General features: G+C 32.0%; 6 protein-coding genes and 1 long non-coding RNA gene across 9 annotated transcripts in view; 4 read left to right on the top strand and 3 right to left on the bottom strand.

Annotated features, from left to right (window-relative positions):
* LOC109333896 (B3 domain-containing transcription repressor VAL1-like) lies at window positions 9,407–12,557 on the top strand. Its single transcript, XM_019569478.1, has 3 exons — window positions 9,407–9,573; window positions 12,184–12,265; window positions 12,420–12,557. Exons 1-3 carry the CDS (start codon window positions 9,446–9,448, stop codon window positions 12,555–12,557), a joined length of 348 nt encoding a protein of 115 aa, XP_019425023.1. The 5' UTR covers window positions 9,407–9,445.
* LOC109334109 lies at window positions 20,284–30,111 on the top strand. The gene is made up of 5 exons (XM_019569681.1): window positions 20,284–20,487; window positions 25,380–25,461; window positions 25,615–25,713; window positions 28,990–29,104; window positions 29,811–30,111. The coding sequence occupies exons 1-5, from the start codon at window positions 20,330–20,332 to the stop codon at window positions 30,014–30,016; spliced, it is 660 nt and encodes a 219-aa protein (XP_019425226.1). The 5' UTR covers window positions 20,284–20,329; the 3' UTR covers window positions 30,017–30,111.
* LOC109334675 (probable ADP-ribosylation factor GTPase-activating protein AGD5) lies at window positions 31,740–39,986 on the bottom strand. 2 transcript variants are annotated; one of them, XM_019570561.1, is made up of 11 exons: window positions 39,911–39,986; window positions 36,244–36,302; window positions 35,979–36,069; window positions 34,820–34,874; window positions 34,618–34,708; window positions 34,278–34,503; window positions 33,740–33,962; window positions 33,419–33,597; window positions 32,942–33,175; window positions 32,799–32,857; window positions 31,740–32,263 (listed from the first exon to the last, which is right to left on the bottom strand). In XM_019570561.1, the coding sequence occupies exons 3-11, from the start codon at window positions 36,024–36,026 to the stop codon at window positions 32,107–32,109; spliced, it is 1,272 nt and encodes a 423-aa protein (XP_019426106.1). In that variant the 5' UTR covers window positions 36,027–36,069; window positions 36,244–36,302; window positions 39,911–39,986; the 3' UTR covers window positions 31,740–32,106. The 2 variants fall into 2 exon arrangements, with proteins under 2 accessions (XP_019426106.1, XP_019426105.1); XM_019570560.1 differs by lacking the exon at window positions 39,911–39,986 and adding an exon at window positions 37,927–38,069 and having other exon boundaries at window positions 31,744–32,263.
* LOC109334410 lies at window positions 40,926–43,043 on the bottom strand. 2 transcript variants are annotated; one of them, XM_019570172.1, is made up of 5 exons: window positions 42,891–43,043; window positions 42,131–42,201; window positions 41,707–41,793; window positions 41,145–41,198; window positions 40,926–41,030 (listed from the first exon to the last, which is right to left on the bottom strand). In XM_019570172.1, exons 1-4 carry the CDS (start codon window positions 42,994–42,996, stop codon window positions 41,169–41,171), a joined length of 294 nt encoding a protein of 97 aa, XP_019425717.1. In that variant the 5' UTR covers window positions 42,997–43,043; the 3' UTR covers window positions 40,926–41,030; window positions 41,145–41,168. The 2 variants fall into 2 exon arrangements, with proteins under 2 accessions (XP_019425717.1, XP_019425718.1); XM_019570173.1 differs by lacking the exons at window positions 40,926–41,030; window positions 41,145–41,198 and adding an exon at window positions 41,308–41,328.
* Window positions 42,208–42,553, top strand: LOC109334412. Its single transcript, XR_002106097.1, has 2 exons — window positions 42,208–42,320; window positions 42,405–42,553. It is a non-coding gene; the product is annotated as an uncharacterized LOC109334412 (long non-coding RNA).
* Window positions 43,861–48,977, bottom strand: LOC109334411 (receptor-like protein kinase THESEUS 1). The gene is made up of 2 exons (XM_019570174.1): window positions 48,763–48,977; window positions 43,861–48,633 (listed from the first exon to the last, which is right to left on the bottom strand). Exon 2 carries the CDS (start codon window positions 48,552–48,554, stop codon window positions 44,127–44,129), a length of 4,428 nt encoding a protein of 1,475 aa, XP_019425719.1. The 5' UTR covers window positions 48,555–48,633; window positions 48,763–48,977; the 3' UTR covers window positions 43,861–44,126.
* LOC109333895 (purple acid phosphatase-like) overlaps window positions 59,036–61,141 on the top strand; it is a 6,256-nt gene continuing 4,150 nt past the window's right edge. The window contains exons 1-4 of the mRNA XM_019569477.1: window positions 59,036–59,433; window positions 59,528–59,731; window positions 59,954–60,065; window positions 60,159–60,220. Of these exons, the coding sequence (XP_019425022.1) occupies window positions 59,275–59,433; window positions 59,528–59,731; window positions 59,954–60,065; window positions 60,159–60,220 (537 nt within the window). The 5' untranslated portion in view covers window positions 59,036–59,274. The remainder of the gene's footprint in view (window positions 59,434–59,527; window positions 59,732–59,953; window positions 60,066–60,158; window positions 60,221–61,141) is intronic.

Below are 61,141 nucleotides of genomic sequence, written 5' to 3'. Positions count from 1 at the left end.
CTGCTGGAGTGATAAGTAGACACATGGCTAATCCTAAGCAATCTCACCTAATTGCAGCCAAAAGGATAATGAGATACTTGAGAGGAACTATGAACTATGGAATTCTGTTTTCAAATCAGGCAGAGATGAATGGATCTTGTTTTGTTGGCTACTCAGATTCAGATTGGTGTGGAGACAAGGAGGATAGAAAAAGTACTTCTGGTTATGTGTTCTCTATATTTGGTGCCCCTGTGTCATGGAGCTCCAAGAAGCAAGATGTGGTTGCTCTTTCCACATGTGAAGCTGAGTATATAGTAGTGCAGCTTGCCAAGGTCAGCAGAATTGCAATGTGGTGAGCTTAGTAACTTTGAGCTAATGGTAGACAACAAGTCAGCAATTAACTTAGCCAAGAATCCAGTAAGTCATGGAAGGTGCAAACACATTGAAACAAGATTCCATTTCTTAAGAGATCAAGTTGATAAGGGGAAGGTGAAGTTGGTCCACTGTCCAACAGAAGAACAGGTTGCAGATGTGCTAACCAAAGGCTTGAAGATAGAAAGATTTCAAAAGTTAAGAGACATGCTAAAGGTTCTTTGTTTTGACTAAAAACAGGAAGGTGTTTGCTTGATTGTGTTCTTGTAAAATGATGAACTCTTGATTAAGGAAGGATATTGGAATGTAATCAATAGTTAGTTAGTTAGTTTGGTTAAGAAGTTTCTATTTTTAGTTTGGTAGTTATTGTTAGTTAGACATATATAGAAACTTGTATAAGTATGATTGTTGCCTTGTTAATGAAGTAACCATTCATTGAGAAACTCTTAACTCCTCACTTTACTCTTCTTCTCCTTCTATTTTCGTTAACAAGTTGGACACAAAATGTTTAAGCTTTGATCTTGAAGATGAAGATAAGACAGAGATTGGTGAGGGTTTGGAATAATGAAAGAGAGAAAGGGTTTTGTAATAGAAAAGTAATGGATATGCAATAATAAATTAATTTATGGAAGTTGAAAACCTCCATAAATTAAATAAAAATCTTCACTGTATATATGGTTAATTGTCCGACTCGCCTCATTTGATTTATTTGTGGAAGTTTGAATAATCTCGACAAAAAACAAAATTTGGTGTAGTGAATTAGTACATCATATAAATAATATAAAAAGTTGTAAGATGAAGATCAATCTATTTAATTAACTTTAAATGTAAGAGAGAATGTCATACGAATATAAAAATGGAACAAATATTTTGTGTAAATTATATGAATATACTTATATCACGGGAGTTCCATATTTACTTAAACTAGATCCGTCCCCAATCACTTTCTTATATGAATGTACAAAAATTACAAAAAACAAACACAAATATAATGAGAAATTGAAAATGAAATATAAGGAGATACCGTCCCTAATCACTTGACATCATATATTTGGATCTTGCATATGTAAGTGTTCTAAGAAATTTATATAAAATTTTAAGTAATAAAAATTTGGTATATGAAAATCACAACTTTAAGATTTTCAAGACATTGAATAAATCATTTTTATTTTTAAACTTTTAAATAATGCTATGAGAATATTTGTTCCCATTCTCTATATTTTCTTTGTCCCTGATATTGTGTTTATTTGGAGAGAATGAAAAGTGAGAGATACAAAAGATAGATTGATATACGTAAATGTATGGGAAGATCAGTAAATTTTTATTTATTTATTATTGTTTCACTATAAGAAAAAACGTAAGAAAAAGAAGATAAATTAAAGAAATGTCAAGTTTCATCTTCCTTTATGGTTCGATAGAATAGTAGTAATAATGTTACAGTTACTCAGATATTATTCAATGTTTTGTAAATGAAACATGGTCATTTACACCATAGTAAATTGTAAAGAACGAGAGAATGGAATGAGAGAACTTGAGAAGAAATTAATGAATCTTTCATATAAGTGAGGAGAGAAATAAAAAAGTGAATGGAACCTGAAATTCTTTACTTTTTTGATTGGCAGTTAGAATAAGTTCTAAGACTTAAAAAAATCCAAAAAAATGCGAGATAACGTGTTTAAGGAATAAAAGTTATTCAAAACAATTTTAGAAGACATTCACAAGATTGATAGCTCAGTCTGAATAGGACATTACGGGCTTGCCAATTTTGTCATTAATCCAAACTAATACTTCACTTAGCTGCTTTTATAACATGTTGTACGTACGCCTGAGTAGAGTTGAAGATAATATCATTTATGATTAATCAAATAGACCATTTTGTTGCTAACCATACTATACTTGAAACCTTCCGACATTTGTTGTTGATTCGCATGCCTATTTGGATGATAAATTGGGAAGATGGGTCTAAGGGAGGACAATGCTAAAATCAATTCAATTGTATATCAATTGTCAAACTAAATAAGTGAATTTTTATGACAAAAAAGGTGGTGAGAAGATTCTGGTTGCTTGCTACGCATAAGGGTCCTCCTCCCTGTGATGGAATAATTCCCCTTCTAAGGCTTCCATGGTTGGTAATAATCTCTCCTAAAAAAGTCTCCACACAAGTACAGTAACTTTTAATGGTGCTTTTTATTTCCACATGAGACTAGTAGAGTTGTGAATGTACTCATATTGGTGTGTACTTGTTTAACAAGAAACTTGTAAACTAATTTTAGAGAATACATATTTTGTTTATCATGAGACCATATCTATAACTCTGGTATAATTCTCTGAATTTTAACTTTTTAAAGCTCATTCATAAAATTGTTAATTAGCACATATTCCCAAGTAAATGGTTGTCTTAATCATGGAGAAAATAGTAGAGTTAGATAAATGACAATCATATCCACTCACCTCTCTATAATATATGTTATTAGTTATTATTTTTTAGGGTGTCCCTATCTTTCCCTTTTCTAATTTTTTTAATTAATAATTGTGAACAATTTAAACTATAGTAATAAAATATGTATGATATATTTAAAATTAGAGTTTGATATTCATACATGTTAATATAAAGTTTTGTAGACAATTAGTACAATTTCATCATTTGTGTGTAATAATTTTATTTAGACGTCAATAATGATTAACCTGTCAATGATTGATGATTATCTGACAATATAAACACATTCATGCTTTTGAAAAATGAATATTAAACTATATTAAATTATATTAATATATATATATATATATATATATCAAAATTTTGATTTTTGATTTTAATTAAAAATCAACATTTTTTTGTTGTAGGATCTTTTTCTCCTTCAAAAACTAACATCTACCTCTTTCTCTCATTTTCTCACTACTTTCTTTCTCCCATAAAAAAGAGTTCAATCTGCCAAAACACTTTATGAAGAATGGCTGATCATCTCATATCATTACAATATTATTATTTGTGTTTTGTTTGTGATACTTTATCTTGCAACCACTAAATATATGTGTTTGTCATCTAGTTCAGCTAACTTCAATTATTATTTAGTGTCATGTGTCATAAGGAATAATATATATATATATCAATCACAACTTCGAGAAGGAGATTCAAGTTTATCAAGATGGAAGATAATTGATTTAACTCACTATCAATTAACTTCATATAAATTTTGCAAAATAAAGATAAATAATATTGTGTTATGTGGACCTCTATTTTAAATTTTATTCATGTACTGATCATTGAAAACCAATTAAAATAGTTTCTCAAAACTCCTAGATAATTGATAAGTATCCGAGATACCTAGAATATATTATTTTGATCATAGATATGTGCTAGATAGTATCTTGATTTAATCTTTTACATTACTCCCCTTCAACCAAGTTGTATCACGAAGAGAGAAGCTCTTTGGTCTAAAGTATTACACTCAATATGTGGATCTAATTGTTTCTTATGGGAGAGTAGAAGATGATGGAGGACCTTCAGAGTCTCTTTGGTGGAGGGATTTGAAAAAGGTTGTGAGGGGTTCAGGTAGTGATAGAGGGAATCTGCAGGGAGTAGGGGTGTAAGCGGTTCCGGTTTAAACCGCGAAACCGATAGAACCGACCCGAACCAAACCGCAAAATATGTTTCAGTTCGGTTTCGCGATTTGGTTTGGTTATTTTTTTAAGGAACCGTTTATGTTCGGTTCGGTTTATGGTTTTAGAAATTTAGGAACCGTTGGAACCGAACCGAACCACATGTTAAAGAAATATATACTAGTGATTAGGGAATAATGTTTTATTATTGTTTGAATTTTTCAACCAATTTTCTAGCTTAAATTATCAATTTTTGTATAATTGTAGTGTTATATATGTTACTAAAATGTTATTAAGTTAATATTATATATGTTATTAGTTACAAAATTGTTTCATAGTGTCTTATGATGGAACATATTTTCCAACTTATGTGATATTGAGTTTGAAACTAACATATGTCATATATTATTATATATATATTGTTACATGTGTTACTAATTATGGAATGTAAAATTATAATGTAACTATTATATATTTTACTAATTGATATACATGTTACTAATCATGAATTATATTGTTATATATGATTTATATTTTTTTATAATAATAGTAGTAATGTTTATCCTTTTATAGATAAACAACATCTCTTGTAATACATTTTGAATTTTCAATTGATGCAACCGAACCGAACCATTTAAGGTTAATTGAGAAAGATGGTTAAATGAGCTTCTGTATTATGCTACCTACCAAGAGTACTTCTCTAAGTAAAAAAGAGGAGAAGATAAAGGGAAGAACAATGAAAGGGGGGAGCAGCGCACTTGAATGTCAAATATACAACTTTGATCATACCATCAAACTTTTCATCAAACAAGTGGTAATCTTGACCTATCACCAAATGGTAAGTAAGGTAATTATATTAACAAAGTTAGAAAATTATTTCTTAGTAAGCTTAAAATTGTGCTTAAAACTGTCAATTTTTTATCATTAATCGATCAACCCTCAGTATAATCGATTAAATGAGTTCCAGTAGCTAAAGCTTTCTGAAATAAATCATTTTAATCGATTAAATTTTGTGATAATCGATTACCTGGGCTCAATTTTTTTTCCAGAAATTCAATTTTTGTTGTTTTGTGGCTTACGTCTATATTTTTGAGTCAAGTACATCTCATGGTTATGGTTATACCATATTTTAGTATTTTGTAACTATGTTGAACCTTGCTAATTATGTTAAATAGAATTTGTTTTTGCGTGAATCTTGAACATGTCTTAATTGTGTATTATAATTAAATGATTGAAATATGAACTAAAATGAAAATTGCCTAACAAGTGCTAATAAGTGGTGATAATGGCATCTAACAAGTGGTATACTAACAAGTGGCATACATATATGTTTAATCATTCCAGGTCTAAACTATTTACATAATGGATATGTCATGCAAAATCTGTCTATAGAATCAGAAATCAATGCATTTGTTTAAACTTCTCAAACCGGTTATTGCCTATGCTAATAATTATAGTTTTTCAAAATAAATTGTTATATCTCTTCTTACCTTTAACTAGAATTGAATATTTATATCTTTTTGATAATATCAAAAGGGGAGAAATGTTGCTTGTTGTGTTTGATGTTATTTGCAGGTTGTTATAAAAGCTTTCGTGTTTAATCATTGCTTACCTAAGGGGGAGAGCAAAGCGACTCAATTTTGAATATTTACAACCATTATGCAAATGTACAATATCATCAAGTTAATTCATCAAATATAACGTATTATTTGATGTGGTGTTTGTCATCGTCAAAAAAGGGAGATTGAAAGTGCAAAGCGTCAAGGATTGCATTAGCAATGTTTTGCCTATGTTTTGATGAAAACAATGAATTAATTAAAGCTTGAAGATGGCTCAACAATCAAATGTTGAGGGCTCAAGTGGTGTCTTATTAGACTTATGTTATAATTCTTTATTATCTTTTTTAGAAGTCTAAGATGCTTGTCATAGATATTAAGTCTAGGTTAGGTAAACCTAGGTATGAGTCTCACAAGACTTAATAAAGTAATTAATCCACTAAAATGAGACATCATCTATAAATATATGATAATTAGGTTCATGCCTTTTATACATTGATTTTATGCATTAAATGTATTATATTTAGAAATCATGTATTGCATGAGCATATATCATATAAGTAGTTTAGCATTTAATCATGTATTAAAAAAATACACTAGTTAATCAATTAACCCCATGGTTTAATCAATTAACGTGAGTGTTTTATGTTATTTTCAACAGCATAACTGAAAACCCGTTTTTAGAGACAAAATTTGTTATGTATAAATACTGGCTAATTGCATAAACGACTAAGAGTAAAAAACACAGAGAAAAGAGAATTGATCATCATTGTTAGAAACTATTTGAGAGTGTTGCATTAGGAGAAAGACTAGATCATGCTAAGGCTTTAGGTTTCATATTCATATTGCATGATTCTTTGAAAAGTTTTCTTCCATCATTCTTATGTTTCTTGAAAAGAAAAAGAGATAGTTTTTTATGATTGCATATTTTCAGAAACCTCATGCATGAACATTCATATTAGACTAGGACGTCTTGTGAGTTCTTGCTTAGGTTTTAGGCTTTGATCTTTATTGTAATATCCGAGTATTAAGTACTCATTCATAACTCAAAGTATTGTTATTCAAGGATTGGGAAAATCCTAGCTGTGATTAGGTAATGTGTTCTTCACACAAAGACTTGGAGGTTTTGGGATAAAGAGCGATACCTTGGCTGGGGCCGAATCGCGCAAGAAAGGTTTTCTTGGGAGGCAGTTTTGGGAAAGGTAAAACCAAGGGTGACGAAGTTCTTTGGATTCCAAGAATGGAGCGTTCGAGTCTTGTATTTGGAAGCGTGTATGTAACGTACATTTTGTTCTATAGTGAAGAAGGAAAATCTCCCAGATCAGAGGGGAGGACTAGATGTAGTTTTACAGTGGACAGCAAAACGAACCAGGATAAAATCTCTGCGCAATCTTTTCTATCCATTTCTCTTTTATATTTCAAGATGTTTTAATGTGAGTTTGGAGCTAATATTTTGCATGCTTGTACCTTGCTATTCTTGTTAATCTTGCATAAAAGTATTTGTTGTATATCTGTTTGTGTGTTGGTTAATAACTGTGCAAGTTGTTGTTCTGATCATTCTGGTTTTGTTAATGGTTAATCGATTATAAACAGTGCTTAACCGATTAACTGGGCATTTTTTCAGCAATTGTGTAAAAACCTAAAAAGTGGAACTTGAGCTCTACCACACATATTCAACCCCCTTCTAGGTGTGCCTAGGTCACTGATACCTAACACGAACGTCAACAAGAATAGAACAAAATATTATAATCACTATTTGAATAGTCGTTAATAGTAAAAGATGTCACTACTAACATAATACATTCATGAAAGAGAATTCACTACGGGAATGTTTATCAATGTGAAGGTTGTGAAGGTTACCATATATATATAACAAAGGAATACAGTGCATTGTAGTATTAGAACATTTTGGTGTTTGTTTATTTGAGTAATTTGTGAAGGTTACAATGCACATAAATAAAGGAATAAAGTGAATTATTGAATAGGAGCATTTTCATATTTGTTTATTTGAATTTGTAATGTTTTGCTTAACCAAGATATCCCCTCATCCTATCGTTGGGAACTAATTCCTTACGATGTTTGCATTTGCCCTTCCTATTAAGTGTCGTTCCAATAAATTGATGTTAATATTTCTAATAAGAGTTTAAATGAGTTAACGGCAATTATGAAAAATATTTTTATCCAGTTTTTAAATATTTCAAGTGTTAAAATTCTCCTCTTCCTTTATTTTTAAACCCGTCACAAGTAAGGACATCAATGGATACTGGGACCCAGATATATCGACTCATAAATATTTAATAAATTTTATGGTGCAATGTTATGTTGTTAATGTGTAAGTGTGATGTTAATATTATATTGATTAATATTTCTTACTACATGATTTTCCATATTAAATGTTGAAGTAATGAATTTGTTTTTTATGTAAAAAAATTATGTTTAAAAAAGAAATTTAAATTGTGTTTAAATTATATTTTGTAATTTTTCTGTTTTTGATTGTCTATAAAATAATAGCCCATGAGAAAGGATGGAGGTCTATTTGGTTGGAGTGTGATTCTAAGGTGGTGGTGAACATTTTCAAAGGTTCCAAATTGGTTCCTTTGGGTCTAAGTAATCTCATGAACAAGTGCAACAATGCTATAACTTCCATGCACTTTATGGTTACTCACATCTTCAGGCAAGGGAATTTTTGTGCTGATAAGCTTGCCACTTATGGAGTTAGTTCCAAGATTGACTCATGGTGGAATGGTATGCTGAAATTTTTGTATGACGAATTTTACAGGAATAGGAATTTGCTTCCTAATTATAAGTTCCGCAATTTGTAAGCTTTTGGCGTTCGTTTGTATTCCTTTTCTTTTTAATGAAATCTTGAGCGTGTGTTAACACCTTTGTTTAAAAAAAAGATTGTCTATAAAATAATATATAAGATTACAAGAAAGAAATACACAATTAAATAACTTATTTTTAATACTTTTTGAATTTTTAGATACTCAAGAATCTGTGAGTAGCCTCAATGAGTATCTACACAAGTCACAGTCTAAAAATAATTGAAAAAGATGTAAAAATAACAACTCAACCACTTAATGTTTTGCTTTAAAATATTTTAATATTCAGTGATAAAATGTATGTCATTTATTAACATATTTATTGAATTATTATTAAGGATTATTTAATGTCTACTATTAAATGTATATCATTACTTTATAAAAGTAATTACTATTATCTTTATCATTTTTTTGATATATTTACTATTTGTTTTTTTATTAAATAAAAATGTATATCTAATACCTTAAATTTTAAAATCATTAAAGAAATTTGTTTAAGGAATATTAGAATAAAAATTTAAAGTATTTATAATTAGTCTTAAAATATTTAATTGTTAGGAAAAAATGCACTGATAATATATAAATCTAATGTAATTTTTAGTGACTCTTCAAAAAAAGTAATTCAAATAAATGATGAATAATACAATGATTGTATATGAAACTTTACATTGACAATGCATATATATTACCATCATAATTGTTTATATGTTTATTTTCTATGTATACATACACGTGTAAATGGAAACTTTTTAACATTTAATGAATTATATATTTAGAAAAAAGTTAAAATATTGTTTTTGTTTATTTTGGCCCATTTTATAAAATAAATAAAAAATGCCTCTATATTGGTATTATTATTTTAAAATTGTAAACATTTCATGTTGCATCTCACAATTCTGGAAAAAAAAAAAGGTTAGTAACCACATCTACATGGAGTTAGATAATACAATGTATACGTTACTTATTCTTTTGAAAATTTTCCTGAATCTAAGGGTGTGGGGCTTGTGGTCAAGTAAATATTGTGTTAGTCATACATTTTCATTCAATCTCATTTTCAATTTCATTTTCTTTCTTACAGGTCTCTCTGTGTTCATCTCTCTGATAAGCTAGCTTCAAATGGGTTCGAAAAGCGAAAACAAGAACTTCCCTCTATGGTGCTTCCACTGCAAGTCCGAAATAACAGCCATCATGAATGGATGGCAACTCTGCAGTGGTGATTTGGCTCTTCTTTGTGTTACATGCGGGTGTGTTATCTATACCATCTTTTGTCTTATGTTTCATATTTGTTGTGCTCATGTTACTATTCTAGATTTTCTCAAATACATTATAATGATTTCATTTATGTGGGTGTGATGTCTATTTCATCTCTTGTTTGTTGTATGTGATCATTTAACTAGCTTAAATTTTATCAGATACATAATAATTTTTTTGCTTAACTGTTACTCATGTCCTATATTTGGTGTGAATCATATAATTTTTTTGCTAAGCAAAGAAATTATATTATAAAAGCACAAGGGTGCTAACCCAATACAATTAGAATCACAAAAGAACAACTAAGAAGAAGAAAGAATACATGACCGCGAATCCAAACACCAATTTATCTTTTGGACATCATAATGATTTCACTTATTTTTGTCTTTTGGACAATTATGATGATTTTAGCCTAAATTACAATGCAATTTGGCTTTCTATCTAACATATGACCTGGTTTGGTCTTTAAGTTTTAAAGTTGTCCAAATTGATCACACGGTTATTATAGTGGGTTATATATCTAATGTTAGTTCATCGTAGTTTAGGTAAATTTGTCACCATAAATATATATCCACTACAAGTTGCTTTCTTCTTTGTGCCAGCACTACCTGTAATTTTGCCCTCCATATCTCGAGTTAGGGTTTCAATTCAAAGCATCATGCTTTTTAGGTTATACAAGTCTTACAAATTTCATTCTTTTTCTTAGCTCCATTATTTTCGATTATTGACATGTAGCATTGAGTTTTTTGAGTTATTATAAGGAATAACATTTTTTGCATTACTTGTGGTTGATGTCTCGTTGGTTTTTATGTGCTCTTCAAATTTTGGGTTCTATTTTCACAAAGAATTAATAGGTAAGCACTAGTGCTTTTTACATGATGAATTATGCTTTGTCTCTATAATTAAATCCCTTTTTACAATAGGAGTAGGATTCTTGTTTGAATTGAAAGGTCTATGTCCATATTATAGCTAAACTTTTGAAGGGAAAAGAAGGGGAATAAAAATGAAGAATATGGAGAAAATATGAGAGAAAACTGATTTCAGAGTAGTATTCCTATATTATAGAAGATCTTACACCATTATAACAGTGTCGATTAAAAGGACCAACTAGGAACAGTTCCTAAACTTAAAGGACAAAATATACCTTTTACGAAACAAGAATCAAACCAAAACTAGGATCAAAAAGTGTAAGGCTTCCATAGTTGACAATCTGTCTTGAAAGAGTTTCCATGCATACGAATGCGGTAACCTGCAATGGATCCTTTGAGTTACAAAGGAGATTAATTGTGTTGTTGTGTCTGTGATCCATTTGATGTATCTGATTATTGAGGAGCTTGTAAGCTTATTTGACTGAACAAATGTTTGATTTGTCATGTGCCCACATCCATGTATATGTCTCTCGATTGTGCAATGTTGGAGGTCCTCTATATAAGAGAATCAATTAGATCAAGCTCCCAAATAAAAAATTGTCTTCACCAACTTAAATATCATTCCAATTTCTCCTCCGACCATCCATCTCCTAAAGTTGCTTATATAACATCCCTACTATGCTGACATAAATTGAATAATTTGTTGTATTTTGTTATAAGGTTTTTGAGCCCTAATCATTATCTATCCAAAATCTTGTATTTTACATCCCAACTTTCCTCGTGACTCCAACCATTACATGGTATCCTTCACTACTTCTTCATGGAAACTAGGTTGTATATGTCTCTGATCGAAGGAGAGCATTTTAGTGGAGATGTTAAGGGGCCTTCCTCAAAGTGTGCAATGATGGTATTGTTGTGTTTAGAACTCAACACTCTACACCAAAGACTCTCACTCTCACTTTGAATCCTCAATTTCCACTTCCCAAGAAAAGCTATATTCAAGAGAAATATGTTTTTAATCCCTAGCCCTCTATTTGATTTTTCTTTGCACACGTTTTCTCACTTTATCCAATTTATTTTTCTTTACTTTCCGATCCATTCCAAAGGTAATCCCATTGAATTTTCTAAATAGAATGCACTATAGTAGATGGAGCCCCATAGAAGGATAAAATATAAACATGTAAGGTAGATAAGACAATATTAATAAGAACCAGGCACCCTCCAAAGAAAAGATGACTCTTCTCCCAAGATAAAAGTGTTAATCGGAATCTTTCAATAAGGATATTCGAAACTTCAATTCTAATGTGATACACGCCCATCGGGGAATGCCCAAATATAGGAGGGTGAAGCTTTTAAAAATTAAACTCTTCACCAATCACTTCTAAAATCTCTAGTACTACACAAGAACCAACTCCTACTAGTTTAAACAATTAGGAGAGGAAGTTATAGAACCATCTAGGTTTATCCTAAGGTGCTAGCAGAAGTTGAGGTTTTCTTAAAGGGCATTTCGATAATATTTTTTTGCTTCTTGCTTTCGAATTACTAGGAAATTGGCCTTAACCTAGAAACACTAGAACAACTTGCTTGAATGTTATGGTTTTTGTTGAATGAAAAATAATTATTTTACTTGACTACTCTTTCCAATAGATTCTTTATATAAATAATTTATGCCATAATTAATCTTTATAATTTCTTCATATAATACATCGGGTTGATCCTTGTCTTTAAATGTAGCTCTGCATATGAGGATGGATCATTTTGTCCAAGATTTCATAGGAAAGAAACTGGATGGAGTGATTGTGCATATTGTGGAAAGGTAAGAATGGAACATTTTGTCTTTTAATTATTTCATATTAGCTTGAACCATGACTTGCAATTATCTCTTTTGTCATCAAATACATAGTTTATAATTGATATTTATTAACTTTCATTTTTCCTATTAAATAAACCCTATTTATTTGATTTATCAGATGTTGCATTCTGGTTGTGTCATGTCGTTAAAGGACATTATATTAATGGATTATGGAGGTTTTTGCTGTCTGGATTGTGGAAAGAAACATCCTATAGGGGTAAGAATTAAACAAATGAACATTGTTTTTTCATCTTAATTGTTTTTCCTACTTTTTCTTATGCGCATAACATCTCATTAAGACATGCATGTATATGTATACATAGCTAGGTACATATTAACCATGAGTTTGTTTTTGGCATTGCGGGTGCTTTGGAATCAAGTAGTATTTTTTACTTGGAAGAGTATTTTTCACCCTCTGTAATGAACTAATATTTTTTGTTGCGTAACTGTTCGTCCCAATAAATGTAATTTCTATGAATCAAAATATTGACCTTTTGATTTTTTTAGAATCTAATGACACCTTCTATCATTAGACCAACGTCTTCACGATGAAATCACTTAGCTTTTGACCGATTTCAAATACAGAAATAAACACACACTAAGTTCCAACTCGAAGAATATGTTTTAGATCTTCTCGCTAGTTATCAACTTTCTGGTTAGACCATACTATATATGCTAACTCGTGAATATGTAAAACTTATATTTCATTGTTTTAATTAACTCTGTTATTATTAATTTAGGCTGTGAATGTGCCCGTGAATGATTATCCAGACCTGCGGTATACTTCGGGGACTCAATTTATGGACCATGAAGAACCAATAACAGGTTTTTATTCTTCATACCTTTATCAATGAAATTGAATTTATTAGTTAACTCGTAGTAAATATATATTGGTGTTTATGGAAATGGGGGTGCTGAAAAGTATGTTAATGTCAATTGGAAGGTTGCAATTTTTTTGGTGGGCAAAACGAAAATTTATTAAAAATGTACTTGGCATGAACTAGTGATAGTAATGTGGGTTATTCTGGTAGGAATTGTAGTAAGGGCCAAAACACATTGGGATTATTCCATAAAACTAGCATATAATTGTAGTTTATTGTGTACTTATTGTTTTTAATTATGAAGGTTGTTAGAAGCTTATAGTATTATAAGTATTTTATTAAACTATAACTAGTCAACAAAACTAGATGTAAACTAGCTGAGATTTATTAAATGACTAAAAAAATGACATACTATTTATTTATTTATTAATTTACTATATGTTTAGATTTTATCAATTAAATTATAAATATTAATTGAGATAATTAAATAAATAAATGTTACTAATTTGTTAAATTATTAATTTATAATTAAATAAATATTAGGAATTTGATAAAAGTAGTAACAATTTTATAATACTTATTTAATTATTTCTAATAATTTATATAAATATATATTTAATTACTTAATTAATTTATAAGTGTCAATTTGTATTTTAGTGTGATAAATTAATGTAATTTGATAAATTTTAAGATGGTAAAGTTAACCAATAAATTATTTGTAAGTTCTTAATGTTTGTGGAAATGTAGCTTTCTAAAAACTAGTTTTACAAAGAAAAAAACTATATTGCATAATCTAAATGTGGACATGGTTATTAATTGAGACAGATGTTGAACTGGATATACCAAGATCACCATGCAAAGTACAAACTTCTGCAAAGGCAGAAAAATCACTTGGCAATTCATCATCAAGTGGAAAAGAAGGTGATAGAAGCACAAGTTCAGAGAAGGAGATAATTGTGTACACAAGGAGGAAAAAGTTACCAAAGAACAATAATCTCAAGGTGTACACTAGGAGAAACAAGTCAGATTAATGGTTATATGTGAGTGGAGAATACCTATATCTATGGATTTATAAGGATAATTATGTTTTGTGTGGAGTCTTATTTGGAATATTTATGCTTGCATTGCATTTCATGGTGTTTGGAAACTCTTGGAAGAGAGAATGGGTTAGGAGCCTTGACTCTGCATGCCTATATTTATATCTATTATTGTGTAATATTACTAATACTATTTTCATCAATGGGTTAGGAAGATAGAACATGTTGATAAAGAAGATGGCAGATATAGAACATGTTTTCTGCCCATTTTATTGAGTACCATAACCAACTTTCAAATGATAATGAATTCAATGGTTTGCCTCCTAAACCATGCGTTTCTTATAAAACATATGGTAAATGGGAATGATTCAATAGTGGCTCTCTTTTTATAGGCAAACAGCATAAAAAATGTTCAACCAAATATTTTAAATTATATATAGTTATTGTCATTGTAATTATTAGTTATTACTATTTTGAGATGTAACTTTTTTTATGATTAAAAAATTATTGTTGAATTTGATGTTCTCCACATATGTAGTATGATATGGTTGTACTACAATCCAATGTGGCTACATCATTATCATTGTCACATTGTAATTGTAATATAATATAGTTGTGGTGACCATCACAACCATAATATTACGATCACATGCATTTGAAATAATGGTTCAACCCAATACTAAGAAATGATTAAAATATAGTCAAGAGAAAGTTACAAATAACCATTAATACATAACCAATACTATTGCGTGAGAAATCAAACATTTTATTATATTTTCCCCATAGAATCATCTCTTATATTCTATTTGAATCAAATCCATAAATTTTATATAACTGAAACTATTTTTATTGAACCTTTCACCATTCCTCATAAGCCAAATGAAGTATAAACCTTTCATCATTCCTAGTAAAAGTGTTGTTGAATGTATGATTCAAAAATTTAATAATACTTATTGAAGTGGTTGTTGTTGTTTCTTACATATTCAATAGTACTTGTTTTAGTCAGCAGTGTCCAAATCATACATTCAACAATACTTGCTTCGATGAACACTGTTCAAAGTCTTATATTCAAACAACATTTATTTTAGTGAGTGCGAATCATTGCAGATTTGAAAACAAAATCTCACACACAGTAATACACATATCATTCAACATCTTTGTAGTGGCAAATGTTAGAAGTTGTGTTTGTTGTATATAGGTTGGTACCCCTTGTACCTGTCTAATTAATCTTTTACTTATTAAAAATCAGTTTTCTATTTCTCTCATTCTTCTTCTTCTCCACGGGTTAACCTTCTTTATTTTTTTTCTTTTGGTTTCTCACTACAAGCAAGTTATCAGTTTCTGATTTCTCTCTTCAAGCATAAGGTGAAATGTTGTCTTATTTTAGTTTATTATTTTTCTTTGATTCACTTTTACTGCTTGCATTTCCATATATTTCTTATTTTATAATATAGGAATCTGTAAAGGTTGAATATGGGCGGAGAGATATCACTCGACATTAGTGATTTACAAATTTGCAATCTCTATATGTATTTCTTGGATTTGGTTATTATTTTTCCAGTCTTATTATCTATGTAAATTTTGATTATTATTATATTGACTCTGGATTATGCATTTCTGTCATTGACAAGAAATCCATTAATTTCTTCAGTCAAGGGGTACAATAAATTCATGGATTAGTCGTCTATATTTTCATCATCTTCATCTCTTTCATTAGTGCGGATAATCACCCTGGTTAATGAATTTTAACTAAGAGAGACAAGTTCATCTAATGGTTTATGAGTTGAGTTTTCAGAATGACGTTTCTATTTTCAAATCTCTTGTAAATATGGTGGAATTGAATATGTTTGTCATGTGTTTGATAGAATGTCTGAGCAAAAAAGTATTATTTAACAGCAATCGCTTGAGTGGGCGCTGTAGAAAATAAAAATTTATCAACACTCATTTTAGTGAGCATTGTTGAATGTTTACTTTCTACGGCGTTTGCTTGAGTGGACACTGCAGAAAATTAACATTTAACAACGCTCACTAGAGAGAACAATTTTAAATATTTACTTTCTACAACCCTTCAAAAGCACACTTGAATATAACCTTATATTCTATCGCGCTCACATAAAACACGAAAGCATTATTGAATGACAATTTTAAGCGTTGTTGTTTTAAAAGATTTTAATACTTTAAACTTAATCATTTTATTCATAATAAAATGAAATAGTAAATATATCAAAAATTATAAAATAAAAATTATGACTTTTCCAAAAAGATAATAAACATTTAATGGTAATCATTACATACACCTTAATAATACTTTAATATACTCATCTCAATTATAACAAAATTTTAATCACCTTTTTATATCTTTTTTATCCGTTTGCTAGTATATTAGTATTTGTTGTGGGCGAGACTCGAACTACCAATCACCTTTACTTCATCTCTAACCATCAAACCACCTTATAACTCATTTTATTTTTAAAATTTACTCCTTCACTTTCTAGTGCATTTGTTTGAGGGAACTATTAAGAAAGTGAACATTCAATAATGCTCACTCAAAATAACACTTTTAAATATCTACTTTCTATAACGCTTCAAAATATCTACTTTTAAATATGATTTTCCAAATAGATAATAAACATTTAATGGTAAGCATTACATACACCTTAATAATACTTTAATATACTCATCTCAAATTTGATCAACTTTATATATCTATTTTATTTATCAGCTTGTTAGTATGTTAGTATTTATTATGGACGAGATTCGAACCCTCAATCATCTTTACTCACCCTTAATCATCAAATCACCTTATAACTCATTTTTATTTTTTAAATTTATTTTAGGCGAGGCTCGAACTCACAATCTCCTTCACTTCATTCTTTAAACTCATTCATCTTAACCATCACACCACACTATGACTTTTAGAAAAAGATAATAAACATTTAATGGTAAGCATTACATACACCTTAATAATACTTTAATTTACTCATCTCAATTATAAGCAAATTTGATGACCTATATATATCTCTTTTATTTATCGGTTTGTTAGTATGTTAGTGTCTATTATTTTGGTCAAGGCTTGGACCCTCAATCACATTTACTTTAACTCTAACCATCAAAACAATTTATAATTCATTTTTTATTTTATAAATTTACTCTGGATGAGACTCGAACTCATGACCTCATTCACTTCATTCCTTAAATTCATACACCTTAATCATCATACCATTTTATGTCTTTTGCAAAAAAGATAATAAACATTTAATGGTAAGTATTACATACACCTTAATAATACTTTAATATATTCATCTCACTTATAAGCAAATTTAATCACATTTTCATATCTTTTTTTATCAGCTTGTTAGTATATTAGTTTTTATTCTCGGTGAGATTCGAATCTTCAATCATCTTTACACCACCCCTAATCATCAAACAACCTTAAAATTCATATTTATTTTTTAAATTTACTCCTTCACTTCCTAGTGCGTTTGCTTGAGTGAACGCTAAAAAAATTGACCATTCAATGACATTGACTCAAGATAGCACTTTTAAATATCTACTTTCTACAATACTTCAAAAGTGTAGTTGAAACAAATCTTACATTCTAGTGCGTACACATAGATAAAAAACAAAAGTATTATTAAATGACAATTTTAAGTGTTATTGTTTCTTACGATTTTAATACTTTATGCTTATTCTTCTTATTTATAATAAATGAAACATTAAATATATCAAAAAATATATAATAAATATTATGACATTTCCAAAAAGATAATAAGCATTTAATGGTAAGTATTGCCTATACCTTAATAATACTTTAATATACACTCATCTCAATTATAAGCAAATTTGATCACCTTTATATATATCTTTTATGTGTGGGCTTGTTAGTGTATTGTGACTGAGTCTCAATCCATCAATCACTTGTAATCAATCCTTAACCATTAAACTACATTATAATCATGTTTTATTTTTTAAATTTATTCTGGGTGAGGCTCGAATCCTCAACCTCGTTCACTTCATTCTTTAAACTCGTTTACCTTAACTACCACACCACCTTATTACTTTTCAAAAAGATAATAAATATTTAATGATAAGCATTACATACACCTTAATAATAATTTAATATATTCATCTCAAGTATAAACAATAATCACCTTTTTATATCTCTTTTTTTTATCGGCTTGTTAGTATATTAGTATTTATTATGGACGAGACTCGAATCTTCAATCACCTTTACTCTACTCCTAACCACCAAACCACCTTATAACTCTTTTTATTTTAAATTTACTCCTTCACCTCATAGTGTGTTTGCTTGAGTGAACGCTGAAGAATGTGAACATTTAACAACGCTCAGTCAAGAGAGCACTTTTAAATATGTACTTTCTACAATGCTTCAAAAGCACAATTGAATTTAACCTTACATTTTGCTGCGCTCACATAGACCGCACACAAAAGCACTGTTGAATGACAATTTTAAGCGTTGTTATTTTTGAATGATTTTAATACTTTATGCTTATTCAATTTATTTATAATAAATATATCAAAAATTATAAAATAAAAATTATGATTTTTTTCTAAAAGATAATAAACATTTAATGGTAAGCATTAAATACACCTTAATAATATTATAATATACTCATCTCAATTATAAGCAAATTTGGTCACCTTTATATATATCTATTTTTTTATCAGCTTTAGGTTAGTATTTATTGTGGTTGAGACTCGAACTCTTAATCTCCTTTACTTCATTCCTTAAACGCATTCACCTTAACCATCACACCAACTTATAACTTTTCCAAAAAGATAATTAACATTTAATGATAAGCATTACATACACCTTAATAATACTTTAATATATTCATCTCAATTATAAGCAAATTTAATCAACTTCTTATATCTCTTTGGGATTATTAATATATTAGTATTTGTTATGGGTGAGATTCAAACTCTCAATCACTTTTACTTCATCATTAACCATCAAACCACCTTATAATTCTTTTTTTATTTTTTAAATTTATTCTATCACTTCCTAATGCGTTTGCTTGAGTGAACGCTAAAGAAAGTGAGCATTCAACAACACTCACTTAAGAGAGAAATTCTAAATATCTATTTTCTACAACGCTTCAAAAATATAATTGAATCTAACCTTACATTCTACTAGGCTCACGTAGATCTATAGAACACAAAAGTATTGTTCAATGATAATTTTAAGCGTTGTCTTGAACGATTTTAATACTTTATGCTTATTCTTTTTATATATAATAAAAGAAATAGCAAATATATCAAAAATTATAAAATAAAAGTTATGACTTTTCCAAAAAGATAATAAACATTTAATGGTAAGCATTACATTACATACACCTTAATAATACTTTAATATACTTATCTCAATTATAAGCATATTTCATCACCTTTATATATCTCTTTTTTTATTTAGTATGTTAGTATTTATTATGGGCGAGACTCAAACTATTAATCATATTTACTCCACCTTTAACCTTCAAACCATCTTATAACTCATTTTTTATTTTTTAAATTTACTTTCGGTGAAGCTGAACCTACAATCTCCTCCACTTCATTCCTTAAACTTATTCACCTTAACTATCAAACCGACTCCCATGTTTTTATATTTATGGTATAACTTTTACTTGAAAGTATTTCATATATTTACTGTAAATGGAAAATTTTAAATTTTTAATCAACTTTTAGAAAATAATAATTTAGTATATATTTTTTGTGTGTGGCCCATTTTATAATATAAAATTATGACTTTTATATTGATTTTATTAATATTTTAAACTGTAAATATCTCACCTGCCATCTGGCAATTCCAGATAAAAAATAGTTAGTAACCACATCTATGTAAAAGTAAAAGAGTATAATCTTTATACATGATTACTATATTATATACTATTTGTATTACTCATATATTTAATGATAAATGATGCTAAAAAAATCTTACAATATAAGTGCATACATTAATAATATAATGTATAATGGCCATTCAAATAAAGGACTCAGAAGAAGCGTTACTATTGAAAATATTCCTGAACCTAAGGGTGTGGGGCTTGTGTTGAAGTAAATGTTGTGTCAGTCATAAACTTTCAGTTTCAACAATTTCTTAATCTCTCTTACAACTCTCTGTGTTTGTCTCTCTTTCTGAGAAACTTCAAATGGATTCCATTTACTCTTCTTCTTTTTCTTCAAAAGGTAAAAACATCATCACTGATGCCATATTTAATTGCTTCTACTGCAAGTCTGAGACAACAACCATCAAAAATGGGTGGCAGCTCTATAGTGGTGATTTGGCTCGTCTCTGTGAATCATGCTGGTGTGATATCTATTTCATTTCTTCTTTTATGTTTCTTTTTTTGTTCTTTCTGATTATTTAACTAATCTACATTTTAGGATTACAATTCCATTTATTTATCTTTGTACAAATATATATGTGATGATTTTAGTCTAGATTACAATTTGATCTTCTATTTAATAAATGACACATCTATGGTGGTGTTAGATATTAATGTTAGTTCACCAGAATCTAGTTATAGTTGTCTGAATCCTAGTATAATCATCGGAAACTGGGTTCTCTCTCTTCATTTTCCTCTAATTCAATGGTTGCCATATACATAAACTCATGTTTCTCCCTTTGTTACCATAAGCACATAGTTCTCCATATTCAACCATCTTTGTATTACTCTTCACCATCACACTCCTCGTTCACTATTGTTCTCTTGTGTTGGTGCCATTGACAACCCACACCAAAATTTGATTTTTCCACATCTCACCATAAATATCCACCCATTAAAAGTTCATTCCTTCTTTAATTTGCGCCAATAGAACCCATAATTTCTCACTCTATATCCCATTTCGTGAGTTAGGGTTCAATAAGAGGCCTTTTTCTCTTTATGCTATAGTCTCACAAATTTCTTTCTTTTTATTTGCTTCATTCTTTTTTTGAGTTAATTCTAAGGAATAATAAGTGTTTTGCATTATTTGTGGTCGATATTTGGTTTGTTTATTTGAGTTCTTCAACTTTTTTAGGGCTATTTTCGCAATAGTGTTAGGGTTCTTGTTTGAATTGAAATATATGTTGTTGATGGATCCACGGTTTTGGAAGGGGAAAAGGAAGAAATTAGAGAAAATTAGAGAGAAAACATATTTTAGGGAGTAAACTCTATCTCTTCAATGTTTGGATAGACGAATTTGATTTATGAATAAGGATGCAAGACACAACAAAAACATCAGATAAAAACTTAATTTTTGTATCTACACAACTATCTGTGTGAACCAATTTCTCTCTAAAAAAGCTTAACCCCTTACAAAAATTCTTATCCTTCATTATTATATGCCTATTTTCTTTACCATAAAGTAAAATCAATTTGTGATTGTCTTTTGTTCTCCATCACCTTTAGAAAATACCCATTATTTAAGCTTATCAAATTATGCACCATTGTTTTGCTTTGATCATATAATTGATTGTTGAGATTATACTACTGCATCATGGTGTCTCGTAAACACATGAGTTACAAGTATTATGGTGTAAATTCACTTGTACTCTTTTTTCTGTACTGCTTCTTCACTTTTTTGATAAAGAATTAATAATCTTTTTCGGAGTGTGTGACTGTTTCTCCCATTAAGTTCGCTCTCAGGAATCGAACATTTGACATTTTGATCATTCTAAAAATCTTGTAAGGCCTTACACTATTAGACCAAACGTCTTGTTGGTAATTCACTTGTACTCTGATCGTGTGCATTGGAGTCACCGTTATGATACATATCTATGCCTCCTTTCTTCTTATCACCAGATATCAGGTATTTCTTTATTCATTTTTTACCTATTTGATAATTATAAAAAATTCATATAACCATATATATACATAATTAAGTAATTGATTAAACCATTTTATTTGTTTTATTTCCTAAATAATAAATGCTACATTAATAATAGTTACTATATCAACATATAAAATAATTATAATATATAAAATAAAAACAGATAATAATTAATGAATAAAATAATAATGATAAAGCAATTTTTATTTCAAATAATAAATAACTATAAATTATTTAAATAATATTTTAAATATATAACTTTTAAGAGTTTAAGATGAGGATCATGATTCGTTCATATCTTTCTTCTTAATCCGAGTTAAGAAATGATCATTATTATTAGTATCGTCTCTATCAATATTGTCTTTTTATCTTAATCTATTTCATAAACCTCGTTTTTTTATTATCTGATTTTATCTAAAATCATATTGTAGATTATTTTAAAATTATCATTTAATTAAAGTTACCTTTTAATTAATTCCTTCAAAGTAATTAGATATTTAAAAGAAAAGTTCATGACTCATGTCATATCTTTCTTTTGAGAATCGACTGTGGTCATTAGCACTATATATGCCATCTCACGAAGTGGAAAGACAGTCTCTTTTATATTAATACTCTTTCAATTAATTAAAATAATTCATTTAATAAAAAACAAGTATTAATAAAGATACTTTATGAATTAAATTGAGATTGGAAGAAAGATCACAAATAGTTTTTTTATAGGCAAATGTTTGTATGTGAGTATTTATAGTGAATGAGACTCACACCCTCAATATCTTTATCACTTTATTCCTTAAATCTTCCTCTCTAATCATCTAACAACCTTATGATTCTCAAATGGTCATAATTAGTATCGTCTCATTCCTTTTTATTTGGGTTGAGAAATGATCTCACTTATTAGTAGTGCATTTGCCACCTCTCGAACTAGAGAGGATGGTTTACCATCTTTTCTTTCTTTTAACCTCGATTAATTAAAATTAAACCAACATACCATAATTTTTTGGTAATATCATGATGTTGAATTAACTCATAAATGTATGTTTTATTGTATTCATAAGCTATGCTTGTTTTTCTTTATTCCTTACCATGATAAGTTATTTTGAGATAACTCTTAAAGTTTCACAAGGATAAAAAGGAAGTCATTAAAAGACCTTCCATATTTAAACTTCCTTCTATTTTTAAAGTAAACTCAACAAAGATTGATTGGTAGGTTTCGAGTATCCTTTATTTTTTACAAGATCTAACTCTCTAAAAACTTAAGCTACTCATTGCACGCTCGAAAATGGTTTTTATCTTTGACATGCTTCTCCTGTGAAAGTCTTCAAGTCTTGAAACAATGATAAAACACACGCCTAACATTGACTGGCTAGTATTTTTTTTATACTACCAATAGTATCTCCTCACTCTTTGAGAGTAAGAAACTAATCCCTTTCAGGATGCGTGATTACCCCTCCTAATTATTGTCGCTCACAGGAATCGAATCATTGACCTTTTGGTCATTATGGGGATCTAGCAAGACCTTACACCACTAGACCAACACATTGTTGGTACATTTTTATAAGCAAAAATATATTAAAGACGACACAAGGAGTGCCAACCTAATTACAACTTATAGAGAAGAATAATACAAGTATATGGATCAAAACACCATTGGTCAAAAGTGTAAGAAATAGATCCCAATTTTTTGGAAATCCACAACCAGGATCTAGTTTGGATCGAGTCCATGATCTGAATATAACTAACATTTCTCCTCCTAAAAATAATGTCATTTAATTTCTCAACTTCCAAATAGATCAGACAACAACAAACCACAACATTCTCCATAAAACTTTCCATTTTGCAATCCTACAAAGGGAATCATGAATCTTAAATGATTCCAAAATCGTATTTGGCATAGTCGTTTGAATTTCAATCCACGAATAGAACCCTTTCCACACATTAGATACAAAGGGGCAGGAAAGAAAAGAGATGACGTACATGTTCATCATGCAACAGACACAAAGCACACTTCAAATCATCATCCTCCATAATATTCCTCTTATGAAACTCAATTTTTGTTGCTATCTTTCGTCTGATAACTTTCCACATTAAACAACAAACCTTTGAAGGAGCACAATTAATCTAACTTAAATTAAGAATATTACCTTGCTCCAATGTGATTGAACTCAACTGAGCCAAGTAAGCATATTTCACTACATAGCATCCTGACTTATCAAGGTTTCATCTCCATCTATTATCCACACCACTTTTGCAAGAATGGTTCTGGATAAGATCATAAAGGCTTCCTTCTGCTTCTTCCTCCCAAGCAAATGAGGTTCTCCTCCACTGAATATTCCAAGACGACGCCTCACTAATCCACGCTCCATAATCTGCTACAGAAGCCTTCTTCTCCATAGCAAGCAAAAATAATTTTGGAAAAGTATCTCTAAGGGTTCAATGACCAAACCAAATATCCTGCAAAAAAACGAGTGTATAACCCTTCACCAATTTTAAACAATTTCCTTGTTGGTATATTCACTAGCTAGTATTGTGATTAATTATATTTTAGGAAAGATGAAGCTTTAAAAATTAAACTCTTTTAGAGGGTTTGTTTTAAAATCTCCTACAGGTTGAAGCAGTTTAGAGGGAAAGTTAGGCATAGTAGTCATTCCCTATGCCATTATCCATCCCTCTCTAAGCCCAAAGTGTATGTTAATATTATTTGGGGGTATTGGATACAAAGGGTACTAAAAAACATTTACAAGAACAAAACACAATGTCTTCCTTCTCTCTTCTTCATGGAGAAATCCACTTTATTATATCAATTAACCTAGGTAGCAAAATGCATGATGCAAGGTAAACCTAAAAAAACAAGGAATTTATCCCTTCCTTCTATAACATAAATTTAAATAATATATGCAACAAGTAGAAACTCTCTTCTCAAGACGACCAAAAGTTACATTTTGTTAACTTATACATGGTTTAGGTCTGTATCTACATAGTTATTATATATATATGTCGAATAAAATGTTGATTATTTTGGTTTCTAAGCCTTCATATTCTTTTAAGTTGATCCCTAGTTTTAAAGAGTTTTTGAATGAGCCCTCATACATTCACCCATAGTACTATTAGATGGAAGTTATAGAACCAGCTAGGTTTATCCTAAGTGTCTAACAAAAGTTGAGATTTTGTTTAGGGACATTTTTATTTTATTTGTCTGTTGCTTTCAAATTGCCAGAAAAATTGGCCTTAATTTAGAAACACTAGAACAACATGCTTGAATGTTATGGCTTTTGTTGAATGAAAAAATAATTGTTTTATTTACTCTTTCCCTATATTCTTTATATTACTTTATTCATCTTTATAATTTCTTAATATAATATATGGGGTTGATCTTGTATTTAAATGTAGCTCTGCATATGAGGATGGATCATTTTGTTCGAGATTTCATAAGGGAGAAAATGGATGGAGAGAGTGTGCACTTTGTGGAAAGGTAAGAATTCAACCTTTTGTCTTTTAATTATTTCTTAGCCTAACAGATAACTTGGTATTATCTCTTTTCAAAAATACATATATTGCTTATAATTGATTTTTATTGACATTCCGTTTTCCTATTAAAATAAGTCCTATTTATTTTTTTTCTCAGATGTTGCATTGTGGTTGTGTCATTTCGTTAAAGGACATTGTTTTAATGGATTTTGGAGGTATTTGCTGCTTGGATTGTGGAAATAAATATCTTTTACGGGTAAGAATTAAACAAATGAAGATTGTTTAATTTTTTTATATTTATGATAAAGTTGGATTTTAGAAAATAATGCATTGGTTAATTGCTTAATAATTGTTTGTCCTATGTCCAATTTAAAAAATATGATTATTAAATCAAAATCTTTACCTGGAAAATTGGGAGCATATTAGCGCATGTCCATCCGTATTAAAACGATACATTCATTAATTGTATAAACTAATTATATCATCCATTTATTTAATTAAAAAGTTTAATTATTAAAAAAAAGATAAAAAAATATTATTGTGTCTATCAATAGATTATCTTACTTCTATATAAAATGTATTAAAATCACAAGAAGAGATTTTAATCCAATACAAGAGAAAAAACAACAATTGATATATTTAGTAGCTAAAATAATACAAGTTTTTAGATCATTACACTAGTTTACAAAAAATAAAGAAGTTGGAGCTACTTTTAGCCAAAAACCAAGTCCAGGATCTACTTTGGATCAAGTCCAATATATGTACATAACTAACCGCCTTCTCTGAGAATGTTAGATCATTTCTCATTAAATCATGAAAATGCTAGCAATCTAATAACGAGCTTGGTATCAGGGTGTAAGAACCTGAAGCTAAGAGTAAAATTCTTTCTAGACAGAAGCAACAAAGTCACAAAAAAATGTGTTTAACAAATTCATCATGATTAAAACAAAGGACACACTTGACATCTTCAACTCTGTGAATAATTTGTCTATTGAATATTCCTACCTTCGAGGAAAGTCTTTGTCTAATGAGTTTCCAAATAAATCAAGAAATTTTTTAGGTACATAGGTAATCCAACATTTTTTTAGAATGTTACCTAAAGGCGAGATACCTTGATTCACTTGGATGAGATCAGCAGATTGATAACATAGGTCTTTGATGCATCTAGGCTTCACCTCCACCTATCCACGACATCCTTCTTGCAAGACTGAGGCAGAAGTAGATCATACAAGTTCTTGAGCAACGATTCTTCTCTTTAAAAAAAACCCTTTCTCCATTTAACCTCCAACAACCACACATCGTTATTCCAAACACTAAAGTCGACTACATTATTTTCCCTTCTATTCAAAGCAAGAGAAATGAATTTAGGAAAGACCACTTTTAAGTTCTGATTCTCCATCCAAATATCCATCTAGAAAAGAGTTTGAGTTTCATCTCCTATAACCCTCCAAGCATTCTCATCAAACTAGCCCCCCATGATCCCCATGAGTATAACCAATGTTACAAAGATATTTCCACCACCTAGAATATCCATCGGAAGCTGTGGGGATAAAACATCTCTATATTTAGACTTAATCACCTTGACCCAAAAATTATCCTTCTCCTAAATTCTACGTCGCCTCCACTTCTTTAAGAAAGAATCATTGAAACTGAATAATTCTATAATTCTCAATCCACGAAAGATTTAGGCTTGCACACCTCCAACCACGAAACGCATTCAATACCTTTACCACCTCTCTTGTTCCTCTAAAGTAATTTTCTTTGCAAACTAGCAAGCTTGGCCAAAAAAATAATTGGGGACTTGTAAAGGGAAAATAAATAAGTAAGGATGTTAGGGAGATAAGATGCAAGTTTTTTAGCCACCATCTCAATTATGCTTTGCCAAGTTGTTATTGTCATTGGGTTCGCCCCAACTGGAATCCCCAAGTAAAGAAATAGAATAGTACCTACTTTGCAAGATAGTAAATTTGATGTTGTTGAAATAAAGAAGTAGGACACCTCAATCGCAAACAAAGAGCTGGTCAGTGCATATTTAAAAAAATGTCTAGCTAGCAGAGTAAGAATATTTAATTTAACTTCAAAAATTATTAGCATATCATTTGAAGTTTTTTTTTATAATTTTTTTTATTAAAGATGGGATAAAAATAGGTGTTTGTAATTAACCATTGCACTTAAAAGACTAAATGTTTTAGCTGACTTGGTCTTTGACATGGTATGATATGATAGCCACCATGAACAAGTTACTAGGAGTTCAACCCTTGTTATCTCCATCACCTCAAACCAATCTCATATTATGTTGGGTCTTATGTTTCCATTTCCCACCTTCCATATATAACCCTGTAATGTCAATCTGATATCAAAATCTCAATGATCAAATAGTTAGGAGTTCAATATTTGTATCCACCATTAGTCTAAATTAAGTTAAATTTCAGTACAAGATAAAATGAGTTCAATTAAAAAAATGATTTTCTGCATTATCCATGTTTTATATTCAAATGGCTATTGCATAAAAGAGCCTGTATAAAATATAAAACCATTTATAAGGGTTCACTAGAAAAGTTAAGTTTTTTTTCAAAGAAGTTCAAGATTAGGAGTAGCATAATCGCATTGGGTGTGTCTATTCAAGACGATCTTGGATTAGCTCCCTTGGATATCATGGTCCTGCTGGTTTTGGTGGTATCTTAATAGACTCTGATGGCAGATTCATCCTTAGCATCTTTAAATTTATTGGTACCGCAGATAACTTGAAGGCGGAGCTAACAACCCTTTATTGTGATTTACATATCTCATGAAATAAAGGCTATAAAAATATTATTTGTATGACTCATTATGAGGACTTTATCTCTAATCCTTCATAATTCTCCGACTACGCATGCCTATTCCTCCATAATCTGTGCTATCCGTGACCTGCTGCAACAAGTCAACACATTATTTGGGAAGGCAATTCTTGTGCTAACTTTTTAGCAAAGCATGGGGTCTCTAATGGCATAATATCTTGATTTTTGATTCTCCATACCAGGAGCTTACAAGCATGTTGCTTACAGACGCTATAGAAGTTTCATTTTTAAGGTGTTAGGGCCTATTTTTCTTCTTCTTTTCCTCGTTATACCAAAAATATATATTAAGAATTAAATAAAAGCAAATGTTTTACAACTTTTTCTTATCCACATAACATTTTGTTAAGGAATATAGATCTATTGTCACAGATTCTGTCACATATATTGTATCGTGCCAACATATCATATTAATTAAAAAAATTAAACATTCTTTATTTTTATTATTGTTTTTATTTCTTTATTATTATCACAGGGCAACATATATAAAAACATATTGTTTCTCATTAACACAGTACAGTGGTTTCTGTTTCACCACATAAGCTTAATGCTATGAAATTGGACATGCATCTGTACACAAAGCTATCTTCATGATAAGCATGTCTTTTAGATCTTCTCACTAGTTATATATGCAAACTCATGAATATGTAAACATTTATATTTCATTGTTTTAATTAACTCTATAATGTTTAATCTAGGTTGTGAACATGCCCATGAATGATTGTCCAGACCTGCGGTATAATATGGGGTCTGAATCTTTAGCCTATGATCCCAAATATAAGTTATCTACTATCTATGAAGAACCAATGACAGGTTATTATTCTTTATTCATACCTTTATCAATATGAAATTAAATTTATTAGTTATCATGTAGTAAGTATATATTGATGTTTATGGAAATGAGGGTACTGAAAAGTATGCAAGTGTGAATTAGAAGGTTGCAATTATCACGCTTATAATTGATGTGGGTGGTTTTGGGAGGAATTAATGATAGTAAGGTCATGCAGTGAAAAACACATTAAGCATGCACAAATAATGTATTGATTATTAAGGTAAAATTTAGAAGACATATTGAAGACAACATCATTTATGTTATTGCAACTCAGCATAATTTATTGCATTTATAAGTAGTGCATCAATTATTGCATCATCAATGGTTGTAAACATATGAAACCATTAATTTGAAGCAAAAATCATTTGATTGTAAGTCATTTATATATGAGAATAATGTATCTCCTCATATCAGGAGATAACTTATCTCCTCTAGCCAATAAAAATGTGACATGTGTGCTATTTTGTTTATTTTTAAAAATATTTTTGTAGAAAATGATGAAACATGATATATGTCATGATTTCACTGGCAGGAGGAGATAACTTATCTCCTTATACCAGGAGATACTCCATTCCCTTTATATATTATAACTAGTTTATTTGATGTATTTGATACCATTATTGCGAAACTATACATTAATTTTTCAATTATAATCAGTTATATCTTCTTCTTTATCTCTTGTGACAGATGTTCAACTGGATACACCAAGATCACCATGCAAAGTACAAACTTCTGCAAAGACAGAAAAATCACTTGGCAATTCATCATCAAGTGGAAAAGAAGGTGATAGAAGCACAAGTTCAGAGAAGGAGATAATTGTGTACACAAGGAGGAAAAAGTTACCAAAGAACAATAATCTCAAGGTGTACACTAGGAGAAACAAGTCAGATTAATGGTTATATGTGAGTGGAGAATACCTATATCTATGGATTTATAAGGATAATTATGTTTTGTGTGGAGTCTTATTTCGAATATTTATGCTTCCATTGCATTTCATGGTGTTTGGAAACTCTTGACTCCATCTATATTTATTTCTGTTGTGTGATATTACTATATATTGTGCAATATTAATATGACTATTTTGGTATTTCATAAATGTTTTGTTTGGAAGAATATATGAGAAGGTAGAGAGTATATTTTTTTAGTGTTTGATAAAGAGAAAAGAGAGAAATTTATATTAGTGGTGTAGATTAGCCACTTATTTATCCTATTGGTGCAGCTTATATAGAACTTATATAATTAGCAACATTCTTCTAAATTTGTTTCACTGTCAAAGAGAATCGTATAATTATTTTCAATATGTATATTTAAAATGTAAAAAACTTTCATTATAAAGTCATGCAATTGTATAAATAGAGCCATAGTATCTAATATTCTAGTTTTTTTATTGCATGGGAAGTGTGCTTCATAATTAATCAATGTGCATTAATCAAAAGAGGTATAGTTCTTTTGAGCACGTACTCGATTATTGAACTTTTGTGTATAAATATAATAACATTATTGGAAGTGGTCAATGTTAAGGTGTGTTGCCATACCTAAAAGATTATCTTATATTTCTTTTCATAAGATACATTATTGTATAGTTGGAACATCAAGAACATACTGGTGTAGCTATTTTAGTGGATTTTTTCTACATACACAAGACTCAACATATTCTTGCTTAATAGAAAATATGTATGTATCACCTTAACTAAGTAAGATATGTGAGATTAATCTACCATCTATCACTAATCTAATGCAAACATTTTTATATATAATTATTTTACGAGAATAATAAATCTTCTCATACCAGAAAATAATTTTTCTTCTATGGTCCGTAAAAGTATGACAAGTGTACTATTTTGTTTAGTTTTAGAAATATTTTTGATAGAAAATGATGAAACATGACATATGTCATGATTTTACTAGCAAGAGAAGATAATTTATCTCCTTATACCATAGATATTTTATTCCTTTATTTTATACTAAATATTTGTAAAATTAGATTGTATATAAAATTTAAAACTACACTTTTAGTCATTCATGTTTTTAAGGTTGTGAAGTCCATAATAGAGTTATATTTGAAAAAGGGTTAAATTACACTTTTGATCTCATTTTTATGATTGATTTTAATATATTTTTGTTATAACTTTTAGTCCTCAAAATTTTCATCTTCACCATCATTAGTTCTCCTCCATCTTAAATCACATAATTTGTCTATGTTGGCTAATAGACCAGTAGTTTACATCCTGAATATCGTGCTGTTAATTATTAAAGAGTGTAAAATATTAAAGAGTGTAAAATATATATCAGTGTAAAGATTTATATTAACATGTTATAAAACTCATACATACACTGTCACTGAATACATTTTTTTCTCATTATTAAAATAGTAAAACTATCATAATAGTATTATTATGTTGGCACACCAGTTAATAATCAACATTAATATAAGTCATAAAACAGCAATCAAAACTGCTACCACTTCATTTATGATCAAGTAATGTGATTCAATACAAGTAAATGGCATCTTAAGAAAGACAAAGTTAACAAAAACATTAAAAAGTTGAAATATATCATTAAAATTAAAATATCTTCTACAACAAGAAGAAACAAGCCTTTATCTCAGTCGGCTATATGGATCGAACAACATCATGTTCATTAACAAACCATTGATTAAAATATCCTCTACATTATTATAAATTCATCATATGGCTTAAGAAAGACCAAACATGATGGCTATAATTACCATCATATATAAGATATGGAAGCAAAATAAGAAATATATAATAAATGTCATTTTTACCTTGAATGCTGAATAATCCTAACTGATACAAATGAAGCAATCACCAGAAATAAGGAGGTAAAAACTGGACTAGCTCTACAATTGGTTTACAGCCAAAGGGAATGGGAAAATTGAAAAAGAAAGTGCACTTCCCTGTAATTTCAAGTAATCTTTTATGGTGGTATATGTTGTCGCCATCCTTGTCCAACAAAAGACGGATCATTGTTTCGCAAACATCCCTTGTGTTAAGGAGGAAAAATCATAATCCTTTGCAGACTGTGAAGTAGTTGATGACACTGGTGCTGCTGACTGAGGTTTATTCGCTCCGGCTGTCATCATTCCATTAACCGGAGCAACTTGCCCCAAAGAATAAAAACTGCAAAAAAATGGCAACTTGGCTTAACACAGTTGATGCAGTAGGGAGTAACATTTTTGTATATTTATAGAAATTATGTATAAACTATAAAGTACTGTAATAGAGAATATAGCCTATATAATAAAGGTTTGATTTAAATTAATGAAATCGCACAAGACAACTTTACATTATTAAAAGGTTTGTAGATCAATGACTGGTTTGTAACATGAGCTACATCAAAAGATGACACAATCCATGAAATTTTTTGGCATGTTCTTGAAACAAAATAATGTCTGATGGGCACCAGCCTTAACTACTATGAAATGAAAATTCTATTTGAACGGAGATCTCTTTTTAAAGTCATAATGGTTGGAATGGAAACAAAACCCAAAATATCCTTATGGCACAACAGTCTACAAGTAACTCTCCTTCATTTTGGCTTATAGAACAAAGTTGATTGGCACCAATAGGATTATTCAGAAATTCTATGGGTCAAAATCAGGTAATTAACCAAACTGATATTAATTCACTTTAAAAACACTAACTAATGCCGTACCCAGATGAAGGATATTGGACAGAGCTCACTGGTGGATGTGCTGGAGTCATGTTCCTAGTCTGACCCAGAAAGAAGAAAAATAAGTTTCTGGACACAAAAACATGTCGTTAATCAATTAACTTTTGGCTCACTGGAGCTATTACCTGCATAAGGTTCTGCAGCTCTCCCTGACCAACCATGGGCGCTACTCCATAAATCGGGTATCCCGCAGCTGGCCAATTCTGTCCAGGAATATTGGAGCTGGGATGTTGTGTACTAGCAGTATATATGGGATTCCCAGCAGTAGACTTAGTTGCAGCAGCCATTATAAGAGACTGTTGCTGTGCTAGCATGGCCAGCTGCTGTTGATGCATTGCAAATGGAGAAACCATATTGCTCTGCAGATATCAAATTCACCGATCAGGTAAAAGCATGTTCCAATATCCCCACCCCCCAAAAAAAGAACGTTTAACAATGGAGGGCAACAAATAAATTCACTTGCTGTAATATATTCCTTGGATAGTAGCTCGTATATAGGACAAAAGGAGAACAATTTTTCAAATAAGAACAGAATATTCTATATTTATATATTCAATAAATAAGACTAAGCTTATCAAACCTATGGAAGCATTGATTCATACCTTCTCGAAGAGGCTCATGATATCATTTTTTACATCTTTCTCTGGTTTTCCAGGAGCTAAGCTTGGGGTAAGTGAAGGTGAATCTTTAAATAGATCCTCAATTCCAGATGCGGATTGGGGAGTACTCTCAAATGGTTTCAACTGACTAGTCTTCTCGGCTGTTGACGCCTCTGCAGAAGCTGAAAGGGTTATAGCAACAAAATTATAATCCAATTATATGCAATATAAGCATGGGAATCTTCAAAAATAAAATGTCTAGCTACACTTTCTTCGGAGGTTCCATTGTGTATATATTTAGATAGAAAAGGGACACAAACATACACTGAAAACCTGCCCAATTATTATCATCAGCAGTAGAAGCTGCTTCTGAGCCATTTTCACTTGGGCCATCCATAGACAACATGTTGAAAAGGTCTGTAGCATAGTCAACTTTTGGAGGAATATTTTGAGCAGTATCTGTAGCCTGATTTGTAGTTTCAGCTGGTGGTTGTGGTGCTACTGGTTCCACTTTCTGAACATGCTGAGGTTTGGTAATAGGGATTACCTGTTCACAAATTGATCATTTTATGCAGATATTACTATAAACAATAATAATTTCCAGATTTTAAGAATAAAAAGGGATCCATTTTCCTTATTAGTTATTACCAAAAAAGTTGTATAACCGGAATCATCTATGTTAATTGCTCATAACATCATAGTTTATCATGTTACAGATATGTATTATGTTTAATTTGTTTATACTACTTTTTTGCAGGAGAACAGACATTACAACAGCAATGCCACATAAGTGGAGGTAAAATAAGGGGAAAGTGGTTTATATACAAAACAGCAATAACGTGGAGAGAATAAAAATGATTACCTGATCAGGCCCTTTGGGAGGAGAAGGAACACTAACTCTTGTGGCAGGAATTGCATTTGATGGTTGGATTTTCTTCCTTTCCTGAAACGAAATCTCAGAACCAGCTGCATAACCTTGACTGCTTCTTTCCACAGGCCTCTGCCAATGTGACTGAATTTTCTCTTCCTGCAGTCTAGATGGTGATTTCGGTTTCCCATCCCGTGAAACCCATCTCTTCTCTTCATACCTTTAAATAAATGCAATGATTGAAACCAGGTGCACAAAAGAAGATGTATATACTTCAAATCAAACAGTACAAAAATAAAAATTTAGACAGATTCAATATGTTGATCAGACATACTTTGCACGAATGAAATTCTCAATTCCAACTCTATCATAACGTGGAGGTAATTCTGCTTCCCAATAACTATTTGCTTTCTCATTTCCCATTGCTGTAAAGGACCAAAACAAGAAATTCCAATATAATGAGTAGAATATATAACTAATGCACGTCGACAAAATTCAAAACAATTACTAGCTAATGACTGTTCATAGTCCCTTACATTGAATGAATGCAACTTGCTCTGGAAGCCAAGTGTCCAGAGTTGCAGAACGAACCTGCAAGAAAAAGCAATTAAGTAAATATATATTAAAATATTGACAAGTGATTGAATTTTAAGAAATGATCTTTAATTATTTCAAGAAACCAACATTTACGGTTTAGGAGTCACGTTCAGTTATTCCCAAATCCCACATCAAAATGAGCAAGTATTAATACTTGAGATTTTTAAATAGTATAGTAGCAAAACCATATTGAAACACTTTGTGAGCTAAATAAATTATTTATTAGCTTATCACTATATATCAAAAGGGTGGCCGGGTTCACGAGGCTCTCACCTTTAATAAAAATTTACAATAGTCCGACTTTACTTGGAAAAAAAATGCCCTACAGCAGCACTGTGCATATATAAATATACAACAATAACAAGAGCCTTTCCTCACTATTTAGGATTGGCTACAAATATACAATCTTTAAAAGAACAAGATTGAGAGAGACACTATACTAAACCAAGGGATACAGATCCTCTGTCCCGTACCCTATCCCCAAATTCTGTCCCGATCCAATCCACTTTAAGCATGTAATATAGAAATGTAATATTTTGTTTTCAAAAAATTCCTTTTTGTTTATGTATCACTTTTAATTGGTGGGGACAGGGAATTGGTACAGGCTTTGGGATAGGTGATCATGTTCCCTAAACCAAGATGCAAGTTTCCATTTAAAGAAGGAATATATTGATGATAGCCATTTAGAAACCTTCTCTTTGTTATTAGCTAGAAAAAATAGAGAAATAAGCATATAAACCAATTGCAGTATCTCTGACAAACATAATTAAGTACAGAGAATCAACTAGCAACATTAACATTGCTGCCACACATGCATCGTGCATAAGTATACTCTATGTGCAACATTAACATTGCTGCCACACATGCAATGTGCATAAATATACTCTATGTTGTCAAATTCAAATATTATATTTTCTAGAGTCACCATAAAATTCAATTTCCCTCTTCAATATTTTATGATATATCTACCTAAAAGCTTTCGAGAATCAGCAGCATTATAAAAGAACACATAGATCTCAAGCACTTAAAACTCCTAATATTTTACAGTTAAACAGATGCACATACAGTCATACACCATACTATGGATCATAACATCACCTTTGAAATATGTACCCCCAAACTTCGATGAATTCCTGAGCACTGCATGCATATAAAGATGCCAAGATTTACACTAGCCCATCTTGGACCTCTGCAAGATAAATCATCATAGAAACTTAGTGGAGATTATGAACCACGATAAAAGAATACTGAAAATGACCAACACAAAGACAATCCACATTTCATGAACCAGTTAGTATCTCTATGCTTGATTCATTTGATCTGACTGGACCATTCAGAATTTCAGAACCATCCAAATACATACTTAGCTTTGCAATCAGCACATTCCCTATTGTCTGGTAATTTAAGAAGCCCTTCCAGTATCTGCATAATTCGAGTAAAAAATAGAGAAAAATTGTCATCAAAGGAGAAATGAAAAACAGAAAATGTGACAACTTTCAAACACAAATGTGAACTGACAAGAAAGAACAATTGTGACAGATGTTTGACATTATCTAGGCCCAGTGGACCAGATCCTTTGGAGCCCCCTAAGTTACAACTTTCATATTAATTGATCCCAAACTCAGTAAATCTCGACATCCGTGCCTAACAGCTTAACCTAAGGATAATGACGTCATGTTTAACAACCTGATAATAGCCAGCTTAATCTTATCCTACTAAGACTAAGGACGGTCCAGTCCCACCTGATAAGACTTAGGGCAAGCAAGGTTAGCCCCACTATCCATGACCACCAATAAATATGACATCCTACACTAGGGGGCAAGTAAGATCCTAACCCATATGTTGACACCATGCCCATATTGACAAAGGGTATTTAGGTTTCCCTATTGGGATACCTCATACATATAAGTCCTAAAAAAAGTATATCAATAATCAATTCTACATCCAGATATCATTAAATCCTTGTGTTAACCATGGCAGCAGGATATGTGATTCTGCCGGGACACTGGAACAAACATATACTATATATAGACCAGAATCCAAATTAAGCTCACATGTTGAAAAAATAATAGATCTCAATTCTCAAATATATATATATATATATTACTAGTTGTTCCTACATACACGTCCATAGCATATTGGACCACTCACAAACGGTCCAAAGGTCGACGGACTGGCCAAATGCCAGAAGATCAGCACCATAGGGCCAAAAACTAGCCCATAATCCAGGCCGGTCCATTATGACCAATCAGGACTAGGATCCGGCAAACAGAGTACCTTATAACAGAAGACTCCCACGGGGGCATCCAGGAGCTGTCTTAGGTCCAGACATAGGTCTACCAGATGACTGATTGACCGGATAGGAGCATGATCTCAACCACGACGTTACTAGACCTTCCTTCAGAACAAGTTAAATCCACCCACATCAGTATAAATAGATGAGGCCATTAAGCACAGGATGTATCTCACATCTTGTACTCTACCCTCTCATTATCTCTCTCTAGCTATCTCTTGACTGCCCTATATAAATATTGACCTAAGCGTCAGAGTCCCTTTATACTTACCCACCCAAGAGGACCAAGGCCGGAACTTAGCACAATTCTATTATGTTTATGCACTTCGAGGCCGATCCTCAACCTAGACCAACCTACCTCACATAATTCAATGTTGGCTTCAACCCGATTCAGCTCGAATTATCTCTACCACATCATCTTCTTAACCAGACTAAATAACACTAATAACAACTAACAACATAAACCAATAATTCAGACACTTATGAGTTCCAAATCCAGATTCACATGCAGAAAAATCATCTATAACAACAACAACAAAAAATTTGAGATACCGATCAAGTTTACCACAAAAACCTCACATCACATATAACAGTATACCATGTAAATTAAAAGAATAAATAAATAAACTTTATACGTTCAAAAACTCGAGTTATACACAGGAAATGGTGATTGATTCAAAAATCGGAGAATTACAGATTTTAAATCGGAGATAACTAAAAAAGAAGAGTGGCGAAAGAAATTTGATGAGAAACCTTCTTGTGCTTGGCGTTGAGTTCTTTTGAAACATTGGCCTTCTGGTTCATGATGAGTACTACCGAAAAGTGAAATCGAATTGGAAGATTAGTTGACAGAAGAAAGGGAAAGACGAAGATCCACTAAGGTCAATTTCGTCCTCTTGATTGAAACACTTCGTCTCTGATTATTAAATAATTAATTTGAGAGTCAAAAACAATAAGAAGAGGGAAAGAAATATCTAAATGGAAATGGAGCAGGTCTATTGTCCCACAAATTGTGCTTAAGTGCATGTATCGGTTGTCTTTAATTGATTAAAAAATATATTTAAGTTAAAAATTAATAATTATTTACTTTTCTAATCAATCACAGCATATGACACAATTGTTAGGGACAACATATGTGTATATATTCCTCATTCACTTTTTTTGTACTGTTAATAATGTTTTTTCATCATTTTACTAAGTAATTAATTACTTTCATAATGCATGGTTGTTTCTACAAAAAAAAAAATCAAATCATTTACATTTTTGTCATATTAGAATATAATGAAGTTTTATAATATTAGACCAATGTTTTCTTAGAACTTTATTACCTTTTATTTTTTATTTTTATTTTTTTTACAATCTCTCGGAATCATAAATTTTTATGGTATGACTATTAGTTTTTATGAATAATATGACTACCCCATTTAATTTATGTTATAGAGTTGATAATGGAATCATATCATTTGTCTTAAAGTTTGTATCATTTTATATATTATTGATGAGAAAAGTAAAATAAGAATTAAATATGTATTAACTTTATATTTTCTTATCAATAAAAATGAAATGTAGATGGATTCATGAATGGTACACACTTTTAAGACAGAAGATATGATCCACTTAATAATGGCTTTGGATGAGAATGACTAGGTAAGACATGTCAATTATTCAACTTTAAATATTGGTCGACTTACTTTTTTTAATCTAAATAAGACCTTAGAATCGAAGGCTAACCTGACCCAAAACGTCAATCGGATTGGCTTTTGAACTTAAACCTAATGTACATCTGATTAAATATATTGCACATATATTTTAGATAAAATCTTCCCAATATTCATTAGTACAGATATGTAAGTTGACATATAAAATGATATGTATATATTTGTTAATCATTACATATATGTATACTTGACGAAATAAATGAGAGAATCAATAATATTTTTGGTCAAAAATATAACATTTTTTGTACACAATCGAATAAGTACGTACAAACGTGACGAATAAGCGATCATGAGATGAGTTATGTCAGGTCATATATATCTCTTATATAACCCTAAATATTATTTAGGTCTAATTTTTAAACATAATCCTACATCAGATGATATCGATCATATTTATACTTGAACATGTCAGACCAAACTGGATAAACAGATAGGGTAGGGTCGAGTCTTGCTCAAACTGTATATATGAAATGGGTTTAAAAAATAATTAGCTTATACCCATTGTTACTAATATCACACTATCTCGCTAATTTCATGGAATTCAGAATTATAATTCACATCCTAATTCAATTTATTTCCTTGTAGAATGATAAAGATGGATAAAGGAGGAAGACACCTAATTTTCCACTAAAGTCTGGAATCTGGATCGTGGCATGATTCCACGTAAGGTGTTCGTTATCTCAATATTAATGACTAAACCTTATTTGTCACGCTGCTGTTGTCAACTTTTTTGGTGCAAAAATGAGGATAGTGATATAAAAAATCAAAAATTCAAATATAAGAATCAATATTTATTGGGAGAGACAATCGTATATTTTGTATGAGATTAGTTCACAATATGGTAAGAGAATACCGTGATTATATAAAAAAGACAAGAATATTTTTTATTTAAGTCTGAAATAATATTTTTTTAGCAAACTCACTTCAGAAAAGTTGGAGGAAAACCTCTTTTGCCCTTGTCTTTTTTCTTCTCCACATACATATGATAATAAATAAAGTTCAATGTCCAAGGTATTATAAGCTGCTTTTGAAGACTTAATTGAAGGACAAGAAAAATTAGCTAGCCAAACCTTAATAATTATTTGATGAATTAGATGCTATGTCCTAATGAGTGAAGGGCACTTAGGATAAGATTATATTTAGTCCACCTAATAATAAGTGGCATGGAGTAGGTGAAGGTCCATGTGACCTTTATGGTTGCAAATTTTTTGTTTCCATTTGCACCCAAGTCTATAAAAAGATACCTAAATGATAATATTCAATTCAGTTAACTAGTCTTAATCATTGGACTATTTGTCCTTTGATTGTTTTCATTATAGAGATGTTAATAAAGAAAGCAATGTTAAGGTATTGTTAATCAAGTTTGTATAATTGGTGCTATCATGCTTAAGTCTTATGATTGATCTGTTTTATTTTAATTATTGCAAAAAATGCCAAATTCTTTTTAGTACACTGCAATATTTTTCTTTTTCCTACATGCTTGTAGACGGAAGTACATCTGCTGCCCCACACTTTGTGTCACTCCATGTACCATGAGCTTATAATTGGTCAGAAAAATATTTACTAATTAAATTTTAACTTAAATATATTTTTCCTGACCAGTCACATGCTCATGGGACATGAAGTGACACAAAATATGGGACAACAAATGTGTATCCATAGTAGACCGTAGAATCCTTCATGGGTTGAAAGTATTTCAGAAATGTTGAATAGTATAAAAGCTATATAAAATAAAATTTTATCAAAATGAAAAGCCAATTTTAAAATTTATAAATAGATATGAGATCCACTTACTCTAAGAGTAAGTTAAAAAAACTTATTCCACATCTTAGTCATTCATTCTATAAAAATTTAATGATTCAGATCTACTGACTAATTTAAATTACATGACCCATTAGATTTTCATAGAACATATGACTCAAATAGATGTGGAGTAGGTTTTTTAAGTCACTGATAACTTGTTTTATAAATATGGGGCTGTATGCTTCTTGAAGCCAAAAATTGGTGCTGATTTTTTTTTTGAATGAGGGGTTGATTAGAATCACACAACAATTAAGTTACAAAACCAAAATTTGAAGTGCTAACTTAAGGCCCCTATTCCACAAAATGCTTGAATTATTACTAGAGAAGATAAACACAATATGAAAAATACCATAACATCAATAGAGTTCAAAAGGGTCATGAACAATACAAGCCACTAAAACTGCCCAAAACAGGAGTATCTTATTAGCAGATGTTATAACTTGTAACATACTTTCTGCAACTAATACCATAACATCAAGCTTTGCTTGGTGTTTCTCCAACTTTCTGCAGTAAGACATGGCAAATAAGAATTGGTGAGAGAGTTTCATACTCATTGTAAGAAGCAAAATAAGTCACTTGCAAAATCAAAGGGAATATGTATGAATATGATGCACAAAGTACCGAAAAATTAAACTTGTGAATGATATATGAGTATCTTATACATCTAGCCTTATCAAGGGAGTTATATTTTGCACATTTAACTATATGAATTGTAATACAAGAATGCTTGAAAACTTCAATCAAATGAAGAAAGAAAATCACAAAACAGGAATATCAAAGCCAGTTAATTTGTTTTAGAGAATTCAGATTTGGATGCAGAAAGCGAAAGGCTACCTTGGCTGATATTGCTTATTACCTAAAAGATATAAAATGAGCTTATAAAAAAATGAAATAAGCATGAGCTTTATTATCAAGTAAAATCAAGACAAGAATGCGGTAAATGCTCCCTGCAAATCCAGCATGAAGAAGCAACCATAAATTGTAAATTTCCGATAAACGGGAACTTAGTTACCTCTTCCGTTTTGCCCTTGCCTCCACTGAAGAGCTTGTAACCACCATAGAAGAGTAAACCCCATCCAGACAAAGAAGCAATCACAAACTGCAACCACAGAAAATTAAGTCAAAAACTCAATACTTTAGCATGAATAAATCTCGGAGAAAAGAAGTCATTTGGTGACCGAAATGTTCAAGAGTGGCATTACTCAAGCTTCTCCATTGCCACTTACCAATAGTTCACTGGAAAATCAGTCTTTCCAACAAACTGGACTAGTAATACTAGTTTAGGTTCTTCTATACCCGATGAGTGTATGTTTTAGACAGAACGATAAAAGGGTATATGCTTGGAAGTTGAAAGATACCTATAAAGCTGTATATACTTGGCAATACGAAAATGAAGTCAATACAACAATGGTTCCTTGAATTCTAAAGTAACTCACATGTTCTTCTTTCCACTTAGATGGACTCGTGGGGTCCTCCCAAATGTTCACCCTTGGAGGTCCATGATGATCTGCAACATGCCAAAGAATCAAACTAGTATAGGTAAGTGATTCTTCGGTAATTCGGGGGCAAAAATTTAACATCCCTAATCACTCCACCTTGCACCAGTGGTTTATACTTAATCTTTAAGTGATTCTTCGGTAATTCGGGGGCAAAAATTTAACATCACTAATCACTCCACCTTGCACCAGTGGTTTATACTTAATCTTTCAGCCAATTTTTAGCACATCAAGTTCCATAGCTTAAGAAAGCACACTATGCAAATTATGAATCTGAACTTTTCTAATTGTTGAAAACCATAAGTCAGTTTGCACAACCATTCCATCAAACCTCAAAGGCATAAAAAAGTATACAATAAAATATATACTTTTTTTGAAATTTTGATAAAATCATGTATGATGAATTATGAATTTTGAGTAGATCATAACAACCAGTGCTCAATGACTACCCAAATAGCAAAGATCCAAGTATAACTAAGTCAAAACTCAATGCAGTTTCTACAACTTATGATATGTAAAAAACCCAACTTTAAGTCAAATTAACAATACATTTGGGTAAAGTTGAAATTTTCAAATACCCAATTGCTGTGTGAATTAGATTAGATTGAAAGATTTGAACTTTGGAGTAAACAAGTTATTAATAAACATAACAAAAAATACAAGAATAAGAAATATGAAAAGGGTAGTGGTTAAAGAGAACCTCCACCACCAGACATGCGACGCCGTGGAACAAGGGAAGAGGGTTTTGGTGACGAGACTCGAGCGATAATGGAGCCTTGGCGAGCCGCTATAGTCCACGCCGCCATGGTTACACTTCTTTGATTCTAAGCTTTGATACGAGCCACTACACAGAATAAACTAATCTGGCTATTTATTTTTTATGAATAAATAAAACGCGAAAGGAGAAAATTAAATTATTTTGTTTATTAAAATGTTTTTTAAAAATGTGTTTTTTTTTCCTTCATTCAGTTTTATTTCTTGTTACCAATCTTGTTCTTTCACTATGTTTCAAAGACAAAATGTGCACCGACAAACTCAAAGAGGAATTAATTAATTACAAAAAAAAAGATAAAGAAATACTTAGTAGTACAAAAAAAATAGTGAAAATGTAACAAAAAATGCTAATATATTTTTGAGTAAATATTCATTTTATTCCGTGTGTTTTTTTACCCTACCAGTTTACTCTTTCAAAAAAAAGAAAAGACTTAGACTGGTCTCAAAAGTTTTCAAATGTGGGTCAAATTAGTCTTTTTTGGAATCAAATTAATCTCACCAAATATTGTAAAACATGCTAAAAATGACTAATTTGACACACATTTGAAATTTTTTGGACCATTTTAAGTTTTTTTAGGACTAAACTGGTAAGATAGATAGTAAATTGTATATTTACTCTAAATTTTTTGTTGAATGGTTTATCTCTTGGAATAAGTATTTGCATATTACTTAGAAAGCAAAAAAAAAAACTTATCATGTTGAAGTAAAATAATGTTTGAGAAAGGAGTTTTAACTCAATTACTATGAAATTATATGTAGATATTTTATAGCTGGGAAAACGAATGTACTGAACAAGTTAATTCAAAATCATGTTTACTTCTTCAAGTTCATTTTTATTTACTTCTAGATCAGTATAGGGAGAAAATAACCATCTCCTTATGACAATTATCTAAGAAAAACAATACCTTATTTGCTGAAGTATAGTTTATTCATTTTCAGAAGAAATATTTTTGTTGCATGTAGCAACTAGTGGGGTTGAACTCCTAATTTGTTTATATAAAGTTACAACAGAATTTTATGGATAAAATACATACAATTTCTAAAACTACATCACTTATAACTTGTTTATGACAAAGAGAATGAATTACAAAAGCATCAACAAAATGAGAAATAATCAAGGAGACTTTATGGCCCAATGCTAGAATCAAAGATACACAATATCTCATCTTCCATGAGGATTCACTAACTGTGAGAACACTGCACTTGTGGCAGCATCTTCTGCATCATCATCCGTGGCGGAGTTTTCTCCATCAATCATACTAACGCTGTTGTCGAAATTCTGAAGAGTTGTCAGCTGAATTCCTGTGATGTGGTTTGTGCTGTTATCTTCAGGTTCCATGAGTGCTGATGAGGCAGTCTCTTGGAGCTGCAAAGCATATTCAAGATTCCATAAGACATCTCCCATAGACGGCCTATCCACGCCATACTCGGCCAAACACTTCTCAGCGGTTTCGCCGAACTTCTTAAGAGAAGCAGGATTCACACTCCCTATCAGTTTTTGATCCATGATTTGATCAAGCATGCCTTTTTTCTGCCAGCTCATTGCCCACTCGGCTATGTTAACCTGATCCCGAGGAAGGACGGGATTCAAGGCAGGTCTTGTGCATAACACTTCCATTAAAACTACTCCAAATGAATACACATCTGACTTCTCTGTGAGCTGTTGCCTTCTAAAGTATTCGGGATCAAGATAGCCAAAACTACCTTTAACAGCAGTGCTCACATGAGTCTGATCGAGAGCAGGACCAGTTTTGGAGAGGCCGAAATCAGCAACTTTAGCAACAAAGTTATCATCTAAGAGGATGTTTGTTGTCTTAACATCACGGTGAATGATGCTTTGAGATGCACCGGTGTGGAGATAATGAAGGCCTCTAGCTGCTCCAATGCAAATTTCGAGCCGTTGCTTCCATGATAGAGGCGGCAGATCTGTTCCATACAAATGACTCCTGAGGGGTCCATTAGCCATGCATTCATAGACAAGAATCATTTCTGATCTCTCATCGCAATAACCAATGAGAGACACAAGATGACGATGGCGAAGCTTGGATAACATTTCAATTTCTGTTCTGAATTCAGCAATACCTTGTTCAGATCTGGGGTTCCCCCTTTTAACAGCTACATTAGTCCCATCTTCAAGTGTTCCCTTATAAACCCTGCCAAAACCGCCAACACCTAGAAGCAGCCTCTCATCAAATTTGTTGCTTGCATCTAAGATTTCTTGGAAAGTGAAGACCCTTCCAAGATTTATTGAAGATAAAGAAATGCAGCTTGCAGTTCCACTCTTCTGTGAAATTGTTGACATCTTTGTCATAGTCTGAGAGTTACCGTATAAGGGTAAAGACAGCAACGGACGACCCTGTTGAGTAGACTTTGAATTGCGTTGCACCAAGCAGAAATAACACAAACCAACAAATGCTATAGCAGCTACAGCCCCAACAACACAACCAACTATTATTCCTATCTTGTTCTTCTTTGATGATGAACTAGGAAGGAAACTTTCAACCGAAGAAAACCCATCCAAGCTCTTCAATGCATTGCTGATCTTCATTATCTCCAGTCCACTCATAGTGGCATTTGTGATGTCTGCCATTGTATCAGGACCAACACTAACTGTCAAATTGTCAGACTCTACCGAGGCATTTGAAACAAAGTCCTTGTAGTAAGGCACGGCCAAGTCATTAGTTATCGACGAGAGGTCAAGGCTTCCAAGAGCTGTGTCATTATTTATGTATACATTGAACACTAATGTGTTGAGTGACTTGCTCATAATATCACAAAAGTGCAACCGAATAAAATAGGAGAAGTTGCGATCGACAGGAAAGACCCAAGTAATGTTGAAATTAGAATTGGCTACATTTGCATTCCCCATTGCTTCAGCAGTGGCATAGACCGAATTTGGTGCTGTCTCAGCCGTAACGCCTTTCGGATACTTAATGTTGGACGGACTGACTGACACGTTAGTGACTGAGCTGTTCACATGAAGGTATTTCAGGTCATTGTCCCAAGTCCTTCCCAGGGTGTCATTCTGGGCATTAAGAAAGGAACCACCTATATTTAAGCGGTACACGGTTTCAAAAGCGAGTTCAGAAAGGCCACTAAATGGGGCTGGTGGGTGAAGGGCCAATGCCTGATCAAAAAACAGCTCATCTGGCATCGACACAACTTCGATTGCATTGACAAACGCTACCGAACCAATTGAAGGAATAAAGGTGAGAGTCAAGGTTTCAGAGGTAACATTGATGGCATACTCCTTAAACATATAAGAACCTTTATAGTTCCTAAAGGTGAAGTTGCTCAAGAGAACAAAATCATCAGTAACAACTGTTATAGCAGCAGAATTCAAATCATGGCCAGAGTTCGGAACAGGATAAAAATATAACCTAACCCAGTGTCTCCCTTCTTGCTCAATTTCAAATGTGTAAGATGATTTCTCAGTGAAAATCCTAACTGATTGATAGATTGGAAATGGAACAACTTTAGAATTGGAAGTAACAACAATAGAATTCTCAGTTTTGGACACAAGTGAAGAATGTTGGAGCTGTTGCCTTCTAAAGTATTCGGGATCAAGATAGCCAAAACTACCTTTAACAGCAGTGCTCACATGAGTCTGATCGAGAGCAGGACCAGTTTTGGAGAGGCCGAAATCAGCAACTTTAGCAACAAAGTTATCATCTAAGAGGATGTTTGTTGTCTTAACATCACGGTGAATGATGCTTTGAGATGCACCGGTGTGGAGATAATGAAGGCCTCTAGCTGCTCCAATGCAAATTTCGAGCCGTTGCTTCCATGATAGAGGCGGCAGATCTGTTCCATACAAATGACTCCTGAGGGGTCCATTAGCCATGCATTCATAGACAAGAATCATTTCTGATCTCTCATCGCAATAACCAATGAGAGACACAAGATGACGATGGCGAAGCTTGGATAACATTTCAATTTCTGTTCTGAATTCAGCAATACCTTGTTCAGATCTGGGGTTCCCCCTTTTAACAGCTACATTAGTCCCATCTTCAAGTGTTCCCTTATAAACCCTGCCAAAACCGCCAACACCTAGAAGCAGCCTCTCATCAAATTTGTTGCTTGCATCTAAGATTTCTTGGAAAGTGAAGACCCTTCCAAGATTTATTGAAGATAAAGAAATGCAGCTTGCAGTTCCACTCTTCTGTGAAATTGTTGACATCTTTGTCATAGTCTGAGAGTTACCGTATAAGGGTAAAGACAGCAACGGACGACCCTGTTGAGTAGACTTTGAATTGCGTTGCACCAAGCAGAAATAACACAAACCAACAAATGCTATAGCAGCTACAGCCCCAACAACACAACCAACTATTATTCCTATCTTGTTCTTCTTTGATGATGAACTAGGAAGGAAACTTTCAACCGAAGAAAACCCATCCAAGCTCTTCAATGCATTGCTGATCTTCATTATCTCCAGTCCACTCATAGTGGCATTTGTGATGTCTGCCATTGTATCAGGACCAACACTAACTGTCAAATTGTCAGACTCTACCGAGGCATTTGAAACAAAGTCCTTGTAGTAAGGCACGGCCAAGTCATTAGTTATCGACGAGAGGTCAAGGCTTCCAAGAGCTGTGTCATTATTTATGTATACATTGAACACTAATGTGTTGAGTGACTTGCTCATAATATCACAAAAGTGCAACCGAATAAAATAGGAGAAGTTGCGATCGACAGGAAAGACCCAAGTAATGTTGAAATTAGAATTGGCTACATTTGCATTCCCCATTGCTTCAGCAGTGGCATAGACCGAATTTGGTGCTGTCTCAGCCGTAACGCCTTTCGGATACTTAATGTTGGACGGACTGACTGACACGTTAGTGACTGAGCTGTTCACATGAAGGTATTTCAGGTCATTGTCCCAAGTCCTTCCCAGGGTGTCATTCTGGGCATTAAGAAAGGAACCACCTATATTTAAGCGGTACACGGTTTCAAAAGCGAGTTCAGAAAGGCCACTAAATGGGGCTGGTGGGTGAAGGGCCAATGCCTGATCAAAAAACAGCTCATCTGGCATCGACACAACTTCGATTGCATTGACAAACGCTACCGAACCAATTGAAGGAATAAAGGTGAGAGTCAAGGTTTCAGAGGTAACATTGATGGCATACTCCTTAAACATATAAGAACCTTTATAGTTCCTAAAGGTGAAGTTGCTCAAGAGAACAAAATCATCAGTAACAACTGTTATAGCAGCAGAATTCAAATCATGGCCAGAGTTCGGAACAGGATAAAAATATAACCTAACCCAGTGTCTCCCTTCTTGCTCAATTTCAAATGTGTAAGATGATTTCTCAGTGAAAATCCTAACTGATTGATAGATTGGAAATGGAACAACTTTAGAATTGGAAGTAACAACAATAGAATTCTCAGTTTTGGACACAAGTGAAGAATGTTGTGAGTCAGGAACAAAAGTGTGACCTTGAAAGGTGATGTTTTGGGAGGAACCACAAGCAATAAGATAATTATCAAGGGGAGTGTACAAGGCAAATGATGCATTAACCAAAAACAGAAAAACACCCAAAAAGGAAGAAACCAACTTTACAAGTTTCATCATCACCACCAATAATACCATTGATTGTAGCTCAATACCAATCCATAAACAGATTCTAAGCAATACCCTTAACTTCAAATCACAAAACACAATACAAAACCTGCACCAACATTGGATCTATCAAACTCAATGCACAGAACCAGACATTAAAGTTAAAACCAAAAGGACAAAATACTAGGATTCTAGTAACACAACATAACACAAGTAAATCTAGTTTTGGTTTGTTTACCTTTATGGTTGTGATTGTGGAAGGAGCAAAATGAGAATAATGTGGTAACAAAGCCAAAGTGAACAGAAAAGTGGACTAAGTTTCTAAGAGTATGAAACAAACAGTTAAGTTTTGAACACTAAAAATACAATTATCAATCATCAAGTTCACTTTTTTAGTGTTACTGCAAATACCCTTTTCCAGCCTGTTCATTAAGCTGTCATCTTCATCAGAAAAAAGGACCCCACATCAATTAAAAAAATGTCTATGAAAATTCAATATTCTTTTTAAAGCTAAGTTATTACAACAACTAATATGTTAAGGGTAAATTATTATAACGAAAACAACCTTTTATCTCAATAATAACTGAGTCATATGTCCAACAATTATCTTTATTAACAAAATATTGATCTTTAATTATTCTTTATTATTTTTGTATGTTGTTTTGTTTTTTAAGAATGAAATTAATTTTTATTTGATTTATTCTCTTTACGAGACTTTTACTAATTGCGTTGACTACTAGTGCTGCATGTAAAACCAGCTGTTTGTTGAGGATGCTGGGGTGTGGATTTCTAAATTCAGCCTATTTCATTCTCAAAAGATTCTAATTTATTTAACAGAATATAGTTTTGATTTTTTAAAATGAAAAAACTAAAAAACACTATAGAACGTGAGTTGGAAGAGAATTATTGGTGCGGTGGGATCAAAGATATATGGGTCCCACATAAACGCGGCTTCCAGATACGGGATTGATACCTTTCCTGACGGTGTTGGAGATATGAATAGATTAACTAGGAGTCGATATAATACGTTGGTCATGTAATATTAGACTTTTCAGATTTATAAATATTAAAGTTTCGATTTTTACGAACAACACTTTATAAAAGAGATAGTTATTCACTCTAAAAGAGATAAACTTTTTTATTATATTAGTTGTTGTTTAAGTATATAACAAAATTGTGGATGGAATAGAAGAGGAAATATTTGTTATTGAACGTGAAAACAACGCCACACAGCAAACATCGGCGTTGAGGCCGTGAATGAAGGCGCTGATTCTCTTTTGGTAAGACTTGAGAATATGTACAACTGTTGTGCATAAAATATATGCAAAAAACTTATAAATATTAAAAATGCAAATTCATTTTAAAATCTATATAAAGGAAATTTGAGGAAATAATAACTATTGACATGTGGAAAATTCAGTCAGATCATGTTAAAGTCAAATAAACCATTACTTCATATTTTATATCATTTCAGTCCAAAAAATAAAGAAATATTACTTTAATATATTTGTACATAATTATTTAGTTATATTTAATTTTGCAATTACATATAATTATATACTATGTCATTCAGTTCTACCAAAATAGTTTAACCAATTAAACTTAATTTTGGACCTCTTTTGATTTAATGTCTAACTCATATTTTATAAGATTAGCTTTGACTATTATGAAAGCTTAAAGAAGTATATTATGGATATTTCTCATTTTTGATCTAGACATGAAAAAACTTTATTTATAGTACATGAATAAGTAATAACTTAATGAACTTACCTAACTAACAAACTAATAAACACATGTTGTAAAACAATTTCAATGTGTAAACGTGTCAATTACAAGAATTGTTTAAGTCAACGCTTCACTTGCTTTTCTAACCAGTTAATTGATTAACACTACTCAATTAATCAATTAATTGTTATCGATGTTGTCTTATTTACATGTTAGTTTTAATTTCCGACACTTTCTAAATTGGTGTCACGATTTAAATGTTCGAATCACAATTAGAAGAGAACATGAATACTAATGTTTCATTTGGTTATACAAAAGAAAATAATAAGAGAGAAATATGTAAGAAAGAGACTGAAAAGAGAGATATAAGAAGTAGATTAGTTTTTATATTGTTTGGTTTTAGATAAAAAGAAAAGAAAGAGAAGAGAAAGATCTATTTTAATCATCTCTTCCATTTTCTCGTTATTTGAGGGGATAAACAAATTGTATGAGTCTCATTGTACATTTATCTCTCTCTTCTTATACACTCCTCTAAATCATAGGAGAGAAATAAATTATTTCTCTTAAAATTCTCTCCCCTACTTCTTTTTCTCCCAACTTTCTATTTTATAAAGTAGCATGAAACTAGAGTGAGAACAAACTAATTATTTGGAGCATACCTTACCATTTAGCTAATAGTTCGTTTTAGGGCCTTCTAAGCCGAAGGCAAAGGAAGCCCTTCATATTTTTGGCCTATCAAATCATATCTAACCAAACATATTTGCATATGTCAATGGTAAATAGTTATTTGTGTGGTTTTTGTGGGAATAATCCTACAAATTGTGTTAGTTCAATGTTACTGATTGGTCAAAAAAATATTTAATTATTAAATTTTTGACTGAAATATTTTTTCCAACCAATATTATTGAGTAACACTTTTTGAAACAATAAATATATTCACAATTTTTGTGGGGCCTTTGGACATAGGTTGGGCCTTCAAAAAAATATGTTAAGGTTAATTTGATTCAATACCATTCTACTTACCAACAAGATATTGGTCTAGTAGTGTAAGGTTTTATTGTATCTTCGAGGTCAGTGATTGAATTTCTATAAACAACACTTATTAGGAGGGGCAGTCACGAAACCCAAAATAAATTAGTTATTTACCAAAAAAAAAGTGAGAGATACCCTTAATAATAGTAAAAAACAATAATATTTACTTGGATCATAAGGTCACTAGATCTAGCCCACCTAAATTTATAGTCTAAAAATATTGAAGTTATAGTTTAAAGTTTGATAGAATAAAATATATGATAATTCAATTATCTTATATTGAGAAATTTATATCATAACTTTATTATTATATATGTTTTTAGTGTAATTTTTACGTTTATTACCTACAAATATATTTGTGAAGTGTTAGAGTATTTTTATTGATAGGTCATATCATATAGACCTGAGTTAGACATCCAATCGATTCGACTTAAATTATCCAAATGATACCTTACATATATATTCTATAAAAAGGATGGACAATCAAATATATTTCTCGATTTAATAGTGTTGATTTTGTAATAGATTGAAGTGTAATTCATAGCTTTTGTATAAGTTGGTTTAGTTAGTTGTGATACTTTCTAAAAATAGAATTCATAACAACCAAGTTGGTTATGAGTTACTATAAATACAAGTAATCAAGTTTGATGTAATTACAACTTGAATTCATTGAATAAACTAGAGAATCTTCTTCCTTACTCTCCTCTCTGATTTCTAATTCTTCTCCTAACCTCATCATCATCTTCTTCACTCGTTTTCATTCATTCTTCTTCTGTTTCTTGTTCTGCAAGTAATGCAGAACAGAAACCAATCTGGTTTCTAATTCCAACAGTGGTATCAAGAGCTTCAAGGATCAGGGATCTGTGGTAGTGCCAAGAGTGGGTGCAAGAGGCTTCAAGAAGTGAAGCTCACGGATTGAGAATCAAGGCTGCAAAACCAGAAGGGAAATCAGTGGTGTAGAAGAATGGCAAACTCGAATGGCTTTGCAATGAATCTTCCAATTCTGGATGGGAAGAATTATGAACATTGGAGCATTCAAATGAAGGCAATCTTTGGGTTTCAAGAATGCCTTGATGTAGTGAAAGGAGGAATGCCAATTGCTGATGAAAACTCAGTGGAGTATAGGGAAGCAAACAAGAGAGATTGCAAGGCAATCTTCTTGATCCACCAATGTGTGGACAGAGCCAATTTTGAGAAGATCTCTGCTGCAACAAGCTCGAAGGAAGCTTGGGAGATATTGGAGAAGAACTATTCTGGTGGAAAGAAGATCAAGAAGGTGAGATTGCTGACACTCAAAAGACAATATGAGTTGATGCAAATGGATGAGCAAGAATCCATAGCAGAATACCTCAACAGATTGAGGAGTTTGATAAATCAAATGAAGGGGTGTGGAGAAACACCAATTGAGCAACATGTAGTTGAAAAGATACTCAGAACTCTCCATCCAAGGTTTGATCATGTAGTTGCAGTGATAGAAGAGGCAAAGGATCTTGACACTCTATCAGTTGATGAGTTGCAAGGATCCTTGGAGGTGCATGAGCAGAGATTTATGGAAAGGCAGAGTTATAGACAAACAGATCAAGCCTTAAGTGCTCAATTCAAGAAGAAGAGTGTCCCTGGGCAGAATGAGAAATTCAGAAAAGACAAAGCAAGATGGCAAGGTGGTAGGAGAGTGGAATCTGATACTGGCAAGTTTGGATTAAATTCACATCAGAAAACTCAAAGCAATAGTTGTGAGAACAGTAAAACCAAGAAGTGGAACAATCAGATGGGAAGAGTGAGCAAGAAGGATAAGAGCAAGATCCAATGCTTCAATTGCAGAAACTGGGGACACTATGCATCTGAGTGCAAAGAGAAAAGGGTCACTCAAAGCAAAGAAGAGGAGGCAAGGCTAGCAAAGGATGATGAATCAGAAGAAGAAGTGTTGCTGATGGCAAGGAGCATTGATCCTTCTCAAGATGCAAATGAGTCAAAGAATGCTTTGCTAATGGTAACAAACCAGAGTTCAGGTAGTTGGTATCTTGATTCAGGTTGTTCTAACCACATGACAGGAAATAAAGATTGGTTTGTAACTCTAGACAAATCAGTAGAAACAAGAATTAAGTTTGCTGATGACAGCATAATCAAAGCAGAAGGGATTGGCAAGGTGATGATCAAGAAGAAGGATGGCTCAACCTCATACATCTCAAGTGTGCTATATGTGCCAAGAATGAAGAGTAACCTTCTAAGTCTTGGACAATTACTTGAGAAAGGATACAAAATGAGGCTAGAAGAAAAGATGCTCAAGGTATTCAACAAGAAGGGAGTGTTAATCTTGAAGGCACCTTTAGCCCAAAATAGGACCTTCAAGATTGGCATTCAGTTAGCTGATCAGGAATGCTTGGAGTCTATAGCAGATGAGAAATGGATTTGGCATCAAAGATTTGGGCACCTAAACTTCAAGAGTCTAGAGCACTTGAGTCAGGATGAGATTGTGCATGGATTACCTACTCTCAAAGCCTCAAATGAAGTGTGTGATGATTGTCTAGCAAGCAAGCAAACAAGGAATACATTCTGCTCACAAATTCCAACTAAGACCACACAAGCACTTGAAGTTGTATATACTGATGTGTGTGGTCCATTAGAAGAAAAGTCTCTTGGAGGAAACAAGTACTTTGTGACCTTCAAGGATGACTTCACAAGGAAACTCTGGACTTATGCAATAGAGAAGAAATCTGAGGTGTTTGGCAAATTCAGAATCTTCAAAGCAGAAGCAGAAAAACAAAGTGGCAAGAATCTAAAGCTGATTAGAAGTGATGGTGGAGGGGAGTATGTATCTCATGAGTTCAAAAACTTCTGTGAATTAGAAGGAATAACTCATGAGATCACTGCACCATATACTCCTCAACATAATGGTGCAGCAGAAAGGGTAAACAGAACCTTGTTGAATATGGCAAGAAGCATGATGAGGACCAAGTCACTTCCAAAGAAGTTTTGGGCAGAAGCAATATCTACAACAACCTATCTCTTGAACAGATGTCCTACAAAGAGGTTGGTGAACAAGACTCCTGAAGAAGCTTGGACAGGACACAAACCAAGTGCAAAACATCTCACGGTGTTTGGCTCAATATGCTTCAAGCACATACCAGAAAGTAGAAGAGGGAAGCTTGATAACAGAGGAGAAAGATTGATCTTTGTAGGCTATCATTCAACAGGAGCCTACAAGGTATACAATCCTACAACAAATACAATCTCATACAGCAGAGACTTAAGATTCATTGAAGGAGAAGCTTGGGATTGGAATGAATCCAATGAGACATCCAACAACTCAGGAAGGATGATGTTGGATAACATACAAACAGAAGAAGATGCTCAAATAAACAATGATGATCAAGCTGTATTGAGAGAAAGACCACAAAGAACAAGACAATTGCCACCAAGACTCAGAGATTATGAACTTCTTGATGACTCAGCAATCACTCAAGAAGGAGACTTTGTGCATATGGCTCTATTAGCTGAAATGGAGCCGGTGTCCTTTGATCAAGCAATAAAAGAGCAATGCTGGATAGAAGCAATGAAGGAAGAAATTAACTCCATAGAAAAGAATGCTACATGGGAACTAACAGATTTGCCAAGAAATAAGAAAGCTATCTTAGTCAAATGGGTGTATAAGGTGAAGTTGAAGCCTGATGGATCAGTCTCTAAGCACAAGGCTAGACTTGTAGCAAAAGGGTTTCTACAGAAGCAAGGCCTGGATTTTGAAGAAGTCTTTGCACCAGTGGCCAGATTAGAAACCATAAGACTTGTAGTAGCAATAGCAAGCTCAAGGAGGTGGCACATTTGTCAAATGGATGTGAAATCTGCTTTCTTAAATGGTCAATTAGACAAAGAAGTTTACATAGCACAACCCCCTGGTTTTGTAATTCCAGAAGAGGAGCACAAAGTATACAGACTGCATAAAGCCTTGTATGGCTTGAAACAAGCACCCAGGGCTTGGAACAAAAGGATAGATGGATTCCTACTGAAGCTAGGATTTCTGAGATGCATCAATGAGCATGGCATCTATACAAGAAAGATCACTACAGAAGCTTCTATCATTACATGCCTTTATGTGGATGATTTGCTGATCACAGGCAACAATATTGAGGAGATTGAATGGTTCAAAGAAAAGCTGAAACATGAATTTGAAATGACTGATTTGGGAAGCCTTTCATACTTCCTTGGAATCGAATTCCTCAGAACTGAAGCAGGTATACTAATGCATCAAAGAAAGTATATTACTGATATACTTGGAAGATTCAAAATGCTAGATTGCAACTCAGCTTCAACTCCAATTGAAACTGGACATACTCTATGCAACTCTAGCACTAAGAATTCAGAAGATAATGCAGTAGATTCAACCCTCTTCAGACAAATGATAGGATCTCTTCGATATGTATGCAATACAAGACCTGATCTTGCCTATGCAGTTGGTCTAGTAAGCAGGTATATGGAAAATCCAAGACATACTCATCTAACAGCAGTGAAAAGGATACTGAGGTATCTCAAAGGTAGCATGAGCTTGGGCATTCTGTTCCCTGCATCAAGGGACACAGAACAGAACAGAGGAAGCATCATTCATGGCTACACTGATGCAGATTGGTGTGGTGATAAGGATGATAGGAAGAGCACAAGTGGTTATCTATTCAAGCTTGGTGAAGCACCAATAAGTTGGTGTTCAAAGAAGCAGAAAATAGTTGCTCTCTCTTCATGCGAGGCAGAGTATGTTGCAGCCTGCTTTGGTGGTCAACAAGCAGTATGGTTGAAGGCATTGCTCACTGAATTAGGAATACAGGAGGAAGATGAACCTATGTGGTTATTTGTGGATAACAAATCAGCAATAAATCTAGCAAAGAATCCAGTGGCTCATGGTAGAAGCAAACACATTGAGACCAAATTTCATTTCTTAAGGGATCAAGTAGAAAAGAACATCCTAAGACTAGAATTCTGTCAATCCAAAGATCAATTGGCAGATTTGTTAACTAAACCATTGAAGAAGATAGACTTTGAGAATCAAAGAACTCTCTTGGGAATAGTTAGTATAGAAAGCTTGAATTAAGGGGGAATGTTGATTTTGTAATAGATTGAAGTGTAATTCATAGCTTTTGTATAAGTTGGTTTAGTTAGTTGTGATACTTTCTAAAAATAGAATTCATAACAACCAAGTTGGTTATGAGTTACTATAAGTAGAAGTAATCAAGTTTGATGTAATTACAACTTGAATTCATTGAATAAACTAGAGAATCTTCTTCCTTACTCTCCTCTCTGATTTCTAATTCTTCTCCTAACCTCATCATCATCTTCTTCACTCGTTTTCATTCATTCTTCTTCTGTTTCTTGTTCTGCAAGTAATGCAGAACAGAAACCAATCTGGTTTCTAATTCCAACAAATAGAAGCTAAAAGAAAAAGAGTCAAATAAGGTCCCAAATAATGAGAGATCATAACTCTTAAACATAACTTCCTTTTCTTTTTCTTATCGGTAGAATTGTGACTTAAATTTACTGGTTTGCACTTAAATTGTGGCTATCCCTAAGTTTGTTTATTTTTAATTTCCCTTGTACAATTTATGTGTAGTATAAATGATTTTAGTGTTGTATTTATTAAATATAGTAACCTCACATCTTTGATATACCACCCTTACTTTAAATCAAGTAGAATTGTCACATCTATTGACTTATACCATACTCTTCCTCTCAAACTTCTTCATTTGGTATTATAGAAAGAGGATTAGATAAAGAAGTTTAAGAATTTTTCTCTCCTTTGATTTAAGAAATAGTTTGATAAAAAGAGTAAAAAATATACTGAGACCCAACAAATTTTTTTATCCTCTTATGTAATGAGAAAATGAGAGAGAAAAATATATATTTATCTTCTTTTTTCTATACAACTAAAAAATAAAGAAAATTCACTTTATTTCTCATAATGATCACACCCCCAATTTGCTATTGCAACGACAAAACAAGTTGAGATTAATTTCCCTTTACCTTTTTGTAATCCAATGGAGGCAAATATGTTAAGGTAAATTAGAAATAAAATATTGAAATCGTGTATATTAAACATGATTAATGTTTATTTCAAAACAAATAAAACATTGAAATCATGTGTAAGATATATGACTCCCGAAAGGAAAATTATGGCTCCAAACCATGACTTCTCTTGAGAAGTAAAAAAGTTTTGAGGAAAATCTTTTTCACAAGCCACAATTTATGCACATAAAATCAAACTTGTGAGGCACTAAATTATTATGTGTAAAAATTAAGAATAAAAGGAAATAGTGGCATACATTTGCAATTTCACTCAAAATGCAAAGAGGTATCGATGGATGGGGATCACTTGTCCTTGTTCGTGTCTTCATTGAATCGAAAGATCTTATTTAATTGAAAATAAAAATTATAATATCAGAAATTATTATTTTATTTGTACATTATTTTATGAAGTTTGATTGACTTGATACATATGAATATGATTTTCTTGGGACAGATGATCATTGTCTGTAATGATAAAGTAAAACTATACCAAAACAAGAGGAATTTAGGGTTTAATTCATTCTTAAATAAGAAATTAATCCATTTTTGAAATTCATAACTGTCCCTCTCAATAAACAATTATCAGTACTTCGGTAAACCTTATACCCATTATTTATACCAACTTATTAGTTTTAAAAAATATTTTCTATTTTTATTTAGAAGTACTAAAAACAAGTTTGATCATCATGTTTCTATTTCCTCCTAAGATTTTTGTCGTTATTATCTTCATTTTCAAAACCACCACTCGAAACGCGCGCGTTTCGCACCCGTACAGAACAAAAACGCAGCGTCGTCGAAACTCGGCAATGGCGTCACGGACGCTGAAGAAGGTGCGGTGGTGAGTAGGGTGGAGATGGAAGGTGGTGGTGATGGCGATTCGGCGACTCAGGTGAGTGGACTCGAAGAGTGAAGAGAGCATGGAGAAGCTGATAGATAGAACTATCAATGCAACTATTGATCATGATTACTGGTATGTAAGTTAATCTGAAATTGATTTTGTTTTCCGTGGTTAATCTTATTTTGGATAAGTGATTTTGTTTTTGTTGTGGAATTTGGGATAAAAGTCAATTATGATTAGACAATAATGAGAATAGTAAGATTCCACTACTCCTAAATCTGCTCCCATATTCACGTTAATGTTAATCTCTTTGTTTCGATCAAATGAATTTTGCTTTTGGATCATATTTCTATAGAATCTGGAATAGTATTAAGATCCAAAATAGAATATTCTTTTACACTCATATTCGTATATGGCATATGAGTGGTAACTTCTTTTATAGAAATGTGATAGATATCTTTATCTTCAATACCAGAATATGTGATTTTAATATTTATGTATATATTTATCTATATTAAATAATGGAAATTTATACTCTGAGGCCATGTTTGAAGAGTTGTTAATTTAGTGAACTTCCAAATCAGAATATATAGAGTGAAACCATGACTATATGTGATGTTAAAATATTCGGGTGGGAAACTTAGATTTGTTTCTATCAAATTCTTAGCCACAGAAAAATTAAATTTAAATTTTTTGCAGCTTTTTTATCAATACTTTATCAAGAATAACAACTAAATTTCCATTTTGAAATAAATACCAAACCTTAATTCTATTGACATAAAATAACTATCTGATAAAGTATAACAACTAAAGTTGCCTATTTAAATGACATTTTAAATTATCACCATTGGATATATACAGTGAAACTATATTACTGATAACTATGATAACTATTGAATAAAATTAATTCCTACAATTGAGAAGTAACAGAAATTCAAAATATAAACATATTTAAATGATAATTATCACAATCTGATAAGTAATAGAATTTCAGATTGAGATGAGTAGTGTGTGTATATATATATAGCCTCACACTAAGTATATCCTCACACTAAGTACAGCAACAACTCATAGTCGAAAAGGTTAAGAACCTAAGCAAGGAGTATAAATATGATGGCTTCAATTCTGGCTATGTCCATGTTATTGCTTTCAGTGGTGGTTTGCAATGGAGGACTAACAGGTTCTTATATAAGGAAACCTTGGTCTGTGGATATGCCATTAGATAGTGATGTTTATGCAACACCTTCTGGCTACAATGCTCCTCAACAGGTACCAACAAAATTGCATCATTAATAATACTTATGTTGTCATTTACAAACATTGCATCATTAATAATACTTATGTTGTGATTTATGTTTTATAGGTTCATATTACACAAGGTGATCAAGAGGGAAAGGCTATGATAGTGTCATGGGTGACTATGGATGAACCAGGGAGTAATGAAGTTCATTATTGGAGAGAAGGTAGCCCTGATAGCACATTAGTGGCTGAAGGATACCATGTTACTTATAGATACTTCAATTATGCATCTGGTTATATTCATCATTGTCTCCTTAAACATCTTGAGGTAAGGATTAACTTTATTGCTTTTTTAATACAAGAAGAATATGTATATGGTATTCATCATGGAATTAAATCTAATCAATTCATGCTTGTACTTTTATACATGCATGTGTAGCTCCAAAATTATGGTCATAATAGTATCCATGTATGTCTTTCAAGTATTTTATGAATCTTATTTTCTTTCATCCCATGTTTAATTAACTCATTTTCTTCATTATTTTGGCAGTATGACACAAAGTATTACTATGAGGTGGGAATTGGGCACACTGTGAGGCAATTTCACTTCATGACCCCTCCTGAAATAAACCCTGATGCACCATATACATTTGGTCTCATGGGTAAGTTTATTTGCTCAAAACATAAAGTCACATTCTGAACTTGGTACTATTGTTGTAGAAGATTAATTTGACATTATGGTGTTCTTTTTGTAGGGGATCTGGGTCAGACTGTCGATTCAAATAATACCCTTATGCACTATGAATCCAACCCACATGCTCATCTGCATTCTCATCCTCATCCTTATCCTCATCCTCATCCGCATCCTCATCCTCATCCTCATCATCATGTTTATCCTCATTCTAATCATCATCCTCATTCTCATCCGTATCCACATCCAAATCCTCATCCTCATCCTCGTCCTCATCATAATCCTCCTCCTCATCCTCATCCTCATCCTCATCCTCATCCTCATCCTCATCCTCATCCTCATTCTCATCCTCATCTTCATCCTCATCCTCTTCCTCATCCACATCCTCATCCTCATCCTCATACTTATCCTCATGCTCATCCTCATCCTCGTCCTGATCCTCATTCTCATCCTCATCATAATCATCATCCTCATCCAAATCCTCATCCACATTCTCATCCTAATCCTCGTCCTCAACCTCATCATCATGCTTATCCACATCCTAATCCTAACCCTAATCCTAAGCCTAATCCTAATCCTATTCCTAATCCTCATCCTCATACCCATCCTCATCCTCATCCTCATCCTCATCCTCATCCGAATCCTCATCCGAATCCTCATTCTCATCCTCATCCCCATCCTCATCCTCATCCTAGTTCTATCCCTAATCCTAATCCTAATCCTAATCCTAATCCTAATCATAATCCTCATACTCATCCTAATCCTCATCCTAATCCTAATCATAATCCTAATCGTCATCTTCATCCCCATCCTCATCCTCATCCACCTCCTCATCTTCATTTTCATCCTCATCCTCATCCTCATCCTCGTCCTCAACCTCATCCTCATCCGCATGCTTATCCTCATCCTCATCCTTATCGTCATCCACATCCTCATCCACATCCTCATCCTCATCCTCATCCTCATCCTCATCCTAATCCTAATCCTAATCCAATTCCTATTTGTCATTCTAATCCTCATCCTTATCTTCATCCTCATCATCATCTT

This window comes from Lupinus angustifolius, chromosome LG19 (genome assembly GCF_001865875.1).
Source record: "Lupinus angustifolius cultivar Tanjil chromosome LG19, LupAngTanjil_v1.0, whole genome shotgun sequence".
NCBI classification, from domain to species: domain Eukaryota; kingdom Viridiplantae; phylum Streptophyta; class Magnoliopsida; order Fabales; family Fabaceae; genus Lupinus; species Lupinus angustifolius.
This window is presented reverse-complemented; position numbering and strand designations above follow the sequence as displayed.

What these genes read in the sequence shown, in the direction of transcription:
- LOC109334411 (XM_019570174.1), bottom strand. Translation starts at nt 48,554, where the DNA reads ATGGTATTATTGGTGGTGATGATGAAACTTGTAAAGTTGGTTTCTTCC.
- LOC109333896 (XM_019569478.1), top strand. Translation starts at nt 9,446, where the DNA reads ATGGGTTCGAAAAGCGAAAACAAGAACTTCCCTCTATGGTGCTTCCAC. An exon ending in CTTCTTTGTGTTACATGCGG is followed by an intron (nt 9,574 to 12,183) that starts GTGTGTTATCTA and finishes CTTTAAATGTAG; the next exon opens with CTCTGCATATGAGGATGGAT. An exon ending in ATTGTGCATATTGTGGAAAG is followed by an intron (nt 12,266 to 12,419) that starts GTAAGAATGGAA and finishes TTGATTTATCAG; the next exon opens with ATGTTGCATTCTGGTTGTGT.
- LOC109334675 (XM_019570560.1), bottom strand. Translation starts at nt 37,977, where the DNA reads ATGAACCAGAAGGCCAATGTTTCAAAAGAACTCAACGCCAAGCACAAG. An exon ending in TGGGGGTACATATTTCAAAG is followed by an intron (nt 34,875 to 35,978) that starts GTGATGTTATGA and finishes TTTTTCTTGCAG; the next exon opens with GTTCGTTCTGCAACTCTGGA. An exon ending in GCAAGTTGCATTCATTCAAT is followed by an intron (nt 34,709 to 34,819) that starts GTAAGGGACTAT and finishes GGTCCTTTACAG; the next exon opens with CAATGGGAAATGAGAAAGCA.
- LOC109334410 (XM_019570172.1), bottom strand. Translation starts at nt 42,996, where the DNA reads ATGGCGGCGTGGACTATAGCGGCTCGCCAAGGCTCCATTATCGCTCGA. An exon ending in CTAAGTGGAAAGAAGAACAT is followed by an intron (nt 41,794 to 42,130) that starts GTGAGTTACTTT and finishes CTGTGGTTGCAG; the next exon opens with TTTGTGATTGCTTCTTTGTC. An exon ending in GCAAGGGCAAAACGGAAGAG is followed by an intron (nt 41,199 to 41,706) that starts GTAACTAAGTTC and finishes GTCTTACTGCAG; the next exon opens with AAAGTTGGAGAAACACCAAG.
- LOC109334109 (XM_019569681.1), top strand. Translation starts at nt 20,330, where the DNA reads ATGGATTCCATTTACTCTTCTTCTTTTTCTTCAAAAGGTAAAAACATC. An exon ending in AGTGTGCACTTTGTGGAAAG is followed by an intron (nt 25,462 to 25,614) that starts GTAAGAATTCAA and finishes TTTTTTTCTCAG; the next exon opens with ATGTTGCATTGTGGTTGTGT. An exon ending in CTATGAAGAACCAATGACAG is followed by an intron (nt 29,105 to 29,810) that starts GTTATTATTCTT and finishes CTCTTGTGACAG; the next exon opens with ATGTTCAACTGGATACACCA.